Source organism: Lathyrus oleraceus, chromosome 5 (assembly GCF_024323335.1).
Source record: "Lathyrus oleraceus cultivar Zhongwan6 chromosome 5, CAAS_Psat_ZW6_1.0, whole genome shotgun sequence".
In the NCBI taxonomy this organism is placed as follows: Eukaryota; Viridiplantae; Streptophyta; class Magnoliopsida; order Fabales; family Fabaceae; genus Lathyrus; species Lathyrus oleraceus.
The window spans coordinates 53379564-53451652 of NC_066583.1; the positions used below are offsets into that span (position 1 = coordinate 53379564).

The 72089-nt window shown below is 35.9% G+C and overlaps 4 protein-coding genes and 1 non-coding gene across 5 annotated transcripts; 3 read left to right on the top strand and 2 right to left on the bottom strand.

Annotated features, from left to right (window-relative positions):
- Positions 1-24988: 24988 nt before the first annotated feature.
- Positions 24989-25095, top strand: LOC127088448 (small nucleolar RNA R71). Its single transcript, XR_007790283.1, has one exon. It is a non-coding gene; the product is annotated as a small nucleolar RNA R71 (small nucleolar RNA).
- Positions 25096-28408: 3313 nt separating this feature from the next.
- LOC127083944 (provicilin-like) lies at positions 28409-30931 on the bottom strand. Its single transcript, XM_051024311.1, has 6 exons — positions 30575-30931; positions 30255-30430; positions 30013-30093; positions 29598-29921; positions 28885-29197; positions 28409-28743 (listed from the first exon to the last, which is right to left on the bottom strand). Exons 1-6 carry the CDS (start codon positions 30876-30878, stop codon positions 28550-28552), a joined length of 1392 nt encoding a protein of 463 aa, XP_050880268.1. The 5' UTR covers positions 30879-30931; the 3' UTR covers positions 28409-28549.
- Positions 30932-35234: 4303 nt separating this feature from the next.
- Positions 35235-35669, top strand: LOC127078685 (uncharacterized mitochondrial protein AtMg00810-like). Its single transcript, XM_051019119.1, has one exon. The coding sequence runs from the start codon at positions 35235-35237 to the stop codon at positions 35667-35669; it is 435 nt and encodes a 144-aa protein (XP_050875076.1).
- Positions 35670-36276: 607 nt separating this feature from the next.
- LOC127078686 (uncharacterized) lies at positions 36277-37398 on the top strand. Its single transcript, XM_051019120.1, has one exon. The coding sequence runs from the start codon at positions 36277-36279 to the stop codon at positions 37396-37398; it is 1122 nt and encodes a 373-aa protein (XP_050875077.1).
- Positions 37399-50985: 13587 nt separating this feature from the next.
- Positions 50986-52515, bottom strand: LOC127085430 (uncharacterized). Its single transcript, XM_051025942.1, has 2 exons — positions 52370-52515; positions 50986-51696 (listed from the first exon to the last, which is right to left on the bottom strand). The coding sequence occupies exons 1-2, from the start codon at positions 52470-52472 to the stop codon at positions 51257-51259; spliced, it is 543 nt and encodes a 180-aa protein (XP_050881899.1). The 5' UTR covers positions 52473-52515; the 3' UTR covers positions 50986-51256.
- Positions 52516-72089: the final 19574 nt, after the last annotated feature.

Below are 72089 nucleotides of genomic sequence, written 5' to 3' on the forward strand. Positions count from 1 at the left end.
CAAGAATGCGAAACGGTAAAAATGGCATAATGATTGCTTTCATTCGAAGAAACGGGCCTTCATCTCTTGATTTGTCGTTGCTCGTTCAGGCCGATGAGAGGCTTTATCTTCGAGCTTCACTTGACTCTGCATGCGCTGGCATGGGGTTGGTCGTGACATTTGGCCTCACTGGCGTGAAAGTGACTGCTTTACTGTCAATCAAGTCCTGGACCTTGTGCTTGAAGGCCTTACAGTTCTCTATTGTGTGCGCTGGGGCACCCATATGATACTCACAGTGAGCATTGGCGTCATAGCCTGGAGGATATGGTGGAGTTGCAGGTGTTATCTCCTTCAGAACAACCGATCCATCCTTTAGCAGGTAGGGGAGGATCTTGCTATATGATACTGGCAAAGGATCGAAATGTCTTTCTGGCCTCCTTGCCCTTTACTGGTTAGGTGGACGTGGTTGTGGAGCACGTTGTTGTTGATTCTGATGCGGCTGCTGGTAAGCCGGCTGTTGATATGGTCGTTGATATTGTTGTTGATAGGGTGGCTGATATGGTGTCGGGATGACCGCAGAAACTTGATGATAAGGCGTATGAGCATATGGAGGTGCCCTATATCCTCCTCCTCTCATTATGGCGTTAGTCTGACCTTCTGGCTTCTTTGGGAGATTAGGATAAGGCTTCTTCATCCCACTTGAAGCATTAGCAGCACAAGGTAGCTTTCCCTTCTTGATCTGGCTTTCAATTCGTTCTCCCACGGAGACAACCTCAGCAAAAGTTGGGAAACTGGATCCTACCATTTTCTCCATGTATTGGGTATGCAGGGTTCCCATAAACAAATCAATTAGTTCTTTGTCAAGGAGAGGAGGTTGGACACGAGCTGCTAGCTCTCTCCAACGTTGTACGTATTCTTTGAATGACTCGTTGTTGCGTTGAGTCATGTCTTGCAGCTGGGTGCGGTTGGGCGCTAGATCAGTGTTGTACTGATAATGCCTAAGGAAGGCTTCAGCAAGGTCTCTCCATGACTGGACCTGACCTCTCTCCAGTTGCATGTACCACTCCAAGGATGCCCCACTGAGACTATCTTGGAAGTAATGAATCAGGAGTTGATCATTACTGATGTGGGCAGCCATTTTGCGACAGTAGGCTCTGAGGTGTGTTCTTGGGCAGCTGATCCCTTTGTACTTGTCAAAGTCCGGGACTTTGAATTTTTGAGGAATCACCAAACCTGGCACCAGACACATATCAACGGCGTCCAAACCGGGAGTAGTGTGAACCTCCAAGGACTTAAACTTTTCCTTTAAAGCATGGAGTCTATCAACAGCTGGATCTGGGAAACCTCCAACAGCAGGCTGGATGGGCTGTGGCAAGAAGAAAGCGTCATACGGATCTTCATCACCCATCATGGATCCATGGCGGGCAGATATAGCAGAATGCTCATGGGGGTTCATGTTGACCATGGGGATCGGAATAGGGATCGGCCCTACTCTAGGCTGGGCAGGGTTACCATCAAGTTCAGTTACTCCAGGGATGCTAAGTGATGGCGATCCAAACTGGGCAACAACTTTCCTGGCTTCGACATTAGTCTCGGCATCTTTCTCCTTTTGGGCCAAGAGTAACATGGTCTCAAGCAGGCGATCCATCTTTTCCTGCATGAAGTCAATGTCGGTTCTCATCGAAACCTGGTTTGCTTCCAACTATTCAAGTGTCATCTTGTAGTTGCGGCGTGTCTCGTATCGGTGTCGAGTAGTCAGCGTTACTGGATAAAGGGTAGAGTATGATGTAAGTTTTTTGTTTCTGGGAGATGATATGCAATGCATGTTGATGATATGCAAATGCATGAAATTTTGCCATGATTTTTTCGTAAAGGAATACAGATACTCAAGATTATTCACACGTCAGGTACGTCAGGATAAATAGAAGAAATAGAGGTTTCTCTGATTACTAGAAATCCCCAAAGGTAGGTTCTAAAGTTATGTTTTCAAGGAAGGAACTTAGACTCACGGATCATGTTCAATACTTCCACGCAATGGTGGGCTAGCCACATCGTGATGGGAGTTTTGCACTGATCTAATCTATGTGGGATTCTCGTATTGTTCGAACAGGGTGTAGACCCTTCGGTTCAATACTACATAATCACCGATCATGAAAACAAAACTTGGGTTTAAGGCGAGGTCCCTAGAGTCACGGATCGTATTTAGAACCTCCCCACAATAATGGGCTAGCCATATTGTGATGGAAACTCCAAATAGATCTACTCTAGGTGGAGTCTTCGTATTGTCCCAATGAGGTGTACACCCCTCGTCTAAATACTACACAACTCCGGGTTCTAAGTTTTTCTCGAAGCTCGGGTATGAAGCTTATCTCACAACATACACCAAGTCCCACATCAAAGTATCAAAACACATTACAACACAAGTAATCAGTATAAAATACAGAGATATAAACATGGAAAGAGAGAATATCTTCCAATAGTCATAGAAAAATTAAACTAAGTTAGGCTAGACTCTCTCTTGCTTGGAGCAGGGTCCCCAGCAGAGTCGCCAGTCTGTCGCACCTCGAAAATGATAATGCGATCCCTCGCGATGGAACGCGGAAAAAATGTTGTTCAAAACAGAGTCGCCACCGAACTTTATTTATTCCAATGAAGGAATAGAAAAATATCGAGAAAACCTTTAAGAAAATGGAATAATGGTCGTTGCAACCATATTCGGGTTCGGGAGTCGATTACGCAAGGGGAAGGTATTAGCACCCCTCACGTCCGTTGTACTCAACGGGAACCTTTTAGTCTGATTTTGCTATTTGACTGTTAATTGATTGTTGTTGCAGGTTGCAGTTTAGTCAAGATTCTTCTTGGATGGTTTGGAATTTTATTTCTTGGAATTTTGGACAGTGCCCTCTGCATTTCATCCTTCTCTTAAAAGCCTTTAACCAAAACTTCCTTGGGTTGCTCATGATGTTTGGCTTCTATTCTGCAGGTTACACATATTTTCGGGAAAATGTCTTGCAGACTTACAAGAGGAGTGGCAATACTGTAGGTATTATAGCCTTAGCAATAACCTATATCTCATTGTGTTGTATGATAATGGTACCAGTGTATTTAATTCATGTTGGTGACTTGCAGCGGGTCTTGGTCGTGTTCACCGTGAACCTGGTTTAGAACCTGCAACTGATTTTTTACCTGTACCTGGTTTTTATTCAGAGGAACTGCACATCTTATTTGGGTTTGAGCTGCTTTATACAGTTGGATTTTAAGAAAGAATCCTCCCATGTCAGATCCATCGAGAGCCAATGTTCGTTTTGCTGCTGCTTCAGTCTTAAAACGATTCTTGCAAATTCCTCTGAACTGAAAAGTCATGCAAACAATCTCAAAGATGGTGCCACAACGTTCAAAGTAACTATGAATGCCACCCTCACTTGAATTGTAGGGAATCCTTCCAACATGAACTTTTTGTAATGTCATCCAATCCTTAGATCATAGGCCACAACTTTGTGTAAATCATGAGGTTACCACTATAACTGTAAATTATGCTTTTGACGATGGTATTTTCAGAAAGATCATGCCCCCAAATTCCATGAGTTTATCCATTTTTTGTCTTGCTGAAGTTGAAAAATGTTGCAGCTCAGTCGAAGTTTGGATTTGAACGGCATGGACACTGTTGTACAAGCGTTCTGCTTGTTGAGTTACCTTGTCGTAAATAAAATATTGCTGTAATTTACTCTTGTCTTGCTTAAAGCCATTATTTTGGACTTTGGCCATGAAATGTGGACTTGAAATATGCTAAAATGAAATGATTTAAAAGTTATGGTTATTGTGGATATAGAATGGATTGGCAAAAAAAAATGGATTTGAAAGATGGGAGCAAAAATAATTTGGATTTGGATTTTGTTGGACCATGTCTTAAGTATAACTGTATGATTGAACATGACTTGACTGACCACATGATCATGGCTAATGAACCATGCCAACACTTTGAATGAATCACCAATCCTAAACCAATGGGCACGATTAATCTTTTGAGTTTAATCACACTAGGCTTTAATAAACTTTTATGGCCGAACGATATGCATGTCATGCTGTACCTACGATGCAAAAATAAAAATGAAATTAAATTCTATGAAAATTTAAATATGTCCGGACCAAATTGGGGTATGACAGGTTGGTTATGCAATGGGAAGGTTTTAAGCACCCAAAACATCCTAGGTTTGTATTTGTGAAAATTATTTGTGCAAACATGATTGATGAGATAAGAGAAGAATGTACAAATTATTTACAATTTTGTGTTTGAATGGATAAACCCATTGCCTACGTACCATCTTAAAAAAGATTAGGATCAAAACCTCGTAGTTTGGGGTAAAAATCTCAAAAGAAATTGGTGAATTGGTTGGCCTAAAAGCCTTAAGGTCTTTTGTTATCCAAGGGAGAAAACTCAACCTAAAACCATAAATCCACCATGTGAGGATAGCTTCAACATGCTAGTGAGGGGTTAACCCTATAATAAGCATGGAAGACTCATTGTCCATCACTAAGGATATAGGTGAATATTATATCAACCTCAAGGATAACTCAAACCTAATAGCTATGGTTTATGAAAAAGTTTTGATAAGAAGTGGCCATTGAAACCATAAAAAACAATTGAGTGAGTTGTATTTACCAATGAAAAGTATTTACAAAGTATGGTCAAAGTTAACTTAAGGATTCAATTCAAAATAAGTGTTATGAAAAGAAGTTTGGAAAATCAAAAGCATAATGCTTAGGTTTCTAATTTTTGAAAACAAGTGTTAATGTTTGCACAAAAGTTTTGGCTTTGGTTAAAGTGGGGGGAAGAAGAAGAATGGCTAAGTCCTAAACATACAAGAGGTGAATGAAGAGAAATAAAACCGCAAATGGAGTTCCCTTCTTGATATCATAGTGATGATCCAAGTAGCTCCCATCCTCTGGAATAAGCAAGCAAATAAGCAAATATTCAAGCAATCAATCAATCAAGCAAAGCTCTTAGGAATCTTCCAATGGCTCTTGTATCTCTCACTTTAGATGCACATGACAATGGTTCTTCAATTTGGCTCAAGTAGGAATCCCTAACACAAGAACACACACATCAAAAAGTTCTATAATGCAAACAAAGAATGGACAAGAGTGAGTTTAGAGACTAGGTCCTTCCAATTCATCTTCAACATTAAGTCCTTTTTCCTCCATTTTTTGCATAGGGAATGTTCTAAAGTCTAAGTCCTTTTGTCCATTTGCATTTGGTTCACATCAATCAACACAAAATACAAGCACAATAATATATACACATTTATGTGCTCAAGTGAGCAAAAGATAAATTGCATTAACATAAACATGTGCTCAAGTGAGCAAAGGGCAAAAGCAAATGAATAATATGTACAAGAATATTAAATTGCATTAATGTAAAGTGCAACAATTAAAAGTTAGTGGTCAATAGTTAGAGTTAGTGTGCCATAAGGCAATTTAGCGCTATGTTAAGCAATCGTAAGTGGACTAATGTAGTAGTCACACCTATCTGAGGCCGGTCAAAAAAATATAGGCAACAAACACAAGTTAGAGACCTTGATTAGTGAACCAAGCTCCTACAACTTGCCATGCCAAAAGAAAATGAGAATGATCTTGTATTGATTTAGGTTTTTTGCTTGATTAAGAAGCAACCTATCCTTAATGCAAAGCCATTCACTTGATCTATGATCAAGATGAATTAGATTTACATCAAGGAAGGTTAAACCTCCCATACATCAAGGCTAACCACCAATATTTAACTCATTGATCAAAAATAAAAAGATGAAGAAGAAGATGAATAAGAATGTTCATTAATGGAATTCAAATGAAGTAAGCAAATTGCATTGACCAAAGACAAATGGAATCAAGGTCAAACACTAGTAAACAGAAGCAAAATGAAACTTAGAAGTCAAGAAACAAATAAAATATTTTTGGTATTTTTCAAAATTAAAATAATACTTGAATTAAAATAAACAATTAAAGTTCAAACTTCAAATCCATCACAAATCAACTTTGAAAAGTCTAAATGGATCATCCTAAGTTCAACAAGGTCAAACAAAGTTTGACAAAAAATTTCAGCATTTTTAGAAACCAGAAAAAAAAATTTAATCAATTAAAATGCATAAAAAAATAACCTAATTGAATTAAAATCTCAAATCAATTAATAAATTGATGAGAATATTTTTCATAGATCCATCATCATTCAAAGAGGTTAAGAAAATATTTTTGTATTTTTTTGGATATTGAAAACTATTTAAAATGAATAAAAAATAACCAGAAAAGAGAAAATTCATAAAAAATATCAAATGATAAAATAAAAGATATTAAAAATCATTTTTAGAAACTAGAAGTTAAAAGAGAAATAATGCAATTGGTCTCATATTTTTTGGAATTAAAATGAAAGAGATATGATTTTTTGAAATAAAATGGAATAAACAAAAATTAAATGAAATTCAGAAAATAGCAAATAATCTGGCATGTTGGATCCAGTCTCATTAATTGAGTTGGCACATCCAAGGGTTGTGACATACGCGCGCACCAAACACCTTGGTCAACTGAGATACACAAGGCCATTAAAAAAGTCATAAAAATGGAAGAACGAGATTAGATCTGGAAATTAGATCCAAGGGCCTAGGTTCATTCTGGAAAACGAACGGTGGTGTACACCACCATCTTCTCTGGCGAGAGTTGCAGACAAAAAATCTTCACCAAATGAAGCGATCCTCATATCATTGGAAAGCTGGGGTGATGTACATCACCCCTGTACCATTGGTTTTCACTCTAGATCTCCATGAGAAGAGAAATTAGAGGTGGAAAATAATGGTGTTCAACTTGAACTCAATAGATTTTCAAAAGTAAAAGCACAGTTCAATTGCCTCTGATGAGAGCACTTCAGCCAAACCAATAAATGCAAGAAACAAGCTACAATTAGTGAGTTTCGAAGAAGAAAAGTTTGAACATCCACCTCTGAAGTGTGGATCTACGGAGCACAATTCCTCTTAGCTATTGATTGCAGTATGATCTAGAGATGAAGATGAAGCAATGCCAAGGAATTTTGAGTCTTATAATCAACCAATAGAGTTGAAAATCAGATCTGAAATTTTGAAATGAAATAGTGAATTCCTTTAGATATGGCTATGGATTGAGTTTTGCAGCATAACAGGCGCCTTCAGGTTGTCGAATAATGAAGCCTAGCACACTTATTTATAGCAATTCGCAAAGGCAAGCATAAGCATTTCATGTGCATGAATGAAGAGGGCCTCCATGCATGGGCCTGTACAGGCACATGGAGGGCCCAAATCTAATTGATTTGGCAAGCTAACATCAGCAAAGCAATTTTGAACGTGCGGATGAAAGGGATTCTAAGTGTGCAATGAGTTTGAATCAAGTTTCCATAAATGCACCAAAATATTCCCCTCTTCGAAAATGCCACTTCCAAAAATAAAACATGGCCTTGTGGGTAATGGTTAGAAAGGTCTTGACATGAGGATCAATTGTTATGTTGAACAAAACTTCATTTGGAATTGGGAAAATAGTGAAAATTGGTCATAAAGTCCAAGGTGAAAAACATGTGCATGTGAAAATTTCCAAAATGGACCAACTTCAAGCCCTTCTGTTTCAATGATGCAAGCTTCACATGGAAACACCTTCAACATCAAAGTTGTAGATATTTTCAAGGAAATAACTTTGGACTCATATTTTGCATCATTTGGATTTTTTATGAGCATGTTATGGGCACTTGAAGTTGGATTTTTTCACATTTCAATGCCTTTGGCCTAAAGGGACCTATAATGTTTTGCATTATCACATGTACTTCTTTTAGGATTATGAAACTTTGTCCAACATAACAAATGAAGTATAAATCTTAAAATTTCCAATGCATTTGATCCCACCTCAAAATCATAATAAATGAATGAGTTATGTCCTTGGGAAGTTGACCCAAAATTAGGGTTTCAGTCAAAATGACCTATAATGTTTTGAAATGGATGATGACCTTACAAGATTCAAATAATATTTTTATGAACATGAAAGTTGTTTATATGGGTGTTAAGAACATTTTTTCTCTTGGGGTCATCTCCATTTGACAAACACATTAAAAGTTAGGTCTCAGTGGATTTCAAAATAGTCAGATGAATTGACTGATCAACTTCTCAAGTCCAAACCTCATATCTTGATGAATTGATGATTGAGGACACTCAAATAAGTTCAAATATGAATTAAATGATGAATTAAATCACTTACCTTGATTGTACTTGATCATGGGTTGAGGTTGCTTCATGAGCAAGGCATAGTTGATGCACAAATGAATTAGGGTTTCCTTGGGAAACAATCCTCAAGCCCTTTAGTTTGCTTTGATCAAAATGACAAATTGAGATACTTGGGAGACATATATGATGAATGAGAGCTTTGGGAACCATTGTCATGCTTGCTTTCATCTTCACCTGGCCATATCAATGAGCATAGGGTCTCATAGGAGCCTCAGATCTTATGATTGCTCAAGCTACAAAACAAAAGATATTAGTGACATATTTTTGTGCTTTTGGTTAGTAAACAAAAGAAGAAAAGAAATAATATACAATTCAAGCATGCTTGGAGATCTCAAACTAACTCACAAGAGTTCCAACCCTAGGGTTAGGAGCCAAGATATTATGATCCTTGGGGCAAATGCAAAATGAAATGATATGATGCCATGAGGGATCTTAGGGTCAAAATTAGGGTCTTACAGATCTTACCTTCATCCTTTTGGTGACGGTGATCGTTGGAGTTATTGACTTATTATCATCCTTTTGGTGATAACAAGTTTTGTTGTTGGGTCTTACCTTCATCCTTTTGGTGATAGTGATCATTAAAGTTATTGACTTATTATCATCCTTTTGGTGGTAACAAGTTTTGTTCTGATCTTACCTTCATCCTTTTGGTGATGGTGATCATTTGAGTTGTTGACTTATTATCATCCTTTTGGTGGTAACAAGTTTTGTTGTTTGATAATACCTTCATCCTTTTGATGATGGTGATCGTTGACTTATTATCATCCTTTTGGTGATAACAAGTTTTGTTTTGATCTTACCTTCATCCTTTTGGTGATGGTGATCATTAAAGTTTTTGACTTATTATAATCCTTTTGGTGATAACAAGTTTTTTTGTTGGATCTTACCTTCATCCTTTTGGTGACGGTGATATTTGAAGTTGATGAGTTAACTATCATCCTTTTGGTGGTAGTCTTGCTATTATCCCTTCGGTAATGGAAAGCTTTATCAGGATAACCATCATCCTTTTGGTGATGGACATCATCATTTTGGTGATGGAAATCTTTGGATTTTATTGTGTCTAACTTTCCTCTTTTTGGTGACAGCAAGTTTGGTTATTAATCTTACCACCATCCTTTTAGTGATGGCTACCTTTGAAGCTTGGTTTAGCCATCATCCTTTTGGTGATGACGACCCTAGAAATCATGGTGAATTACTATCATCCTTTTGGTGGTAGCGATTTTTATTAATTCCACTGTCATCCTTTTGGTGCCAGAAATCCTTTCAGTTTTAGTCCCACCATTGTCCTCGTGTCAGTAATGACCCTTGCAAGGTTGGAGTGTCCTACTCCTAATACCTTGGTGTTGTTAGAACTCGTTAAATTTTCTTTCTGCATTTCTCCATTGCATTTTAAAGGATAAAATTTGGGTCTTTTCATATTTAATTACCTTCCACCACGAATGTATGAAGCCTGTTGTCATCCTTACCTTCTAGTTCAAGTTAATTAAACAGGGGCAGTTGTCATACTCTAATTTTATCCAGGCATTTCAACCTTTTCATCAATTTGATTTCATTTTTAATTTGAATTAGTTGTACAGCATGACACGCATTTCATCATGAATAATACTTAAAATATCAGTCGGAATGAATTCTTGAATATACAGACAAACTGGTTGAATCACTTCTCAAGTACGTGAAATATCAGCGGGTAAAAAGTTTCGAAATTAAACTTGCAGACGCCAGTATTATTAATCTATGGTTCACGTAGTTCAGGCTGGTGTGCTCGTTATATTTTTCAACGACTTCTTCAGCTTCATTTTAATCCGTTTGAGCCTTTTAACCGATGAAAATTTATTTCAAAATTAAAAGAAACGTTGTATTTTTTCAATAAGTATATTTTGTGCTGATCATTTTAGTGCGTCCGATTTAATTTTTTGAGCAAATTTCCGCCCTACTTTTCCTAATAATTGGTCATTCTATTTTTATTTCCTTTGTCAAATTAATCATCAAAATAAAACAGGGTTTCTCATACTTTAGTTTTAATTATTTTATATATTTATTTTAAAGTATGAAGATTTTATTTGATTTTAATTTTTATCTTTGTTTTCTTATTTACCAATTATAAAAAAAATCAAATAATATTAATATTAATATGAAAAAGCTTGAATAGAAATGAAATTGCACATTTGTGATGATACACGTTTGACAACTTGCATACAACTTACATTGGAGAGGATTTTTTATCCCCACTATCAACGTGACACGTGGCATTATATCATTGGAAGAAAAAGATTTTATTTTCCTTATTGGTGACAGCTAGCACTAATACCTCTCTCCAATCCCGACGGTTAGAGGAGAAAAAATAAATAAAAAAGAAAGAGAGGAAACGGTGGACTCGGTTTTTCATACTCCTCAATCTCACCCTCTCTGCAAAAAAAGAAAAGGACAAAAAGAAAAAGAAAAGTTTTTCCTCTTCTTCTACACAGCAGATCCCCACACTCCTCTTCTTTTCTCACCTTAAACTAACACCCTCCTTCCTCTTCACATTCCGCAAATCGCCATAGCCACCAAACACAACAACCGCGAAACTTCCTCCGTTTTCGTTCTTCAAACCTTCTGTTTCCACCATCAAACACGCCACCACTCACCACCTCACACCTCTATGCGTCCTTCCGCCGTCGTGTCCATCTTCACAATAACCATCATCATAATCATCCTCACCGGTGATAACCAACCGCCAACATCACCATCATTTTCTTCCCTTCCGCCAGAACCAATTCCGACCACCGTGAATCTATTAAAAACCGCGACCCCCACCATCCCAAACCTTCGAACCTCTCCACCACCGCGCGAAGTATCCTCGCTGTCGTTTACACCATCCTCATGACTTTTGATTTTCTTGCTTGGAAGGTCGTCGTTAGTTTTCATAACCGTTGTTCTTCTCTCCGATGTACTTTCCGTCAACAACAACAGCATAACTTCGCCCAAAAAAAAGATCATATACCAAGCTCCGACTCAAGGAACGAAACAACTTCGTGGTAATATCTGGAACCATTGTCTATGGCGTGGATCTTGTTGCTTTTGGTCTTGTGTTTGTATAGCCTTTCATTTCGATCTGCTTTTACGCTTGATGATTTTTTTTGTTTACATTTCGATCGTGGATTTAAGTTGCATATAGTGTCTAAATCCGAGTTACTATTTTGTTGGTTTTAAAGTTATTGTCATTTGCTGCATCTGTTGTTGATGCAAAGGTTGCATTATGGGTCATTTGTCTATACCGTCCCCGGTTTTGGCAGATTCGAGTCCATAAACAAGACTGTTATGAAATTCTAAGCTCCAAGTTCTTTTTCACATGATTTAGCTATATTTGATGGTGATGAAGAGATCTAGAGTTCAAAATTATTGATATTGTTTAAATTGTTGACTCTTGTGTGTACCGAATCATATACTTTTATCACCAAGTTGTGATCTCTGCAAGTTCCGGTTTGGATTGTGTTGAGAAAATATTAGGTAGAATTATATTAATTGTTTGTTTACTTTGACATTATCAAATTGAAAAAAACGAGATTTAGATGTTAGCCTATGATGTCACGGTTAACCAAAAGAAAAGAGGATGTGAAAAGGTTTTTTTTATTAATTATTATTAATTAGTTTTATTTTATTTTCTTTATGAGGTCCGACCCGTGTCATCCTTGTATTTGATGGGTGTTTAATTTCTTTATTTGTTTGAATTTTTACTAAACATACATTCAATTCAAAATTCTTTTTATTTTTTTATTTTATTTTGGTTGTTAGATAAAAAAGGGCAGCAAATTTTAAGTCATTTTCTATTAATCCCTCCATATATTATTGTACCTCTTACACGTTGTAATAAATTCGTAAATATTATAACAATATTTTGGTTCAATGAACTCATCGCCGATTTAGAATCACTTTTAAAACACAAAAATCACACAATTCTCGATTTAATATCAAATCCATTCTTACACCTTTATAAGTCGGTCGCTTTTAAGGCATCGCCATCAACCTCTCATAGCTTACTCTTGGGTTTTCTTACAATGAGACCTTTTTGATTTTTATTAATCGAGTAGATGATTGATTCACTAATTAAAATCCAATTTATCTACAAACACCAATTCAAACCTCGGTCCAACACCAACTAATTTTTCTTAAAAACATATTAATTCTAATAAATTCAAGTTCAAAATATAAATATACTCTTGAAAACTATTTAAATTAATTTTCGGATGAAAAGGAGAATAGTAAGCGTCCGCTTCACTATCTCTCAATTATTCGAATAATTGGCGTTCGCCACATTGCTCGAATTTTCGTCATTCAATTAAAATCCTAAAAAACATACAAATTCAAATCACTTTTCCAAATTAAGATTTCAAAAGACTATTTTTTTAAAATTAAATCTCGGATGAAAAGGGGTGTAGTACGCGTCCGCTTTACTATCTCTCGAGTCTTCGAATGATTGACGTTCGCCATATTGCTCGAATTTTCGTCGTCTAATTAAAATATTAATCGCACAATATTCAAAACATTTCTTCCAACATTAATACAAGTTATAAAAACACTTTTAATTCCAAACTTCGGAAAGAAGAGGGGAGGCGTTCGCCTCACCATCTCTTGAATAATTTAATGATTGGCGCTCGCCATATTGCTCAAATTATCGACTTCCGATTAAAGCCGCAATCTTACAAACTTAAATTATTTTTCTAAACCAATTATAATACCTAAAAATATTAATTTTATAATTAAATATCGGATGATAAAAGTTGGGATGCGTTCGCTTCACCATCTCTCGATTGTTTGAATAATTAGCACTCACCATATTGCTCAGATTATCGACTTACGATTAAAACACGCTAAATAAACATTGGATAAAGGAATAGGTGGCGCACGCATCATTATTCCTTGAATAAGCAAGTGGGAGGCGTTCGCCTCACTACCGTGCATATTCGATTTCCACAAATAATTTTCAATAATAATTTAAACGAAAAAGGGAGTAGAAGGCGTTCGTCTTATTATTCTTCGAAAGAATTGAACGATTGGTGTGCACCATATTGCTCAATCTTTTTTCGTTCTTCTAAAAAATGTCCAACACGTTAAACCTCTTTCATCGCCCCCGTGTGATCGAAACTCATTTCAAAAAGAACACTGTTTAATCCTTTCAAACGCGCACAACAAACTAGTGCTTAAGCCTCCGCCAAGAGTAGACAAGCCAGAGTTTAGCCTTTAGAACGCGATCTAAACAGTCGTTCATTAAAAGACACCAACCAATTGTAGTCCCCGAACTACGAATGCTCTAATTTCCTTATTGCACTATAAGGATACGTAAGCACGAGATTGCGAGATCTTAGCGAGCACACTAATAGAAAACTTCCCTTTTCCCCTTTCTGAGGTTTCCATTTGTCTCTATTATCGACCTTCATCACTTGAAGAGAGCAAGTAACATTCAAATTGCAAATTAGACTAAAAGGTTCCCGTTGAGTACAACGGACGTCAGGGGTGCTAATACCTTCCCCTTGCGTAATCGACTCCCAAACCCGAATATGGTTGCGACGACCATTATTCTATTTTCTATAGGTTTTGTCTATATTTTCCTATTCCTTCATTGGAATAAATAAAGTTCGATGGTGACTCTGTTCGAACATAATTTTTTCGCGAGCATCGCGAGGGATCACATTTTTCTCGAGATGCGACAGACATCTGATCGGGACTTTATGAGTCGAATTGGGGTACAAACTGCAAGTGCACAGTTCTAACGCGTAGTTTTAAAAGATATCGATCCCACAAGGACTTATGAATCGATATACCGTTTTCTAAGGTTACTTCGTAAAGCTAAGGCGGATGATACTTTGATTGTTTGGGGGAAAAGTTAAAACTAAAACTAGATCTAAATTAAATATCAATGAAACGGATATCGGTATGTAGTTCGTCGTAATTAGGGAATCAAATCTTCGTTGGTTTCTTGGCTTTAAAATAAATCTTTCCAGTAGACACTATTGGTTAAAAGCCTTTTCTCAAACTCTCGCTCTGTTGAATAGACTATGACTTTATATTAACGTAGCTGTCACTTATTAGTTAAGTCCAAAATCACTTTTTGAAAACAATAGAATCTATAGAAACTCTTTTTAAGAAAACACTAATCGTTTAAACATCCTTATCTCAAACTCTCGCTCTGTTGACTTAGATTATATAATTAAACTGAAATGCTTAACTCTCGTCCTCACATGTAACCTTTAAAAATACTTTTTGAAAAAGATTAGAATTTAATTAATTCTAAAAATTGCTTTCGCCCTGATTTAGAATTAATGTCCAATTTACACTGTCCAGTTAAAAACTCAAACTCTCGTTCTATTGATTTTAACTTCTTTATGTCTTTTACTCTCGTACAAAAACTTTGGGGTTAATGCTGTAAATTGAGGCCATAAAAAGAGTGACTTTAATTTTAAACGTAATTAAGCCAACTTAGTTTTGATTCCTTCATTCCGCTTACTTTACATACAGATACCTAAATAAATTAGCCAGACATGCTAAACAGATCTAAACAATCATCATGCGTAAATAGAAACATCTCAGGCAAATAATGTAAATAAACAATAAAGCAGGGCATATATAAATTCAAACAATAATTAAAGAACCTGAGTATTTAATAGCAGTCTTGAACACTCCACCACAGACCGGTTGGATTTGTTCTTGAATTCTTCAATCAGACAGTAAAATAAAGGCGAAGGAATAAAATACTATGATCTAACGTAAGGTTAGATCTAGTAAAAGATACACAATAGTCTCCGGTGTAGAAACTACTGTGTGAAAAATTAATTTAGTGCTTAAGAGATTGACTGGAAAAAGAAATAAAAATTGTAAATAAAAGTAGGAAGCTGCAGAAAAGAAACAATGCTGTAAAATATGCTTGCACGGCGGAAAAAGACGGAGAGCTTCAGGGTTGGCTAAAAGCAACTATTTATATTAGTATGCTTTGTAACGGTTTCCAAAAGTCCTTTCCGTAATATGGTCTTCACGTTCCAAGGGTCAAGCGTAACAATAGGCTTCAACGTGCCTCTGTTGCGCTTCTGGAGCCTAAAATATAGGAGAGGGGTGTGACGGGCGTCACACCACGTGTTACGCTCGTAACACAAGGTAGTAAGGCGTGACGCTCGTCACAGCTTGTGTGGCGCTCGTCACACTTCCGCGCCCCTGGCTTGTGATTGTGGGCTGGGCTTTTGTGGATTTTGCTTTTCATTATCTTTTTTGCACCCCTTTTCTTCCTTTTTCACTTATGCTTCAAATAAATTACCTGAGACAAATAAAGGGAAAAATACCAAGTAATATCGAATAAAATGAAATAAATCGAAAAAAATAATAATATAATTTAATTAAATCGAGTCCAAAAATGTGATATTATTTCATGTTATCAAACTCCCCCATACTTAGACCTTTGCTTGTCCTCAAGCAAGATACAGTATAGAAATCGTTTTAAAAATTTGGCCAGGTGAAATTTCAAAATACACATCAATTCGTACTAGGTTGCAAGTAAACCTCGTTTAGGAGTAACTTGAGTTTAATCTTGACATCAACAACTACCGTTACAACCTCAGATAACCTTACCTTATGCAAACCAGTTCGGGTCATGCTATTATAGCTATCCTAGTTCCTTTACTCTTATTTCACCCGTTTTCATTCTAGCGAAATCACATTAAGTCCTTTATCCTTTTGCGCACATAGTGGAGTGACCCGTTAGTGATTCTGATCCCCTTTTTAGCTTGAAGTTCTGGTACATAAGTCGGATAACTTCGTTATTCCGTCCATTGCAAATTGCGGGGGATCAGACCGTAGTCCGCCCTACCAAGTTCAGCACCAGATACCTGCTGAACCAACTCATAATGGATCTTTCATATTATGCTTTTGTATGATCTGCAACCTTTAGATTAAATGATCTGGTAAGGATCACCTAACTTAATTAGTGCATTTCCTGATATATATATTTTTTTTATGTTACATTGGGAATCATTCACTTATATTCATCGGCTCTCCACGTAGTTTGCTATTAAGATGGTGCTGACTTCTTATATAAACTACTCGGGGTTACTATAAAGTTAAAAGTCCAGGGACTTGTATAACAGGTACCTTTCTGATCTAACATGTTGAGGTTTGTTTAGAGCGTTGGTATGGTAATAATTTTGTCTTGATTTCACTCAAGTTTGATACAATAAGCAACCTTTATATTTATTGCGTGTGTTGAATTTTCGTTATGGCTCATGAAAATTTGAGGGAATAGATAATAGAAGTTTTTCACACTAAGGACTTAACTTAAAATAAATCTATATTATTATAAATTTTTTTTTTATAATAAAGGGAAATAACAATGAAAAGGGAAAGATAACATACTTGAAAAGGGAAGATTTAAAGAACAAGGTTTTCCCCCCCACACTTAAATGAAACATTGTCCCCAATGTGTCAAAGAAAACAAAAGAAATACAAAAAGAAAACGAAACTAAAGTCACTGTTGCCTTCCGCCGCGTGTTCTTGGACCTGGTGATCTTTGACGTACTTCCAAATTATCAAACCTGCTGAGCAACTCGGCGAACCGCTGATCGGTTATTGCATTCCTCGCTTCCTGTTGTTGTTGCATCTGGCGCATCATCTGCATCACTTCGAGATTTTGTGCTAGCATACCATCGATAGCATCCATGATGTCGTCGTTGGTTGCTGACCTTCTTCGTCGACGACGTCGTGAGGATGGACCAGCTGCATTACCGGAAGGGTTGAGCGGGACTGATTGTTGTGCAGAAACCTGATCGCCCTGCTCCATTTTGGCAAACTCGTCTGAAGGCGGGTTTGCTTGTGTAGGCTCGGTAGCTTCGGGAGCATTCAGATCATAGATGTGGCGGTTGGGGTTGGTGACATCTGTTAGGGCAATGTTGGGTAGAACCACGCTTGGGACTTCCTGGTTGTTCACCATAAGGTAATACCCTCCGCCTACCCTGTTTTTGATTAGGCGGCTGGATCGACAGTAGCTTATATCCATCAATAGGGGTGGGAGAGATTGTAAATTCTGAAGTCGATCCCCAAGATTTAAGCCAAGTGCTATGGTGGTAATTAATCCACCAATTACGAAAGGTTGACGGCCTCTAGCACATAGGGTGCGGATATGATGAAATAGGAAGGAGGCAGCGTTTACCTGTGTATCCCTTTCAAAGACGCAGTGGAGGAAGAATAATTCCTTGGCGTTTACTTTGCTGTTGTTAGGTCTTCCAAAAACTGTGTTTTGCAGGATGCGGATAAAGTAGCGGATGGTTGGGTTATGTATATGGGAAGCAAGGAGCACATCCCAGTTGTTGGTTTCTACACCGGATATTTTCCTAAAGAAGTCGAAGGCGTGTATGTGCCACTGGGAATTCGGGGGGATTCTCAGGTGGACTCGGTCTCCTACAGGGAACTGTAGCATGGTGCTCAATTGGTTTTGGGATAGGGAGTGTTCGGTGTTGAACATGCGGAAGGTTGCGGTACCGGTTAGGTACTCGTCTTCACCGGTGGGTGTGTTGTACGAATAAGAACTTAAGAATTCTTAGGTGAGAGCGGGGTAGGTAGGTTGATTATGAGTGCAAAGAAAGGTTAAATCGGCAAGGCGGAGCATCCATTCTATACCTTGAAGTAATCCTAATTCTTGTAAACAATGTAAATCGGGATACCTGGTGGATTGGACGCCTCGCTGTTGGAAACGCTCAAACTGCTCCCTTTGATAATCTTCATCTTCGGATCGGAAGATGATATTTCCGAAATCTTGGTTTCCCGCCATATCGATAAGTGGTTTGAAAGAGGTAATAAGGAGAGAAGGGAAATGAAATTGATTTTATAGAATGGTTTGTGGTGTATGAAGAAAGGTATGGTGGGTATTTATAGGAAAAATTTTGGGAGTTGGAAAGGGAGTGGTTGAAAAGTAAATAAATGTGGGTAAATGTGAATAAATGGGGAAGGTAAAAAGGTGGGATGGTGTAACGGTCGTGGCCCAACGGTTAGTAACGTTCACATAGTCAGAAGGCGTCACGCTCGTGAAAGGGATGTTACGGGCGTCACAGGCACTTGGTGTGACGGCCGTAATGGATTGTGTGACGCTCGTCACACAATCATTCTTGTAACGTACTTTGTTTTTATCATTATATATTATTGTTATTATTTTGTTATGCATATGCTTATTTTATTTTGCTATTGTGATACTTTTAAACTGCCTTGCATGCTATTCTACTTTCATAATATATATATCTTTAATAAGTCATGTAGGTGGCAACAGTAAAGAGCATTATTGATAGATATTTGCATAAGTCATAATAAAGTAAAATAAATCAATAGCTTCATAAAATAATCATAATGTAACATTGGAAGACAAAAGTAAACATGCGAAAGAAAAACAAATACTAAAATAATTTGAAACAAAATTAATGAATAACGTAAACTAAAACTAAGTAACTAAGAAAAACAACTTCTATCCATCTGCATGATCTCTGGCCGGAGGAGCAAAGGAGTTAACACGGTTTAGCAACTCGTGGAACTGATTTGTCATACTGTTCATGTATCCCAGAAATTCTTGTCCCATGTTAGCTAACTCTTCTCTGAGGGCGTCCTGTTCTGACATCAAAGCCTGAATGGTGGTGTTATAATTAGCTCCGGGCATATGATGTCTAAGATCGGGTATTGCCGATTCTTCGGTCGGGACAGGTTGAGGAGGAGGATCAATATCATAATAACCAGATGGTGTCTGAGGGTCAAATTCAACATAAGGGATCTGGTCGTCACAAATCTCATAGTCTTGGATGGATTCAGTAGATCTAGCAGGAGAGGGTGTTGCGTTCAGATTGTAGAGCCAGTTATTGCGGTTATGAACACTAGTCCTTGGGCTAGGCAAGGTGAATAGGCAAAGAACTTGGTTGTTAATTATAATCTCAAACTCTTCAGATCCTAGGTTTGCTATAAACATAGTGTTGAAGAGGAAGGGTATACTCATAGTCGCAATGCCACAGAAAGGGCTTAAGTCAAGCATAGGTTAACGTAATCCGATAGCATTACCAATCATGGTTATCAATCCGCCTATTTGAATTGGTGCTCGTTCATCTTGGATAAGGCGGTCAAAATCTGCCAACATAAAAGTGGCACCGTTTACTGGACGGTTCTGGGAAGCACAAAATATGATGAAGAGTTCATCACGTGAAACTAAGGTACTGTTTGACTTCTTCCCAAATAGGGTGTGGGTCAGGATCTTATGGAAATAACGAAAGGCCGGGTTATGTATGTTTCCAGAAAGAAACTCATGTTCCTCGGGATCGTCATTTCCAGTCAAGCTTCCCCAAAAGTGTTCAAGTTCTCTGTATTCAAAGAGTTCTTCTTGGCTCACTGTGAATGTATCAAGGGAGGTAGGGAAACCTAAAAGGTTGGTAAAGTCTTGAATATTAAATTGATACTCCATGTTGAACATTCTGAACTGAATGAAACCTCTGCTTATTCCTTTTCCATGGCTGGGTAGATAGATCAGAGAACTAAGGAATTCTAGAGTCAGTCTCCGATAAGTGACGAATTTTCTACGGATAGGAGTGGTTTCCCGCCTTATTTGACTCAGCAAATACAAGACACTCTCTCTTAGTCCAAGGGCAGTCATTGCCCAGTCATCAGCGTACAAACTAGGTAGCATCTCTCTCTCTGCTAGTTCCTCAAACTTTTGTTTCTGAGCTTTCCCTCTGAATTTGATACCCATACGATCAATTTGTCCCATCAGGTTAGTGTTAGCTAGAGAAAGGAAAAACAAGAGTTTTAGTCAGGATTTGGCCAAATGCCGAAAGAATAGAAGAAGAAAAATTAAAATAGATTAAGAATGAATACTAAATAAAATTTAAAAGAATAATTAAGTAAGAAATGAAAATATAAATATTTGTGGGTTGTCTCCCACTAAGCGCTTTGTTTAATGTCGCAAGCTCGACAATAAACTATCAAATATAATCTATAAAATTTGGGGGCACTACGTCTAGGTGCAGGACTTGTGAATCTTCAATGTTCTCTGTATCATGATAATGTTTTAGACGTTGCCCGTTTACGATAAACGGTTCAATGGATTTTCCTTTAATTTCCACCGCTCCACTGGGGAAAACATTGGTAATTTGAATAGGACCTGACCATCTAGATCGTAGTTTTCCCGGGAATAACTTTAGCCTAGAGTTGAATAACAGGACTGTATCGCCTTGTTCGAAGATTTTCCTTGATATGCGCTTGTCATGCCATTGTTTGGTTCTTTCTTTGTAGATTCTGGCATTCTCGTAAGCGTCTCGTCTGAGTTCCTCTAATTCGTTTATATCAAGGATTAGCTTTTCACCGGCGGCTTTATAGTTTAGATTTAGATTTTTAATAGCCCAGTAGGCCTTATGTTCCAATTTTACCGGGAGGTGGCAAGATTTTCCATAAATAAGCTTAAATGGGGTTGTCCCTATGGGAGTTTTGTAAGCAGTTCGATACGCCCATAAAGCTTCTGGGAATTTCAATGACCAGTCCTTCCTTGAAGTGGTGACTGTTTTTTCCAATATTTGTTTGATTTCTCTGTTAGACACTTCCACTTGCCCACTGGTTTGAGGGTGGTAAGGTGTCGCTACTCTATGCCTTACGCCATACTTAAACAGTAGTTTTTCGAGTACCTTGGATATGAAATGCGATCCACCATCACTGACTACTATTCTCGGGACACCATATCTTGGAAATATTATATTCTTAAAGAGTCTAGTTACTACTCGTGTGTCGTTTGTTGGAGAAGCTATAGCTTCAATCCATTTTGATACATAGTCAACCGCTACGAGTATGTACTTGTTACCGAAAGAAGACGGAAAAGGTCCCATGAAGTCTATTCCCCACACATCGAAAATCTCTACTTCCAAAATGCCCTTTTCTGGCATCTCGTCACGTCTAGATATGTTTCCTGTGTGTTGACATCTATCACATTTCTTGATAGCCGCATGCACATCCTTCCATATATTTGGCCAATAAAAACCAGCTTGTAGGATTTTGGAACAGGTTTTGGATGTACTTGCATGTCCACCGTAAGGAGCGGAGTGACATTGTTGGATTATATTTTCTACCTCTTCTTCAGGTATACAGCGACGGAAAATACCATCGGGGCCTCTTTTGGAAAGTAAAGGGTCATCCCAGTAATAGTGTTTTATGTCATAGAAGAATCGTTTCTTTTGTTGGTAGGATAAATTAGGTGGAATTATTCCGGCAACTAAATAATTGACGAAGTCAACGTACCAGGGTATAACACATATAGCTAAGGTGGTTTCTACCTGTTTATCAGCCTTATTTTCTTCCAAAGTAGTTATAAGTTTATCGTACGAGAAATCATCGTTGATCGATGTTGTTTCTGGTCCAGGTTTTCAAGTCTAGAGAGGTGATCTGCTACTACGTTTTCAGTTCCTTTTTTATCTTTGATTTCCAAATCGAACTCTTGTAGCAACAGGATCCACCTTAGGAGTCTAGGTTTAGCATCCTTTTTTGTTAAGAGGTACTTGATAGCAGCGTGGTCGGTGTAAATGATTATTTTGGCTCCGACCAAGTAAGAACGAAATTTATCTAATGCAAACACTACTGCTAATAGTTCTTTCTCGGTTGTGGCGTAATTCATTTGTGCTTCATCTAGAGTTCTACTTGTGTAATATATGACGTGAAGCTTTTTATCCTTTCGTTGTCCTAAAACAGCGCCCACGGCGTAATCACTGGCATCACACATTATTTCGAATGGTTCATTCCAATCTGGTGTCTGCATTATGGGCGCGGAGATCAATGCTTATTTAAGCGTCTGGAATGCTTCTAAACATTTGTTGTCGAAGATGAATTCAGCATCTTTCATCAATAGTCCGGTCAAAGGTTTAGTTATTTTAGAGAAGTCTTTAATGAATCGTCGGTAAAAACCGGCATGTCCTAAGAAGCTTCGTACTTCTCTTACAGTTTTCGGAGGTTAAAGGTTTTCGATTACCTCTATTTTGGCTTTGTCTACTTCAATTCCTCTATTTGAGATGATATGTCCTAAAACAATTCCTTCTTGTACCATAAAGTGACATTTTTCCCAATTAAGTACTAGGTTTACTTTTACACATCGTTCTAGAACTCTTTCTAGGTTTTCAAGACATTCTTCAAAGCTTTGCCCGCATACGGAAAAGTCATCCATAAATACTTCCATGATATTTTCGAGAAAATCGGCGAATATTGCCATCATGCACCTTTGGAAGGTTGCAGGAGCATTGCATAAGCCAAACGACATTCGTCTATAAGCGAAAGTGCCAAAAGGACACGTGAATGTTGTATTTTCTTAGTCATCAGGATGAATTGGTATTTGAAAGAAGCCTGAATAACCGTCTAGATAGCAGAAATGAGAATGTTTTGCTAATCGTTCTAACATCTGGTCAATGAATGGTAAAGGGAAATGATCTTTTCGGGTTGCTTTGTTTAGTTTCCTATAGTCAATGCACATTCTCCATCCCGATTCGATTCGTTTGGTTATAGATTCTCCTTTTTCATTTTCAATAACTGTTATACCTCCTTTCTTTGGTACTACGTGTACAGGACTAACCCATTTGCTATCAGATATAGGATATATGATACCTGCCTCTAATAACTTGGTTACTTCCTTCTTCACTACCTCACTCAGGATCGGGTTCAGTCTTCTCTGATGTTCCCTAGAAGTTTTACAGTCTTCTTCTAGCATGATGCGGTGCATACGAATAGAAGGACTTATTCCTTTAAGGTCGGTGATGTTGTATCCTAGTGCGGTTGGATATTTTCTTAAGATATGCAGGAGTTTTTCGGTTTCGAGTTTTCCTAGGTTTGCATTAACTATCACTGGTCGTTCAAGTTCTAAGTCTAGGAATTCATATCTCAGATTTTTGGGAAGTGTTTTCAGGTCTAGGGTTGGTTTCTTAAGGCATTGCATAGGATCCGGTGTTATTGCTAAACATTGGTTGAGTCTGTCTTCTACAAGATAGTCAGACGATTTGTCCTTTTCTAACTCTGTTTCTTTTATGCATTCATCGATGATATCCATGAAGTAACATGTATCTTCTATTGCAGGTGCTTTCAAAAATTGGGAAAGAATGAACTCAATTTTCTTTTCTCCTACGTCGAAAGTGAGTCGTCCTCGTTTTACGTCTATGATCGCACCAGCAGTTGCTAAGAATGGTCTTCCCAATATAATGGGTGTAACTTCATCTTCTCTAGTGTCCATAATTATAAAATTGGTTGGGATGTAGAATTGACCTATGCGTACGGGAACGTTTTCAAGAATTCCTACAGGATATCTAACAGAACGATCTGCTAGTTGCACAGACATTTTAGTTGGTCTTAATTCTCCCATTTCAAGTTTCTTGCATATGGATAAGGGCATAACACTAATACCGGCTCCTAAATCGCATAAGGATTTATCTATGACAAATTTTCCTATGTGACAGGGTATAGAGAAACTACCTGGATCTTTAAGTTTAAGAGGCATATTCTGGATTATAGCGCTACATTCAGCAGTGAGTGTAACAGTTTCGCTATCTTCAAGTTTCCTTTTATTAGAAAGAATTTCTTTTAAGAATTTAGCATATGAGGGCATCTGTGTAATAGCTTTTGTAAAAGGAATTGTGACGTTTAATTGTTTCAGTAGGTCAACAAATTTTTTAAATTGGCTCGCATCTTTGGTTTTAATAAGCCTTTGAGGGTAAGGGATAGGTGGTTTATAAGGTGGTGGAGGTACATAAGGTTCTTTCTTTTCTACGGTTTCCTTATTACTCTCTTCCTTTTCCTTAGGTTTATTTTCTTCCTCAATTGACTTCTTAGAGTTTTGGTTTTCATTTCTTGGATCTACTGGTCCTTCCACTTCCGTTCCACTTCTTAGTATGATTGCATGAGTGTGGCTTTTCGGGTTAGGTTGGGGTTGTCCAGGAAATGCACCAGTTGGGGCAGCAGTAGGCGCTTGTTGTTGAGCTACTTGTGATATTTGTGTTTCCAGCATTTTGTTATGGGTAGCCAAGGCATCTACTTTACTTGCTAGTTGTTTGATTTGTTCGCTAGTATGTATATTCTGGTTTAAGAAATCTTTATTGGTTTGCTGTTGAGAAGCTATGAAGTTCTCCATCATTATTTCCAAGTTGGATTTCCTAGGAACATTATTGTTAGGTGTAGATGGAGTCGGCTTTTGATATCCAGGAGGTATAGCTGGGGCTTGATTTGGAGCTTGTCCTAGTGCGTATCAAGCATTATTACTCTTATATGAAAAATTAGGATGATTCTTCCAGTTTGAGTTATAGGTATGCGAGTAGGGATTTCCTTGAGCATAATTCACTTGCTCTGCTTGGATTCCGGTTAGGAGTTGACAATCAGCAGGAGTGTGACCTTGGATTCCACAGACTTCGCAATTCTGAGTTGCGGTAACCACGGTGGTTGGAGGTGATACATTCAAACTTTCAATTTTCTGGGCCAGGGCTTCCACTTTTGCATTAACATGATCAAGGCTACTTATCTCGTACATGCCACTTTTCGTTTGAGGTTTCTCTACTATTGCTCGGTCGCTTCCCCACTGATAATGGTTTTGGGCCATGCTTTCGATAAGTTGGTAAGCATCGGCATAAGATTTATCCATAAGTGCACCACCTGCTGCGGCGTCTATTGTTAACCTTGTGTTGTACAAGAGACCATTATAGAAGGTATGAATCACTAACCAGTCCTCTAAACCATGGTGTGGACAAAGTCTCATCATGTCTTTGTATCTTTCCCATGCTTCGAAAAGAGACTCGTTATCTTTCTGTTTAAATCCATTTATCTGGGCTCTCAACATAGCTGTTTTGCTTGGAGGAAAATATCGGGCAAGAAATACTTTCTTCAACTCGTTCCATGTGGTGACTGAGTTGGAAGGAAGAGACTGAAGCCATCTTCTAGCTTTATCTCTTAACGAGAAAGGAAAAAGACGAAGTCGAATTGCCTTTGAAGTGACACCATTAGCTTTAACAGTATCAGCGTATTGGACAAATACGGATAAATGAAGGTTTGGATCCTCGATAGGATTTCCAGAGAATTGATTCTGTTGCACTGCCTGCAATAGAGAAGGTTTAAGTTCGAAGTTGTTTGCTTCGATTGCTGGTGGAGCAATACTCAAATGCGGCTCATCTTGCGATGGAGCGGCGTAATCTCGAAGAGCACGAGCTGGTTCTGCCATCTCGGGTATTGGTGAAGGAAGAAGATTTTTGAGATCGGGCACTTCGATTGGAGGGAGATTGTTTGCAGCACGATATTCCCGAATTCGTCGTAAGACTCAGAGATATAGTTCGATGTCGTTGATTCGTAAGTAAAACGGCTCGCCTTGTGAGCGAGTGTGTGGCATTCAAATCAACGAAAGAAGAAGAAAATAGAAATTGCCTTAGTCTCTACAGCGTAACAGAAGAGTTACGATATCGACTAAATAAAATCCCCGGCAACGGCGCCAAAAACTTGATCGCGACTTTATGAATCGAATTGGGGTACAAACTGCAAGTGCACAGTTCTATCGCGTAATTTTAAAAGATATCGATCCCACAGGGACTTATGAATCGATATACCGTTTTCTAAGGTTACTTCGTAAAGCTAAGGCGGATGATACTTTGATTGTTCGGGGGAAAAGTTAAAACTAAAACTAGATCTAAATTAAATATCAATGAAACGGATATCGGTATGTAGTTCGTCGTAATTAGGGAATCAAATCTTCGTTGGTTTCTTGGCTTTAAAATAAATCTTTTCAGTAGACACTATTGATTAAAAGCCTTTTCTCAAACTCTCGCTCTGTTGAATAGACTATGACTTTATATTAACGTAGCTGTCACTTATTAGTTAAGTCCAAAATCACTTTTTGAAAACAATAGAATCTATAGAAACTCTTTTTAAGAAAACACTAATCGTTTAAACATCCTTATCTCAAACTCTCGCTCTGTTGACTTAGATTATATAATTAAACTTAAATGCTTAACTCTCGTCCTCACATTTAACCTTTAAAAATACTTTTTGAAAAAGATTAGAATTTAATTAATTCAAAAAATTGCTTTCGCCCTGATTTAGAATTAATGTCCAATTTTTACTGTCCAGTTAAAAACTCAAACTCTCGTTCTATTGATTTTAACTTCTTTATGTCTTTTACTCTCGTACAAAAACTTTGGGGTTAATGCTGTAAATTGAGGCCATAAAAAGAGTGACTTTAATTTTTAAACGTAATTAAGCCAACTTAGTTTTGATTCCTTCATTCCGCTTACTTTACATACCGATACCTAAATAAATTAGCCAGACATGCTAAACAGATCTAAACAATCATCATGCGTAAATAGAAACATCTCAGGCAAATAATGTAAATAAACAATAAAGCAGGGCATATATAAATTCAAACAATAATTAAAGAACCTGAGTATTTAATAGCAGTCTTGAACACTCCACCACAGACCGGTTGGATTTGTTCTTGAATTCTTCAATCAGACAGTAAAATAAAGGCGAAGGAATAAAATACTATGATCTAACGTAAGGTTAGATCCAGTAAAAGATACACAATAGTCTCCGGTGTAGAAACTATTGTGTGAAAAATTAATTTAGTGCTTAAGAGATTGACTGGAAAAAGAAATAAAAATTGTAAATAAAAGTAGGAAGCTGCAGAAAAGAAACAATGCTGTAAAATATGCTTGCACGGCGGAAAAAGACGGAGAGCTTCAGGGTTGGCTAAAAGCAACTATTTCTATTAGTATGCTTTGTAACGGTTTCCAAAAGTCCTTTCCGTAATATGGTCTTCACGTTCCAAGGGTCAAGCGTAACAATAGGCTTCAACGTGCCTCTGTTGCGCTTCTGGAGCCTAAAATATAGGAGAGGGGTGTGACGGGCGTCACACCACGTGTTACGCTCGTAACACAAGGTAGTAAGGCGTGACGCTCGTCACAGCTTGTGTGGCGCTCGTCACACTTCCGCGCCCCTGGCTTGTGATTGTGGGCTGGGCTTTTGTGGATTTTGCTTTTCATTATCTTTTTTGCACCCCTTTTCTTCCTTTTTCACTTCTGCTTCAAATAAATTACCTGAGACAAATAAAGGGAAAAATACCAAGTAATATCGAATAAAATGAAATAAATCGAAACAAATAATAATATAATTTAATTAAATCGAGTCAAAAAATGTGATATTATTTCATGTTATCAACATCATGTGGTGAAGAGATTAGAGTGCATCAAGAATCATGAAGACATTTAGAACCTTGTGATATCTTATAGAATTAGGGTTCCTAGGATTAGGATTATGTTAGATGACTTTGGTAAAATGGTTGACCAAAAAGTCAACAATTGACCAAAGTCAACTATAGGTCAAAAGCATGTATTTAGTTTCTTTCGTAGTGTAAATGAATTTTTAACAATGAAAAACAACTTTTTGGATGAATGTATGTGACTTGTGTTTCAAGTTAACACTATTTTCCTTCAAATATTTGCATTTGAAAATGAACTTGGATCTTGAATGAATCTTGAGCTTTGAATGAAACTTGGATCCTACCTTGTATTTGAGGTACCCTTGACTAAACATGTCATGTCATGAATCCAATAGAAGTTCATGGTAATCACTAAGAATGAATTCATATGACCATGATCATAAAAAAACGAACCTAAAAAGTGACTTCAAACCCAAGCATTTGACTGATGCAATCCTATAATCAAAATAGCAAAAACTAAAATTAGGGTTTCTCTCAGATAAACCCAAAGCTTGTGGTACCCAAATGAACAAGTTGTAGCATAGTGAACCAATAGACTTGATTTGCAAAAGTACCAAGAAACGATAGGCCATGAGACTTGCCCAATAAATTATCAAGAAACCAATCTTTGTGTCATAGAACCTTTGAATTAATGATATTTATGAAATGAAAGAATGACCTAGATGCTTAGGAGGATGCAGATGAAATGAATAATAACTCAGACAAAATATATAAAAAAATGGAGGGCAAATTATGGGGTATGACAATATCTAAATTACAACAAAAAATATAGTTTAAGGACATAATCAACTATTTATGGTTGATTAAATGATTCATTCTCATTTTTTAGGAAATTTTTTAACATACTCATAGTAGTTTAAAAGAGTATTATTAAAAAAAACATAGTAGGAGCACATAAACATTCTTGATTTATTTATTCATAGTAGAAAGGTGGAGTTATAATTATAGTTATAAGAGAACGATGTTTTATTCCTTGCTCATTATGAGCTATAGTTCTTTATAGCATACATGCAAAACATTTGATCACTCATTAAAAGGCCCCCAAAATTGAATACAGATGTTCCTTTATTTCTTGGCTTCTTGTCTCTCTTTGTTGAGGTTGAGCATTTGCAAAATAAGATTGTTTTTGATTCTCTAGTAGCCTGTCAACCTCTTGAGCTGATCCAGGGAATGTAAGATCTTTCACTGGTTTCTGTATCTGACTTATCACATTGTCCTCCTCACCTTCAAATTTTCAATCATCCAAAAATAAACATATCTTAATTATTTTTTTCTCCTTTATTTAAATAATAGAATAAGACTTAAGAAATTCAAACTTGAAATTTAAGTATAGAGATAGAGCCTAGAGGTTAGAATATATTATACCTGCAAGGAAGTTTCTCTGGTTGTTTTCAGCATTGATACCAAATCCAAGCAAATTGAGATTTGATGAAGCTCTTACGGCAACAGGATGACCTGCGGGAATTACAAAAACATCACCTGGAGTCAACTTAGCTTTGTAACTTTGCACTTGCTTCTTTGTCTCTTCTTCTCTTTGCTCCTCTTCCTCGTCATCTTCTTCTCTCAAGCCTTGTTGATTCTCATTTCTTTGACCCACAAGTTCAAAGTCCCCTTTTCCTTCATTAACTGTTACTATCACTATGGCCCTTGAATTATAGTGTGGCAACAATAGAGACCCCTAAGATAAAATTTGAAAGAATAACTAACTAAATAAATAAATATGTATATATATATATATATATATATATATATATATATATATATATATATATATATATATATATATATATATATATATATATATATATATATATATATATATATATATATATATATATATGTGTGTGTGTGTGTGTGCGCGCGCGCGTGTGTGTGGGAGATGTTGTTTTTATCTATATGTTCTATATTTAAGGCATGCTATTTAGCCGATAAAATTTGACATTATAACTTCAATGAACAAAATTCAAATCCTTTAGATTAATTGTAATTTGATCTAGTGTAATTTTAGTTAAGAATAATTTTGTATAGAACTTGTTGTGTAGTTTAGTTGTCTATGTTATAAAATAATTTTGATGTACCTCTTTAATTTCCACATAATTGACAAATATATCCAAGTCTTGAAGTTGTGGATTTTTCTTTGGAGTGATCTCAAAGAATTTACCATATTTGTTGGAATAGATAGGATCACTACTTCTCAAGTTGAATGGTTCTGATCGAGAAGATACACTTTTTTTGGAGCTAGACTTTGCGTTTTTACTTAATTCTTCAATTTGTTTCTTTGATACTTTGACTATTACATTCTTTTCTTGGCTCTGTTGTCTCTTATCCCTAAGGCCTCTTCTGTGATGTGTCTCTTTCTCATGCTCTTCTAAGAGAATCTTCTCTATCTCTTCATAATCCGTCTGTATATTTTACAATGACAAAAGGAATATTTATACAGAGTAAACCAAACTAATACATAAAAAATGAAGAAAGAATGTGCTTTATACTTACATTGAAGGAAGCTTCTAGAATGTTCTTGCTGAATCCAGATAAGATAGATTGTTGGTTCTGATTTCCAGACAATAAGAAAGACTGTTGAAATGACAAAAAATAATTATAATATCAATAGAAATTTTTTGTCGTAAATTATGATTATAAACGGTCACAATTGTTGTTATAATGTTATGGAAAAGACCTCTAAAATTATTTTATGAAGTTGCATACTAAGAAAAGGTAAGCATTTGTTATATTACCTGAATTTGACCGGGTCTATTTACGGGGATCGCAAGATCCAATACTCTAAGTTCGTCTTCATCATCTCGATTAACCAAATAAGCAATAGTGCCCGCAGGAAGTTTTATGGTATCTCCACGCTCAAGATTAAAAGAGTCTCTGTCGTTGGGTTTCAACACTGTGAGTATAGCTTTTCCTGCAAATTGCAGCTAATATTAGATTTTAAAATTAACCTGAATTTATCCTTACAAAACAAAAATGCAAAATAAAAAATATCATTTTTTTAAATAATCGATTTAGGATTAATTTATAATATATAACTTGATAAATAATAAATTACCGCTAAGGACAACAAGAATGAAATCTGCATCCGTTTGTTGTGGAAGAAATATGGTGTGAGGTTTTGACTTATATTCCAAAAGACGGTAATTTTGAAGATTCTCAAATATTTTAGAACGCTGATCAAACTTTTGGAGAAGACGAATGTGACCGTTTTCATTCTCGAAAAGAGTTTGGAACCTTTTAGACTCAAAGATAAATGGGTTATCTTGATCGGATCTAGAAGAAACACATACTGAAGCTAGGAAAGCAATTCCCAGCACCATCAAAAGTGGAAATGAAGCTTTCATTGTTGTAGCAGCCATGTTAATTTGATTTAATGTCTCGCTTTACTCACTTTGGATGAATAAAATACACCGAGATCAAATGATATTTATAGGTATAAAACAGAAAGCTATATAATTAACATGCACCAACATTTGGCCATGTTGTGCCATGCATATGGACGTGTGTTGAAATGTACAAAATTGAGGTGGCAAAGCGAAAAGAACATAACATGGGTGGTGAAGTTTTGTTTGAATTTGATGAATCTGGACATTCTTCAGGAAAAGAAGAATGTTAACAATGGCTAGATTTTGGTGTTATGAATTACTGAAGTGACTAGAGAACGTTAATAAATGTTGGGTCCCACAAATTGTCTCTCACCTGAACTTCTTCTATTATGAGAATAAAGACTTGAAAAAATTCACTACTAAATGCATTACTACCGAAACATGGTTGAATTAATTTAATTTAATAGTAACATTAAGAAATTAATTTAAGTGATAAATATTATATACACAAAAATAAATAAATATATTTACAAACAAGTGAAATTTAATTAAAGCTTTTTGGATTTTTTCATAATACATAAAATTAATTTAATAATACTATAACATTTTTTGAATTAATATAATAATAACAGTTAGAAACTAATTTAATCAATACGTTTTATATAACAAAAAAAATATCTTTACAACACATTTAAAAATTACTTAAAAGATTTATGGATTTTTTCAATATTAATTTAATAATACTATAACTTTGTTGATTGTTTCATTATTAATTTTTGTATATATAAAAAAGAAAAGAAAAAGTGATACAAGAAAACAAGAGGGGCTAGATCTCACTCTTGATAGATAAAAAAGTTAACGGGTTTTATATCAGGAAAACCCCAATTTGTTCCTTACAAGCTCAGGCCTAATCAAAAGAGGAGGCGAATAAAGCATCATGATGACCAAGGTAAACCGCATAACAGTCAATACAATTTCCATTAGTGATTCTGAAAATGTCCCCGCAAGAAGATAAACCTTGAGAATTTGAAGCTCCATCTGTGTTGCATTTAATCCAGTTTAAGATCGGACAGTGCCAAACTTCTTTGACGATGATGGCCTTAGGAGGGTGAGAGATAACATTGAAGTTTTTCAACACCATGAAGTCCAGGATCGAAAGTCCAATTGTGAGATTAGACATAGAGCCAGATAAAAGAAGCTGAAGCAATGATCTGAGCTACTAACGAGCTAAAATGCAGAGTTTGGCCTTTGTTAGACAATGACAAAGGAGATAACCAGGGAGACTTGAGCACTCCAACCCTTGTTAGACAACTAAAAAATGGAAAGAATAGAAGATAGGTCAATGTTGTGGTTTACCATATTTTGGAGTCACTTCCAAAGTTGAGTGGTAAAAGGACAGTGCAGAAAAAGATGATAGGAAGTTTCAGAGCTTCTAAGGAAGAGACTGCACATGGAAGTAACATAGCAACCTCTACACATCAATTTGTCATCGGTTGGAAGTTTGTTATGAAACAGTCTCCACATCAAAGCTGAATTTGAAGGAGGGATGACCGGGTTTCAAACTTTCTTTGCCTAAGGCTTGTTATGAGAAGTTGCAGATATGAAGTTATTGTTAGGTCTGTGTTTTTAGGATTGACAACAATTTTGTTAAAAAATGTATCACAACAAGATGTTGAGCAATATGTGTTGACATTTTAATTATACATCTTTTCATGTTTTGTTTTACTTCTTGGAAGACTTACTTTATTATGAGATCTCTGAAGGTTCTTTGGATATTTAACTATCATATCTGACTATCCAAGAAGGTTTATTTGAGGAACTCTTGTTTCGTTTCCAACTGTGCACTTATTTCATAAAAAGGGACGTTGAGACATTTTAGAAAATAAGTGATCTTGTTCCTGATTTTATGTAAAAGATTATACAGACTTTGTGAGACGGTCCATATTGGATTTGTTGCGGTTTTAAGCCTAAGCCCAGACTTACCAAAGGTTATTTAAAGAGAACGTTTCTAACTTAATTTATAGAAGAGAGAGCTACGCTTGAGGATTGTATAATTAGGGTTTTATTGTTCTTTGTTATTTGTGAGCCACTCTTATATCTCGTGATATTAGAGTTGGACTGTGTCTTTGTGTTGTAATTGTCAATCACTCATAAGCTTTTAAGCAAGAGTGGATTATATATTTTGGAAGAGTGTCTTCCATTATTTCATTAAAGTCATTAGCACTATGTGTGATAGAAGGGAAGTGATATGGGTCTCATATCTAGGAGGGTCTCAGATAGAAATAGAACTGTAGTGATTAAGCGTGAAGATTGTAAATAGGAGGGAGTTTACTGAGATCTTCAAACTAATACTATTATAGTGGATTTCCTTCCTGGCTTGGATGCCCCCCCCCCCATATGTAGGTGATGTGGCACCTAACTAGGTTAATAATCATTTGTGTTATTAAATTTCAAATAGTGCATTTTAACATCCTTATTATTATTGTTGTGTGAAGTCCTTATATTAGTGTCGTGACGTTGCATACGACATCTGATATATGAATACCCAAATTTCAATTGGTATTAGAGTAGACATCCTACTCTATTTCTAGGTGAGATCCAAGGAACATACTTTCAGGTACCATGGACAAGGAATGAGGATTTGTTAACAAACTACCAATCTTAGATGGCACCAACTATGACTAATGGAAGGCACGTATGGTGGCATTCCTAAAATCTATGGATAGCAAGACGTGGAAATATGTTATCAAGGGCTGGGAGCATCCTGTTATGAAGGACAAAGATGGGAAGGCTACTACTGACTTGAAGCCTGAAGAGGACTGGTCTAAAGAAGAAGATGAATTGGCTCTTGGAAACTCCAAACCTTTGCATGCTCTATTCAATGGAGTTGACTAAAACATATCCAAGTTAATAAACACATGTATTGTGGAGAAAGACGCATGGAAAATTCTCAGAACCACTCATAAAGGCACATCTAAAGTGAAGATGTCTAGACTTCAGCTTCTCACTACCAGATTTGAGAATCTAAAGATGAAAGATGATGAGACTCTTCATGATTTTCATAGAATGTTCTTGAAATAGCAAATTCATCTAGTGCCTTGAGAGATAAGATGTCAGAAGAAAATCTAGTTAGAAAAATTATCAGGTCCCTAGCTAAGAAATTTAACATGAAGGTCACAGTCATTGAAGAAGCCCAAGACATCGGGAACATGAGAGTAAATGAACTTGTTGGGTCACTTCAAACTTTTGAATTGGGTATTAGTGACAAATTTGAAAAGAAGAATAAAAGCATAAATTTTGTATCCAACACTGAAGATGAAGAGGACCAATGTGACTTGGATACTGATGAAGGAATTTCTAATGTTATTGTACTGCTTGGGATACAATTCAACAAGGTGCTGAAGAGAATGGACAGGAAGTCAATATCAAATGTCAAGACAAACTCATTTGACATCAGCAAAAACAATGACTTTCAGAGAAGAACAAGAAAAGAAGAGAAATCCAATCAAGGTAAAGGCATTCAGTGACATGGGTGTGAAATATTTGGACACATTGGAGAAGAATGCCCTGCATATCTCAAGAAACAAAAAAAGGGTTTGTCTGTCTCTTGGTCTGATGATGATAACCCTAAAAGTGAACTTGAGGATGAATCTGCTAAACATGTAACTACTTTAACTAGAAGATATGATTCTGATGAAGATTCCTGTGATGAAGAAGTGTCTTATGATGAACCGGGTGCCTCTTACAAAGAACTGTGCATCAGAAGTGAAGAAGTTTGTCAGTTAGGAGAAAAATAAAAGAAAATTATATCCCAATTGCAGGCTGAAAAAGAAAAATATTTGTCTACTATCTCTAGTCTTCAAGATGCGGTGACCATGTTGACTTCTAAACTTGAGAACATGACAAAGTATGTAAGAATGTTGAACAATGGTTCTGATGTGTTAGATGAAGTTCTTCAAGTTGGGAAAGTGGTTGGAGACTTGAAAGGGATAGGCTTTAATCATCAACCTTTAAACAAACAAGGAGAAACCCCTGTGACAAACTATTTTCCTCCAAAAAGGAAGCTTGAGCATATGATGTCTAATCATCTGTCTCAAAATTATGCCAGACATATGAATACTCAAATTGGAAGTAAGCTCATAGGGTTTGGTATGAAAAGCTGACATAGTTTCTTATTAATAATGGCTACGGGAAATAAGGAATAAACAAGACCCTGTTTGTTAAGAATAAGGATGGTAAACTCATGATTGCTCATATATATGTGGATGACATTGTGTTTGGTGGAATGTCAAGTGATATGGTTCAACATTTTGTCAAGAGATGCAATCTGAATTTGAGATGAGTCTTGTTGGTGATTTAACCTATTTTCTTGGTCTTCAAGTGAAGTAGATGGATGATTCTATCTTCATCTCTCAAAGTAAATATGTCAAGAATATAATGAAGAAGTTTGGTATGGAGAATGCTAGTCACAAGAGGACATATGCACCTACAAATTTGAAGTTATCTAAAGATGAAAAAGGTGTTAATGTGGATCAAAGTCTGTACAAGAGCATGATTGGTAGCCTATTATACTTTACAGCTAGCAGACCTGACATCACATTTGTTGTAGGTGTTTGTGCAAGATATCAAGCTGAGCCTAAAATGAGTCACATCAATCAAGTGAAGAGGATTATGAAGTATATCAACGGTACAAGTGACTATGGCATGTTATACTCTCATGTATATAACTCCATACTTGTAGGGTATTGCAATGCACATTGGGCATGTAATGTTGACGATAGGAAAAGCACTCTAGAAGGTTGGTTCTTCTTAGGAACAATCTGATATCTTGGTTCAGCAAGAAGCAAAATTGTGTGTCCATATCCACTGGTGAGGCTGAGTATATTGCAGCAGGAAGCAGTTGTTCTTAGTTGATTTGGATGAAGCATATGTTAAAAGAATATAATGTCAAACAAGATGTCATGACATTATATTGTAACAACATGAGTGTTATCAATATCTCCAAAAATCATATTTAACACAGCAGGACAAAGCATATTACATTCGTCATCATTTTATCAGGGATCTTGTTGAAGATAAGGTTGTTACCCTTGAGCATGTGGCCAATGAGAAGCAACTGGATGGTATTTTCACTAAGACTTTGGACGCGAATCAATTTGAAAAACTAAGGGGTAAACTTGGAATTCTCATTTTTGAGGAATTATAGCAATTATTGTTATATAAGCGTGTAATAAATTTTTTCTCTTCCCTCCATGCATTGGTGCATGTTACTTAAAGGAAATCATTTCAAACTTTCCTCATTTGTTTTCAAACCTTCTATCTCCTTATTTCCATCTACTTCGTCGTTTTAGTTGACACTATTCTCAAAAATTTCCTCTTCTTTGTGCTTACCTATTTCCATCTAAAAATCCTCTTCCAAGCGATTTTAAAGATGTCGAAACAATCTGCTTTAACACCCATCGTCGTCTCAAAGGACGACTCAACTTCATCCCCCATGAAAGCTAGGGTTACTTCCTCTATTACAATGGTGGCCCCCTCCGAGGTGGTCCTTAATGTAGTTCCTTTGTCAATGCTTCCATGCCCTGTCCCTATTCACAAGAAGGTAAGAACTTCATCTGCAAAGAAAGCTAAGGCAACTGCTGTGAGTAAGTCTCCCAAACAATGTATTGTTGTCAAGAAAGCTCATTCTATGATAAGTCTTTATGTTGAACCCTTTCAATATGCTAATGTTGAATCTAATGTCAATACTTCTACTAAAGAGGCTATTGGGTCAAAACATCTTAGTAGAGTGGAACCCTCTGCTTCATTTGTATCGGAAAAGGTAAACCCTAATGTGAATGAGGCCAAAAAAGTTTCCATTGATAAAAGTATCCGCAGGTTAGTGGCTACTGTTCTGAAGGAAACTAGGTCTGGTGATACGCCTGATGTTACAACATCTTTGCACCAAGCTGAGCATCCAGCTGAAACCATCCCTGAAAACCCTATTGGTGGTTGTGATAATGACTCCATCTCAACTGAGTATGATAAAGATGTGTCTCCTGATAACCTTGTGTCTATGACTGTTGAGGAGAAGCAGGATGTGTCGGGTGAGGAGGAAAACCCTAGTAGAAGGAAAGAAAAATATATTATCATTGTGAATATTGATGAGTTGAACTCGGATGAAGAAACCATTGCTAAGAATCTATCCCCTGATATTGCCAAGAGGATGAAGAATAGAAGAATCAAGGCTGTGATGAATGAAGGAATGCCCTCTAAGATTGCCAAGAAGAAAGATGTTGTTGGTCCCACCAAAATATGGAGCAAAGTTGGGGCTCCTACTAAGAAGAGGAAGGAGATATCTTATAGTGAATCTAATTATGATGTTGAACATGATGTCCAGGACATCATCCCACAGAAGAAAGTAGCGGTGAGAAAGATACATGTGAATGTTCTTAAGGTGCCTTTAGATAATATCTCATTCCACTCTATTGATAATGTGGAGAAATGCCAGAGAAGGCTAGCTCTAGAAAGGGAACTTGGACAAGATGCACTTAAGTGCAAGGAAGTTATGTAGCTCATTCAACATGCAAGTTTGGTGAAAAGTGTTACAGGTTTTGGAAAATGCTATGAGGTGCTGGTGAATGAATTTATTGTTAACCTCCATACTGATTGTGATGACAATAAAAGCAAGGAATTTAGAAAAGTTTTTGTGAGAGGAAAATATGTGGAATTTTCTCCTAATATGATTAATAGGTATACAAACAGATGTGAAGATGAACAACCTGAGATATAGGTGACTGACAACCAGGTTTGCAAAGAAATTACTGCAAAACAGGTTGTAAAATGACCTAGAAAAGGAAAGCTGACAACTAGAAAGTTTAGTGTAAAGTATGCAACCTTCACAGGATTGGTGCTACTAACTGGGTTCCCATAAACCATACATCAACCATTGCCCACTGGATTGGGGAAGTTCATCTATGTAGTTGGTACCAAGACCAACTTTGAGTTTGGAAATTATGTTTTTGAACAAACATTGAAGCATGCTGGTTCTTGTGTAGTGAAGATGCCCATTACATTTTCTTCACTTATATGTGGAATCATTCTCAGTCAACACCCAAGTATCCTGAATAGTGTTGGTGCTGCTAGCAATAAGGAATATCCTATTTCTCTTCACTACAGGTTGTTTGCAGGGACTCATGTCCCATATATTGTCTTGACATATGACAAAGAGTCTTCCAATTCAACCTCCAATGATGGTTTGATTGCTGAATGAAAGGACACTTGCAAAGCCTTGGATGATACTATCAAGACCTGCACCGAAAGGAAGACCATGCTTGAAAAATTGATCAAATCTTTGGCTGAAGAGAGTCCTGATGAGAATCTGGCTGGTGATACTGAAGAAGGAGATGGGGAAGAAGAGGATGCTCCTGTTGGTTCTACCTCTACAGATGAATCAGATGCTTCTGATGACATCTGAGCTATTTACTTTTTCTGTTTGATTTTGTATGTTTTTTTATGGGCCTTTGCCCTAAATACTGCACCTTTGTGTGCCATGGTCTGTATCTTTAACTCACATGTTCTGCTACTCCTTTGCTCTATTGTTTTGTTACCTTTGAAGAAGGTTTGCTTGGTTTGCCATATTCTGGCTAAAAGGGGGAGTAGATAATGTATAATTGTGCTATTGAATTCCTTTTTTGATGCCTTGTGTGCTATGTGTGAAGGTTATTTCTTTGAGGGGGAGTATGTTTCCTGTGTGACTGGGGGAGTAGTTTCAATGTTATTTAGGGGGAGCTTGATCTATTTGTGCTTAGGTGGTTGTGTGCTTGCTGTGATGTCAGACATAATGTCTTGACATTTTGTTTCATAGGATTTATTCTCTGAAGGAGGATTGGAGTGTGAGAGTTTATTTCTCTCTATGTGTTTTCTATAAGGATGGGTTCCTACTTATTTTTGCTGTGTGTGCCTCTGATATGTCTTAGTGTTATACCAAGTGTTTGGCTGTTTAGTTTTTGTGCTTGTGATTATTGCTGCTGTTTTATCTTTTCTCCATTATATGATGCAAAGGTTGTTTTAGCCAAAATTTTCTAAAGGGGGAGATTGTTAGGTCAGTGCTTTTATGATTGGCAACAATTTTTTTAAAACATGTATCACAACAAGATGTCTTGACATGTTGATCAGACATCTTTGTAGGTTTTGTTTTACTTCTTGGAATACTTACTTTATCATTAGATCTCTGAAGATTCTTTGAATATTCAGCTACCATACCTGACTATCCAAGAAGGTTTATTTGAGGAACTCTTGTTTCGTTTCCAGCTGTGCACTTGGTTCATAAAAAGGGATGATCAGACATTTTAGGAAATAAGTGATCTTGTTCCTGATTTTATGTAGAAGATTCTGCAGACTTTATGTATTAGTCCAGATTGGATGTATTGCAGTTTTAAGCCTAAGCGCACGCATTCCAAAGGCTATTTAAAGAGAATGTTGCTAACCTAATTTACAGAAGAGAGAGATACGCTTGATGATTATGAAATTAGGGTTTTAGTGTTCTTTGTTATTTGTGAGTCACTCTAATATCTCATTGATATTAGAGTTGGATTGTGTCTTTGTATTGTAATTGTCAATCACTCATGAGCTTTTAAGCAAGAATGGATTATATATTTTGGAAGAGTGTCTTCTATTATTTGATTAAAGTCATTATCACTGTGTGTGATTGAACGGAAGTGATAGGGGTCTCATATCTAGGAGGGTCATAGATAAAAATAACACGGGTAATGATTAGGTGTGAAGATTGTAAACAAGAGGGTGTTTACTGAGGTCTTCAAACTAATAATATTTTAGTGGATTTACTTCCTGGCTTGGATGCCCCCAGATGTAGGTGAAGTTGCACCAAATTGGGTTAACAATCATTTATGTTATTTACTTTCAGCAGTGTATTTTAACATCCCTAATACTATTGTTCTGTGAAGTTCTGATATTAGTGTCGTAACATCGCATACGACATCTGATATATGAATACCAGAATTTCAGTTATAAGCTTCCTTGAGACCGAGGGTTCTTGAATTCGTGTGTTTCCAAGCCCGTAAATCATCCAAACCAGTATCAAGATTAGGGATGTAAATATTTTGAACTTGCTTTTGTAACATAGGGATGCAAGGTTGAATGCAGTGACAAATACTCCAAGTATTGTTAGAGATGGTGTCTTTTACCTTAGCATTTAGCTTGAGCTATAAATTATGAGGAATATTGATGAGATCTCCTAAAGAGCCTGCACCCTAATCATCCACCTAAAGGTTGATCCTAACACCTGTTCCCACTATCCATTTTGAGTTTGAAAAGAATAGTGTGGAATTTTTTGTTTAATACTAGTCCAAATTAAAGAGAATATATGGTGATTAATGTAGTGACCATTTCTCTAAATTCTAGATAAAAGAAAGATGGCCCATTTACAATTGGAATTCATTAGCTCCCAACCCAATTTGATATTTGTAGCATCATTGAGAGAGACCAAAGACCCGAGTCCCAGACCCCCATGTTGGAGAATAAACATTTTTCCATGAAACAATTACTAACTTTTTTTGCTTCATGTCCCCACTCCAAGCAAAAATCCTAAAATGTCTACCCAGATCATGCAGAAGAGTAGTAGACTAGGAATATGTAGTAATATAATAAGGTCGCATGCTATAAATAACACTTTTAAGTAATTGGATTCTACCAACAAATGTCTGAAGAGGTGCTTTCCAAGAGGAAAGCTTTTTTCAAAATCATATACACAACAAGTTGAAATGAATGGGTTTGGGCCTCCCTTTGAAGATAGGAACTCCTAGGTATGTAAAGGGAATAGAACCAATGGAAAAACAAAAATAAGAAGTAATGTTAAGCAGCTTGGTACGAGGCGTTGATCCTCCAAAAACTGAAGACTTAATAGGATTAATGAGTTGACCTGAAATTTAACCATATTTGTCGAAGAAATCAGCTAGAGCAAGGAGATTAGAGGGTGTAACAGTACAAAAGATCATGAAATCATATGAATATAAGACATGAGATTGGACATGATTCTTCCTAGTTCCTTTAATGAGCTTGAGATTTCCAGAGTTGACAAGGTTGGTGGTACTCCGACTCAAAACTTCCCCAGCTATACAGAATATGAGAGTAGACAAGGGGTACCCTTGTCAGACCCCTATGGCACAAGCAAACAAGCCTTCTTGTTTTCCATTAACAAAGATAGAAAGCATGGTAGACCTAAGAATAATGGATATCCAGTTAAAAAATTTATCCTTAAAGCCAAAGGATTTGAAAAATTTTACGATAAAATTTCAATCCATTGTATCAAAAGCTTTAGCTTTATCAATTTTAGGAGCAGATTGATAGCCTCTGAAGTGATAAAATATTTATGGTGGACCAGATTAATAGCCTCTGAAGTGATAAAAGAATAGTCCTTAATTTGTCCCTTGTGTATGAAACCTCTTTGTTCTTCAGAAATGATACCAGGGATAATGAGAACAAGTTTATCCACCAAGACCTTAGATATAATTTTAAACTTGAAGTTGGCCATGACTATAGGTCTAAACTGAGGTAGAGTGTCTGCATTTGATGATTTAGGGATAAGAATAACATTGTTGGCATTGTAATGAGGAGGAACCATACCTGAAGTAAAGAATTTCAGACTAGCATTGCAAACATCATCATGTATAAAAAAAATTGCTGGAAAAAAGAAACCACCAAAACCACCTGGCCATGGGGAACTATTGGTGTTGAGGTTGAAAACTGCTTGTCTTATTTCCTCCATGGAATGAAGCAATGTGATGGCATTGTTTATAATATAATTAATCAAACAGGGAATGATGTCTTCAATAATACCATTATTATGAGTACCCCCACTTCAAGAAAACAGGTTAGTGAAGTGGGAAACCACCTGATCAACATAGAACATAAAAGCCTTATAGTGATATGTTCAGTTGAAACATACAATGCACTCAGGCCAAACTTGATTCCATTGCCAAGGAAAGTGAAAGAAATTTGTTAAGCATCACAAGAGATGATTATGGGATCTATACTCTTGTTGTAGATACACCAAACGTTAGGTAAGAAATCATGTCTGATGTTTGTAACAAAGACTATTAGACCAAGTCTATCAAACCAAAGAGACTGGAAATTTTAAATGTTCATCCCAGGCTCGACAATAAAGAAAAAGTTAGGTTTATAGGTGGTGATTAACTTCTTAAGGGCCAACTTTGTGGGAGAGTTGGCCAGATCCATGAGGTTCCAGTATATGTACTTCATTTCCTGTTTTTTGAAAAAACAACTTTGGATCTAGTTCTATAAGAAAATTTACCAGTGTTACCCTTAGTTTTTCTTTTGGATTTAACCTTCTAGAATGGTTCCTAAGGGCTGAGGTATTCTTGGAAAGAGTCAATAGATCCCTTAGGGTCAGGTGTTGAGAGACTGTTAGAGCTATTTGAGTTTTCAATGGGATCTTCCACTTCTTGGTCCTGGTTAGCTAAATGGGCTCAAGAATTTTTTAGGAAAGCTACATCCTTGCTAATTCTGACTGGTGTGTGAAACAATTTTGAGATTTCAAGACTCTTGCCTATGTTTGGAGAGGAATTATGTGCCTCAATTATTTCATCACTACCCATGAAGTCATTTAGGGGTAGCATCCACAAATCCCGAGGTGGAGGATGAATTATCTTCTAAAGGTTTAGGGGATTGGTTTAGCAAAGGCTCAAGTTCTATATCAAAAGAATTTCATGTTGACTTAGCCTTTGTTGGTATAGGTATGATAGGATTCTTTACATAATTATCCCTTGAAATTCCCTCTCAAAAGTAAAGTTATTAGAAATTTGGTTAACATTTCCATTGTGCAAGCATACATGCATATGTTTAACTGCTAAAATGTAACCTAACATTATTCTCTAAAATCAAACAACCTACATACATTTTTTTACACGAACTACAAAGCTATGACTTTCTCATTGCACTGTGAGAATATGTAGGCACGTGGTTTTGAAATCTTGGCAAGCACAATAAGAAAAAACTAACATTTTCCTCTTTTACCTTTTTTTGTAAATGTCTTTTAACAAACAAACATTTCAAACATTCCTTCAAAAACACTTAATCCTAGTCTATTAGGAGGTTCTCGTTAAGTCAACTGATGCAAGGGGTGCTAAAACCTCCCCCTCGCATAACCGACTCACGAACCTGATTTTGTTGCGATGACCATCTTATCCTCTTTTCTTAGGGTTTTATTGTTATTTTTCCTCTCCTTAGGAATAAATTAAATTCGGTGGAGACTCTTTTAGTCATCCGCGAGCGTGTGATACGCTCGTAAGTTCGTATTTTTCGAGATTCGACAACTGGGGACTCTGCTGGAGACATTTCCCTGAAGAGAGTCAAGCATATCCTTTTAGTTCTAGGGTTGTTGGTTTGTTTGATTGTTTTTTGTTTTATTTATTTATTGCTTTATTTTTATCTTTTTCTTCTCTATTTTTATCTTGTACTTATTTATCATTGTGGGTTTTGATTATTGTTTGAGAATAAGCTCTACACTCGAGCTCGAGAAGAAACATAAGCTTAAGTAAGGGTTTTTTCATATTTTGGCCAATGGGATGCACATCCCAAAGGGTTTTTAACAAAAGCTCTGCCTAGAGTAGATTAGTTCAGAGATTTTGTTGTGAGTTGGCTAGCCCATCTTCGTGACGAAACTTTTAACTTGATCCATGACTTTAGGGACCTCTTCTAAAACCCGAACATGGTGATTTCGTATGGCCTAAAAGTCCTATACAAAGGCTCTTCCTAAGGGAGACCCTTTGGAATTTTATCATAAATTAGGCTGAGCCCAATATCTTGATGAAGTTTCATATGTGGTCCATGATCTTGCGTTTGTTCTTAAACAACCAACAAAATCCTAAAGCCATCCTTATGAGGGGATTGGGTATTAAAGATTTAGAATCGAACTATCATAGGGAGCCTTCCTAAATAAGGTGTTATTATATCCTCCACTATCCCTAAATCCGTATGTGTTTTCTTATGCTAGTTACTATCTTAAACCCGCATGTGACACATACCTTGCATCTGCATAAAAAAACTCTTAACAAACCTAGAAAACGAAACATTAAATATTTTTGCATACCCAAGCATTTTCATGAATCCTCATACGTACACATGCATTTGCATATCATAAAAGGAAAACTCATATTTCTTCCCCTTCTCCAAGCTGATCTGCGATAGCTGATTTCCTGATACTCACGAGCGAATTCAAAGCATGTCTCAATAAGTTATGGAGGAACTCAAGAGAGGCCAAAAATTATTGAAAGAAGAGGTTTGTAACACCCTAAACCTCAAGACTTATAAATAAAGTATTTAACGGAAATTCAAGGTGTCACTACGATAATCCTTCAAAAACTCATCAAAATCACTTGAACTACGCAACGAAAAAACTTGTTCAACACACTTCATAAATAAGTTATAAACTTCAAAATAACAAAAAGCAACAACAAATTAAAAAATATAATAAATCTCCTCCCCGATGTTACACGATCGGAGCAATAAACCACTAGTATTATTAAAAATTAAATGTAAAAGCGAAGAGTAGCTCCATCTTGTTCTTGATTGGGTGTACATGTTGTTATGAACATGTGTGAGGCTATGAAATTGTTGATTTTGTAATGAATGTGTGCTTATTGTATGAACAATCAGTTGTATATCCAATCATGTATGAAAATGTAATCCACAACTGACTCGTTATGCATGTGGTACCATTCATGAACACTCAGGTTCATCTCGCTCCCGATCTCCACCATAGGACCAGAGCACACCAAATTGTTACCATGATCATAGGTAATGCTTCACCAACTCTCACATGGAATCAACTACTCGCTTCTAATCAACACCACTAAACAAGAGCACACCGTAACTGGATTAAAGTTCGTACACCATGATGCATGACTCTCAACAACATGCATTATCAACAAAAGGTTTACCAAAAGAATCACCATGTGTATCTCACCATTTATGGACAACATCATTCATCATACGCAACAGTTAATCAATGTCATGACATCAATAAACAATGACAAACAACAGAAACTCAATAAATGTAACTTCATACGCATTCATTCATGTTACTTTACCAAAACAATAACACATCATTATATAAACATAACAATTTGCTGACTGATTATACAAGTCAGCACAAACATTGACACATTAGACACTTGATTATAATTCAAACAATTCAACAAGCACTACCATGAGGTAGCTATGCGTCATAGGGTGACAATACAACAAAATCAAAAACATAATTTTACACAATTTTGCCTAAGATAATCGATTGTCATAGGGTGACAATCGATTGTTATCAAGAGGATTTCGCTATTGACTTATCAAAACTCACATTTTTAAGCCATACGATCGATTAATCAAATGGTGTAATCAATTGTAATGTTAATTTTTTTTTCAAAATTTGAACTAGTGCAATCGATTGTCATTTGGTGACAATCGATTGTCACTACATCTTTTTCCAAAAAACCTAGTTTTCATCATACGTTCATCATCCCCTCATCCTTAAACCTTAATACATGACTCCAACTAATTTTTCCCAAATCAATTAATCTAAACACGAATTTAATAGTGAATCATGTTATTACAACCACCAACCTATTACAACACTTGTACTCATCATGATTCGTAATAATTCATCAAAAATTTAATGGATAATTTTATCAACAACCATGTACACAACCCAAACACTTAAACCTTCACCAATGGAAAATTTATACATAGATATTCATATTATTCAAACATAGATTTAGTCATAACAACACATATAAACACAAGATCAACCAATAAATCTCTGAAATTTCATCATACAACAATTCATCAAAAAAATCCTAAAAACCCTAATAAGAGTAAGGATCTCTCTTCTCTACCCCGTCATTCAATACACACATATTGATAGCCCTTTCTCCCCCCTTATCATAGATTTCCATCAATGATGATGAATTGAACAACTCCCATGAATTCTTCTTCCCAATCTTAACTCTCATTCCCAAAAGCCTTGTTCTTATTGCCTCTTGTTTTGACGTACTGCCAGATTCTCTAAAAAACTAGATTCTCTCCTAACTTTTAGAATATATATAGTAACCTCATTACTTTTGCTTAATTATTATTATTGCCCAAATTGACTCTAACTTCTCTCCTCTTACCACAAACTTTCCTCAATTCACACAAATGACCTAAAACTCCAATTTCACCAAATTTCTCATTTTATTATTAAGAATAATTAAAATTCCAATCATTCTAATTATTTTCTAATTTATTCTACCTTATCACCACACCTTACTATTACTATCACACCTCAATAACATATAATCATATATTTTATTTTAAATCATACCAACATCAAATATTTAAATAAAATAAATCACACGATACCACTTGATCCTCCACCTCGTTCATATCCTCCCAGTTATGTCGAGAATGCTAGATGTTAATACCATGCTGGTTCACAGGGGCATACAGTGTAAAATTGCAGGGCTCTTAAACACAAGGTCCAAAACCTGATCGACGAAAAGAAGTTAACTTTCGAAGGAGGAATCCCATTGGTGAACAGTCATCACTTACTTTTACAAGTGCAAGAACGTCAATAAGCATATCCTAAATTCAGTGGGTAAATAAGGAAGCTCCTCCCTAGGATCATTATGATTTTTCCAATTGTAATTTCTTTCTTGTTAAGTATTGTTTGTTTTTAAATTTATACTCTTTGATCAATAATTTCAATAAGATGAGCATGCATGATTTTGGAATTAATCCTTTCGTATTCACTCTTTCTTTTGCCATCACTCGCCATGTACAATGTTTTTTCTATTTTGACTTGTTAACAAACTTAGAAGGAGAATTATGTAAATGAAATAACCGAATTTTCTTATGTATGTTTTTATTAGTAAGATCTAGATGATGATGTAAGGCATTGTTTCACTTCCCAAACACTGGAGAAATAAGGAGATAATCCGTAGTCAACCCCTTTGAGCCTGAGGTCAGTGTTCTTTCTATTTATAAAAAACATTAATCTTAACTAGAGGCAAGATAGATTTTAATTAATTCGATGATTCATTCTAATCTCAAGAGAACCATTCCCTCTAATCACCTCAATAAGAGTTCCAAAGCACATCTTATCCCTCACACATGTCATCCAACATCGAGGAAGTTGTGAAAAGATAAAAATAAAAATAGTTAATATGGCAGTCACAACCTTTCTGAATCAAATGCAAAATCTCACAAGAATTGTTCCAAAATGAAGGTGAGAAAAACAAGAAAGGGGGGGGGGGGGTTGAATTGTTTTGGAAAATAAGCGCTTTTTCAGAAAAAGACCACACAAGGAATTTATACTGGTTCGCTTATAACACAAAGCTACTCCAGTCCACTCGACCAAGGTGATTTCGCCTTCAACAAGGACTTAATCCACTAATCTTGAAAGATTATTACAACCAACGTCTAAGAGAAAGATCTCTTAGTCCTCTCAAGTATACAGATTGCGCAGAGTCACTTGAGGAATTAAAACAATTTGAAGTAAATACAGAATTTGTAATCTAGAGAGCTTCTAGGATAAAGCAAGTATTACAACAGTAAGAGCAATTAGAATGTTTCACGTTCTGAGCAAAAGCTCGTGAAAGATTGAGAGAGAGAGAGAGAGAGAATATTGTTGGAGTGTTCAGGTGTCTCTCAATGCAGTTTGCTGTCCTTTATATAGAGGAAAGGACCGTTGAATTTGATGGCAGATATTTTTGTCTTGATTAGAAATTAATGCCATAACTTCTGTTGTTTCTTGCCAAAACAACTTTGTCTCCCTGAATAACTTCTTTCCAAAAATAGTTTCTTTCCATTTGAAGTTGAAGTTGCCGTTACTCTTTCTGGATAAGGAGATCCATTATCAGAGTCTGCGTTACTCTGTTAGACTGAGATCTTGAGATGTGGCTTCAGAGCTTCTGATAGTCCTCATCTTTAGATTTCCAGTGTTGACTTTAGATGATCTTAAGATTTCTGGAGTTCTGATGTACCGTTGCTTAGAGTCAGAACTTCTAGAGCGCGCTTCTTCTTCAGATGCTTCTGATATTCTGATATGCTGTTTTGTTCAGAGTCAGAGTTTCTAGAGCGCGTTTTTACTACAGATGCTTCTGATCTTCTGATAATTTGTATCTGATTTGATTCTATATCTGATGACGCAATCAGATTCCTTTCTTCTTGTTTAGAGTCCTGCACACTTAGAAACTTTTCGTTAGAGTGCCATTTTTGGTTTCATCCTTTGTTATCATCAAAATCCTAGAATCTGTTGTAGAACAATTTTTGGTCTTATAACAAAAAAAGTGTCAGCTAAGTCAAAAAAACCTGAAAAGGTTGACTGAGGCAAAAGTTAGGGCACCCTGATGGACCGCAAATTCAAAAGAACCGGTTCATGCAAAAATGGGGATAAAAATAAAAAAAGAAAAAATGGAAACAAGCTTGAAAATGAAAGTAGGTGACTGCCACCTCAAGAATCTCACCAGTGCTTTAACCATTATATCTACCTCAATCATCATGACTACCAAAATTCTCTTGTCGGCAGAATGCATCCTTTGAGTTAGTTGGATTTAGGAATGGCGGAGATTAAAGGAGAAAAGGTGTGTTAAATCTAATTTTGAGCCTTATATCTTCTTCTTTTTTCATAAACCTTGAACCAAGTCACTGTACAACCTTTAAAAGACCTAATTGAAGTTAGGTTCATTATGAAAGCATACTCATAGAAATTGTTGTTAAATTGACTCCAAATGTTTGTTAAATCATCGTTAAGAACATTGTCTTACCATAATTTTACATCTTCATTTGTGCCAACCTCGTGGACAAATATCATCCTTTATATAGGTTACATTTATTATCCGTAACAATTTTAGATTTCAAAACCTGCACGAGCATTGTGTTATAATTACTTTTCAAAAGGAACAATTTTACTTGTAAATCAATACTTAACATCGAGGAAATTTCAACAATGGTCTGATCAGAGGCATACCGCTTTAAAACACTTTTGGCTAAGGGAAAATCATATAGGGATCCTACCGGTCAGAAGCAAATCCTTATAATCATGGGCAGACCATCTGAAGATCTTGTTGATTAGGGGGAAATATCAAGAATTGGCCAACCTAGGTCAAATCACGTCCAAACCCTAATGATCAGGGGAAAACCTTTCAAGATTCAAATACTAGGGCAATCTATATCAGGATCATATCACAACATGGTTGGATCCAAGTTCTTTTTTAGGCAACTCCTTCAAAGAACCTACCAATAGGGGAAAAGACAAGGTACTGCAGGGGAAAATGCTCTCTATACTTTCAAGTTGCTCAAGCAGACTTTGTCGTACACCAGCGACCATCGAGTTTAACATGAGTGTCGAAGGTCATGCTAGCACAACACCCTTCCACCTTTTGACAAACAATCTTGTTTCACAAACAACCTCTCTAAGCCTTAATAGTCCACGTCCCACCTTGGGGGAACTTTTTGACACATTCAATTCATCGCATAAAACATCATCATGCATCAATAATGTTTGCATTTCTCTAGCATCAAACCATAAATATTATCCCATTCATCGAGCATCTCCCAAAGTATGAATCTGACATCATCAAAAAGTCTTACAACATAAACATCTGCAAAAATCCCAACCTCACTTGGTATTCACCTCAAAAGTCCAACCTTGATTGTCACCCCACAAAAGCTCAACTTTGCTTGGCATCCCATAAAAACCTAATATTGCTTTGCACCTCACAAAAGACTACTCTTGTCTAGCACCTCACAAAAGTCTAATCCTGCTTGACACCCAACATTTACAATTAAAGATCCCGACCTCACTCGACGCCTCAAAATCCAAGAGCCCGACCTCGCTCGACACATCTAAAAAAATCCAAAGAGTTTATTTTCTTTGTATTCTTTATACACCTCTGATTGTATATCAAGTGTATTACCCCCCCCCCCCCCCCCCCAACAATCATTTATCTGTTACGTTGATTGTTAGAAGTCTCTTACTAAGTGTTTGAGCATTTGAAGTCTCTTTCTTGTGTGTTGTAGCATTGAAAGTCTTTTGTTTGTGTGCTTGAGCATATAAGTCTCTTACTTTTGTGTTTGAGCATTGAAAGTCTCTTGCTTATGTGCTTGAGCAAATTGAAATCTTGTGTGATTATAGTGAAAATATCTTGTAAGTACAAGGGGACTGGATTACTCTCAAATTATGAGAGGAACCAGGATAACCCTGCGTGTCACTCTTCTTTCATGCAATGCATATCCATTGCCTACCTCTAATTGTTTCAGATTCTATACGTTGTGTTTAGGATCTGACCAAAGAGTTTAAAAAGAAAGAAAAAGTAAACACAATTCAACTCCCCTTTCTTGTGTTTTTCTCACATTCAGAATTAAGGCAGTGTGTTAAGAATATTTTTGGCAATTCAAGTGCTGTAATCGGTTAACACGGGGTGTAACCAGTTACGACAAAACAAAAGTCACTTATGAGCTGAAGAAACAAGGAAAGCATCGTGGGTGTAATCAGTTAATGTAATTACGTAACCGGTTACCACTGAAAGATAATTATTTTTTGTAGCAGCTGGTGGAATCGGTTATAGATTTAGTGTAACCGATTACAAGTACGAGTTTTTCATTTTTTTTTAGTTATTTGCTTATGTAACATGTATTTCAATCATTGTGTAATTTTTGTATAAATGCCTTGACGGCATTCTCATCAATGTTAATGTCAAATATTCTCGCCCTCAATTATCTTTTTCTCTCCACACTTTAATCTCTCCATTATTCACCAATCTTGTGGTTCTAAGTTCTAACAATTGAGTTATTGGTGAAGTCAATTTTGTTCTTGAGCAATAAAGCTTGCTTCTTGGATTTGTTCCAACTATGATAATTTGAATCGTTGAACGATGGTGACGCCGAGGTTTTCACAGGAGGTGAAGGTAATAGGGGCTGCAGGTATCGCATGAGCGATAAAATGGATTGCTATAATTGGGGTTCCCGAGGAAGAATCAAAATCTTTGGAAGAAGATCAAATAAGATGAAGAATGATTAGTAAATTTCAGAATTTGGTTTTGTAGAATAGGAAAGGTTTACATTCATACTATATTACTGACAGATAATAAAAAGATTGCAAGGCAAACGTGAATGTTTGTATTCATCCACTATTGGCAAGAAACCTTGAATTAAACGTTTAAGCTACAAGCTGCACACATGCTCCACATATATAGCGTTGGTGTAACAGATTGATAGAATATAGAAATTGATAAAACTAACCAACTTCCTAACTGTCAAACTAGACTTTCTAACCGATTTACATTCAATCACTTTTATTTTTAAAGTACATATATAAATACATTAGTGTTAATATCGTGTCTGATGTTTGTAGTTGTGGTTCATAGTACACGAGTCTCTTTGCGATGCCTTTTCGTTGTTGCTTGTGTGTCTTTCTCAACTTGATATTCTAATAAGCTCATCATATCTTCTTCCATCGCTTCATTTTCTTCTTCGTCTTCTTCGTCAACCACATTCTCTATTTCCTCAGGTTCTTCCTCTTCCACTCGATCTCGATCAACAATATCCTTACCCAAACCAATGTTTTCTTCCATTATAATATCACTTTTTCTCTTTTTTTCACCACCCATCAACTCATAAGAATTTTTCATCCAAAATTGAAACCCTTTCCTTCCAAGTACTTTGGTTTCATGTGAGTGTTTGAGTTGGTATAACAACCAAATGGCAGCAGCTATTAAAGTAAACACTTTAAGACCTTGTTTTACCTTGTAGCCATTTGTCCTCATGTTTCTGTTAGGTGATTGCTTCAACATCTTGTACTCTTAAATTTCTCTTGCAAATAAAGAAAAAATAAATAATTAAAAATTCAACATAACATGCATATATTTCTAAAATATGTATTAGATGTAGGAAAAAAGAAGAAGATAAAATTGATATATACAGTGTTATATACTGTGTCATGTCATGATATTAAAATAATTAAAACAAAGAAAAAAAATATCTTTGATTGGTGAATCATGAATGAATGTTCTGTAACTTCCAAACAACAAGTTACTAGCATGTCAGAAAAATATCAACATATTTCCAGGCCTTATTTGAGTGAATACAAACTTTTCCAGATTGTACCTAAATAAATACAGTACTACTACTTTTTATGTTCAACCAAGATTTAGAAGTAATAAAAATCTATTTTTGTAAACTCTCATATTTCACTTTTATAGCTAGGTTAAAAACATTACTCTCATTCTTTTATCTTAAGAAGACTCATTATTTTAGTGTCTATTCTATGCAAAGAGAGGATATTCTCATCACATAATCTATGACTAATGAACATCTGCAATGGTTTATTATCTTAGAAGTGAAAAATTGAAAAGAAGACACAAACAACCTAAAAATCTTAAATGAGAATGAGAAAATAGAAGTAAAAGTGCATGAAGCAAAATGTGGAATAGATTTTAATTAAGTGGATTGCAACTTACAAATGCAGTTTATACCTGTGAGATTCTGTATTGAGTGGAGGAAAGCAATGCCAAAGCCAAAGACGATAATCTGAGTGAAAGTGAAAGAAGATAGATGGTGAACACTCGTGAACGACATGGATGTCACGGGTCAGTCATGTCTATCTGATCCTATATATAGATATTATTAAATCTTATTTTTTAATTCTTATAGTATCTCTATACATGCATGATTTATTCTTTTCTGAATTATTGTTTTAATATCATTTTTTTTTATAAATAATGTTTTAAAAATCAGATTGAAATTTAAATTGATTAGTTAAATCAACAATATTTGAACTCTTTACTAAAGGATAAAAAAGAATATAGCCTGACAATGTACAATATTTTTACAATGTTAATCAATCACAAATATGTATTCCGTCAAGTCATATATTTAATTTTAAAATATTAGTATATTATGGAAGAAAACTATAATTCTATTAGATGATATTGTAAAACTAGTTTATTGACAGTGCGCTACCTTTAATCTCTTACTAAATTAGTAAATAAATAAAATAATAATATGGAGATAAACTTAATAGATATGTCATCTTTCAGAACTTAATAAAGTAAAAGGTTAAATATAATTTTGATTTTGATTTCATTTCATTTAAAGTTTCTTTTCTCCCATTTTAAAAACTGATGGCTAAAATTCAGCATTGGACAACTAAATTGCTTATCTATACTGGTAGATGTTAATCAGTGAAAAGTGTTTTGATGGTTGTGTCAGTTATTGGATGCATGTTTTTCCAATTTCAAAGAAGATTATCAAACAAATTGAAACTATTTGTAGAAATTTCTTATGGTCTGGGAAGGCTACAGGTAGGAAAGCCTATATTGCTTGGAAAAAATCTATGAGCCAAAGAATTATGGGGATCTTTATATCACCTCCCTAATTGATTCGAACAATGCAACCATACTCAAGCTCTTATGAAACTTACATGTCAAGGCTGATAAATTTTGGATCAGATGGATTAATACTTATTTTTTGAAAGGAGAACGGTTATGCAATGGCAAACAAATATTACTATCTCTTGGATGATAAAGAACATTTTGAAGAACAAAGAGTTAGGGAACAATAGCCAGTATTGGATCACTAGTGTGCAGCAAGGAAAGTTTGGAACATCAAGCATGTATAAGGACCTTCGTGGATACAGTATTCTTGTCAGATGGAAAACAATCTTCTTCAAGAATCACGCAAGGCCTATGGCTAGATTCAATATGTGGTTGGTTTTGCATGGCATACTGCCTACTAAGGATAGGTTGCAAAAGTTTGGAGTGGTAACTAATGAAAAATGTACCTTCTGTCAGCAGGATGAAACTTTGGATCATCTATTTTTTTACTGCAGGTACACCATGGATATCTGGGCAAAAGTGCTTCGTTGGATTGACTATATCAAAAATGTATCCACTTGGGTGTCATACCCTAGTTTTTACCCCTAAGATCCCATCTCATTTTCATCATTTGCATAACATCAAACATATCATGTGTGTCTTTTATGCATTACCAATCTCATGAAAATACAAAAAAAAATACGTGTCTTGTTTGCTTTACAAGTTAGGGTTAGCATCAAGAAGTTCAAGCAGATGGTCATTCAAGGATTTGTGTGATCCTCAATATCTCAAATCTCTCGTTCATTCATGATGATCAATAGATTCCCTTCATCAACAATCAAGTGCAAGATTTACATTATCTCAAGTTCAGCAAGCTCCAATTCATCTGGTGCTCCAAATTAGGGTTTTTGGCCAAAGACAACTGTAGCTGTAAAATTTTTGAGATTAAGCTATTGATTAACTTAACTCATAAAGTAAGAGTCGCCACTACGCTTTTATTATTTCCAAAGGAAAAGGGAAAAGGTACGAATAAAATCCGAAGAAGTTTTGAAACAAAACTAATAAAAAGAGATAAGGGTTCGGGGGTTAGTTATGTAAAGAGAAGTGTAGCGGTAAATTCATGACCATCAAGCTATGGATAAGTTAGATGTCAATAAAACCAGAGTCGTCACCGCGCTTTTATTGTTTCCAAGGGAAAAGGGAAAAGTACGAACAAAACTTAAAAGATAAGAAGTTTTCAAATCGAAACTAATAAAATGCCAGAGATTACAGGTAAGGGGGTTGGTTACACAGAGGGAAGGTGTTAGCATCCAAAGTGTCCTAGATACTCCTAGGGAACCTTTTCTTGTATGCATATGTGTTTTTGTACAAATGATGTTTGCAATAAATAGAATGGGGAGATGAGAAAAGAATTCATTAATTATATCTTTGTGTTTGACAAGACCTTCGGACTTGTGCCTACGTACCAACATAAAATGAGGGATCAAAACCTCGTAGTTCGTGGTATCAATTTCAAAAATGAATGCATTGCTTTTAACAAAAATTTAAGTTTAACAAAGGCACAAAAGGCCTAAAATGGTTTGAATGGATGTTAGTTTTTTTTGGCTTTTGAAATTTTAAGTCAAGTATAGTTAAGTTTATTTACAAGTTTCATTAAGAAAATAAGTTTGAAAATACAATGGCATAGGGGCAAAGTTTCTAGTTTGCAATATGGTCTAAGTTTAGAAAACACAAGCAAAGAAGATTTTAAAAGGAGGGAGAGATTTTGAAATTAAAGAAGTGGGGAAGAGATAAAGAGACTAATCCTAGAACAAATTTAAAAGTTGAGAGTTAAAGAGATCTGACCAATGGGATGCAATCCAATAGACAAGAATGTCATATAGAAACCCAAATTTCCCTTGGACTTTAGAATCAAGCAATATCAATACACAAATAGCAAGATGAAGAGCAAGGCATCAAATAAAGATAGCCACATCCAAGCTTAGCAACTCCATGATCTTCTTCAAAATCTCCCATCTATCAGATGACTTCAAAGATGGCATAAGACACAAGTTCAAAATAACAGCTTCAATATGATCATGTTGCAGAGGAACTCAAATGGATATTCAACATTATATCAGATGAATGTTCACTTCATAAGCACTTGGTTTCATGAAAGTTGGCATTGGCCAAGTCCTTTGCATAGGGAGTGTTGCCTAGACTCTAAGTCCAATAGTCTCAGATCAAACCAACAATCCACACATTTTTTTTAGGGTTTTTGTTCTTATTATGTACATTAAGGTCAAAAGATCACACAAAAAAACAAGTATATACAAACACAATATCACAAAATATGGCCTAAGTGGGCAAAGTGAAAATGGCATTAAAGTAAACAAATTGAATGGTATGAATAATGGTAAATGAATAAAAGCTTAAAATTTAAAATGCATAAAAGTAAATGACTTGAAATTAAATGTTAGTTGTTAGTTGATTATAAGTTAGTATTGTTTTTACTTTGTTTTTGTTTAAGTCATTATTTGGAGAACACTCAACCCACTTATCACAAACATGTATCCTTAAACCAAGACATCTTCCAAAGGAAGGAAAAAGGCTAAGTTTCCATACAATACCATGAAAGAGAGGAGACTTACAATCTCACTTACTAGAATGCTATGTCTTTTTGTGTCACAAATTTAGCGCTATGTTAAGCTATCGTAATTGGACTTATGTAGAAGTCACAACTATTTGAGGTCGGGCAATAGAATTTTGGTGTAATGCATGTTAGAGACATAGTATAATGGACTATGCTCATGAAACAGACCACACACAAAAATAATATGCAAAGTGGTGGACCTAATCTCATCCATACTCATGTTGATTTTGCAATCAACTAGCCTTAGGATATATAGATATCATAGGTCTATAACATGAATGAATAAAGAATGTGAATGAGATGAAGAGGGGGGGGGGGATGGAATCAACACAAATTGCTTTTGCTTTTTATTTTAAGTCATTCTTTGGAGAACACTCAACCCACTTATCACAAGCATGGATCCTTGAGCCAAGACATCTTCCAAAGGAAGGAAAAAAGGCCAAGTTTCCACACAATACCATGAAAGAGGGGAGACTTACAATCTCACTAACTAGAATGTTATGCCTTTTGTGTCAAAAATTTAATGTTATGTTAAGCAATCGTAATTGGACTTATGTAGAAGTCACAACTATTTGAGGCCGGGCAATATAATTTTAGTGTTAATGCATGTTAGAGACATAGTATAATGGACTATGCTCATGAAACATACCACACACAAAAAGAATATGCAAAAGAGGTGGCCTAATCTCATCCATACTTATGTTGATTTTTCAATCAACTAGCCTTAGGATATTAAGATATCATAGGTCCATGGTATAAATGCATAAAGAAGGGGAATAAGATGAAGAGGGAGGGTAATGAATCAAGACTCGAATTGGACAAAGGAGGACTTTTACCAAATTAAGATCATTCATTCATTTTGGGAGATGAAATGTACATTCCATCAATCCCCTAAATCTAATGATCTTAACATAAGAAAGTCAAATCAACCTTGACCAATGCCCAACAACACAAGTCAAACTCAACAAGTCAATTAAAATGACTCTACACAATTTATTTGACATTTAAACAATTAAGAATAAACAAAATATGCATTAAACTAAATAATGGTTGGTCAATTTCCTAAAACCTCATCAAAACACCAAAGAAATGGCCATGAGATTTATCATAGGTCAAACATGGCCAAAGGACCTTGGAGAAAAAATTTCATAATTTTTGGAAACTTAAAAGTATTTTTAAACAATTAAAAATATTCATAAAATCAATTAAATCATGAAAAATATTAATAATGATCCAAAAAATAATTTTAATTCAGAAAATGAAAGAGGATTTTATTTAAAGAAATTTTGTGCAACTCTCATATTTTTGGATCAATATTAAAATTAATATGAATTAATAAAAATAACACAATTAAAATGAAAATCAAATAATCAGAAAAAACGTGGATGATTCGCTGTCGCACGCGGATCAAAACGAGTAATTTTATAAAAACGTAATACAGCGACAATTAAACTCGGATATCGTCTCAAGGATTCTTGTTTGTAATAATTAAACGTAATCGAATGGGGGGGGGTTGGTTTGGTGTTCAATTACAAAAATGCAGAAAATAAGTGATTATGAAAAGTGATTATTTGAATAAGCTGAAACGAATCAACCCACTATATCATCTTCCGACTTATCATTGATCCTTATAATATTCCAATTCCCTAAACGGGTCTGATCCTATTCGATTATAAAAGCTACTGACAAGCGCAATAACAATTATACGAAGTCTGTTCCTGACTTCCGAGTAAAGCAAACGGATTAAAACTATTGCGAATTAAGCAAACGCAATATGATCGAACGCGATAATGCAAAAGCTACACTAATCACGAAATTGATTCAAAAGCAGACAACAATCAAATTAAAGAATTCTATCATGTAAAAACAATTAAATTAAGCAAGTAATTATGATTATAGATATAATTCAAAGGAAAAAATTAATGGAAAATTATAAAAGAACCTCAAAGTGGCATCCGATTACAGTGAATTGATTCTTGGGAAATTAGTTCTCCATAGTCATTCTTTGCAAGCTATCAATTTCGTTCCTGAACAGTGATTTTTCGTTCCATTCCCAATGGTGTACGGCTGCTAGACCTAGGGGAAAACAAAGACCCGTTTCACAACTCAACCGGGTCAAATGTACGATCCAGGCCCAATACAACTAACCCAAACAAAATATAAAAATAATGCAGCAGCTTCAACGAAATTTCTGGCCCTGCTACAGTCTGATTCAGCTCTCGACTTCTTAACAAAAGTTGTAGATCTTTTTCTTAGCTTTCCATCGACTGGTAGTACGTCTCAATCCGATACTCCTAGCTCAAGATATGATTTTTCTCGCGAAAACTGCTAATGCTGAAAATTAAATACGAAAATTAAATAAGTGCAAAAATAAAATAAATTATGAAAACACATTAAAACATAAAAATAATCAAAGCAAACCGAAGAAATGCTTAAGTACAAACATGGAAGAACGTGCATCAAAATGCACTGTTCAAATTCCCCCACACTTGAACTTTTGCACTCCGAGCAAAATGAAAAACAAAACAAAACACAGACACATCAACGGTTACTCATTCTAGACTACAAGTCATCTTCGGTTAAGTTTGTTTTGATAGGTATTAATCTTGCACACTAAGGACATTGTAAGAACACTAATCCACAGTTATGCATACATAAACCTCCTGAATACACAAATCAACTCGAATCATGTTATTATATTAAAGCCTAACTTACTCATCCTTCTTTGACTCTTTTTCATTCATGCGCAATCACATTAAGCCCGTTATCTCCACACACTCATAGCAAGGCGACCGGTTAGTGACTTTGATCCTTTTCTGCACGGGGTTCTGGTACTTAAGTGGCATAACCCTTTGCTTACTCAATTGTAGTTGCGGGGGATCGGATCGTAATCCACCCTACCAAGTTCAACACCAGAACCCGCTGAACCAACTACAAAAGAGTCTTATTTCCAACTTTTTTTGAAGGTTCCACAACCATTGGGTTAAGTGACCGGGTGAGGGTCACCAAACTTAGAAGGTGCATTCCTTTTTTTTCTTTTTTTTTTCCGGAACACTCACTTATATTCATCAGCTTCCCTGCGTAGAGTGTGTGTGAGATGGTGCTGATTGTTGAAATAAACTACTCAAGAGCTGTCAGAGGATGAGAATGTAAGGCTAAAACATAATAAAAATTCAACTCAATTTCCATATGCAGGAGACTTACGGTGTTAAAACAATACCGATCTTGTGAATTTTTCCCAAGTCTCCGCAAACTAATCTCAAATTAGTCAGTCTATAGCCTAAAACTTTCAAGAAGATACATTTTTTTATTTTAAATTTGAACCAAAAACAGAGAAAAAGAAAACAAAGAAAACAAACAAATAAATGGTTCCCTCCCCCACACTTAAAACATACATTATCCTCAATGAAAGAGCATAAATATAAAATAAGAGTGAGAGAAAGGAAAGAACACACCCGAGGAGTCAAGACGGATAAGTGATTGCATAAGCAGCTTTTCCCAAAGAGATCTCTTCTACAGTCTCTTCTTCCAAAGTCGGGTTCTCATGGAGTAGCTTTGGGGAGTGTCCATTGACCTTGAAATTTTGATTAATGCATTTGTCTTGTATTCCAGGATCAAAGAAGTATCTTCGATAAGTAAAAGTGTTGAATGGACACGTGAAAGTGATCTCCTTTTTTACAACATCAAGAATTAAAGGATTATGGGGCTGCCTCACTACTTTTGTTTCATCAATAAGTGAGATCCTATGCATACATATGGATGAGCTAATATCACGAGTGTCAGCCAAGGTCCATCCAATTCCCTTATTATATTTCTGATTAAGTTGAAGCTTTGATGAATAATATGAATCCTCGGGAAGTGGTTTAGGCTCTAAAGAATGTGGTTGTTCAATGCATGGTATGTTTGGGGCAGCCGGAATGTCAAGAGCTTCATCCAAATAAACAACTTCATTTATACTATCACCCTGCAAGGCAGCATCAATCTCAGCACAAACAACACAAAGGTTAGTGTTAGTATAATCATCACATGAATAAACATCATCAAACTCAGATAGAGATGGAAAATCAAGTGAAAATAATTCAGAAAAGGTGTCATCAACCAACTCAGAGATCAATTCAATATGAAAAATAGAATTCTCCTCCAAGGGATGTTTCATGGCATCGAAAATGTTAAATTTTGCGACAATGTCACCAAATTCCATGGACATGGTTCCATCGTCAACATCAATTTTTGTCTTCGCCGTTTTCATGAACGGTCTGCCTAAAATGATGGGAGCTCTGCTTGTCTTGGTTTCTCCTTCCATGTCTAGAATATAGAAATCTGCAGGAAAAATCAAATCGTTAACTTGAACAAGAACATCTTCGACTACCCCGGCGGGTCGAGCGTTGCTCTTGTTTGCCAATTGAATGATTAAACCTGTATGCTGTAAAGGACCAAGACAAAGGTTATTATAAACAGAAGTAGGCATAACATTAATTCCCGCTCCCAAATCAAGCATGCAATTCTCAAATTTACTATCCTCGATGGTACAAGGAATAACAAATGTTCCCGGATCCTTCTGCTTTTGTGGCAGAACCTGAGTAGTGAGGGATGGAACATTTTGCTCGCCTACAATCTGTTTGGATGATTGTTTGGGCTGAATAAAGGCAGAAATATTTCGTCCTAAGTTTACTCTTTCACTTCCCTTAATCCTCCTCTTGTTGGTACGCAAATCTTTCAGAAACTTTGCATACTTAGGAACCTGCTTAATAATATCAAGTAGCGGAATGTTTACCGCAACCTTTCGGAAAACATCCAGTATCTCTCTTTCTTTGTCTCCCTCCTCAATTCTTTTATTTTTCAGAACTCTATGTGGGAAGGGGACTGGTGGCCCATGCTCCTTTTCTTTAATTTTTTCAGTTTCGACCACAACAGAAGAAGGAGAAGAAAGTTCAGCTGGGTGAGGCTCAGAAGGAGAAAGTTCAGAAGTTACCTCAATGATTTTTTTATTTTTTTCAGGGGCTGGTTCTGTAACTTTTCCGGATCTCAAAGAAATTGCGCTCACATTAGCATTAGGACAATTCAGATTGACAACTGTCTGGGCTAGAAGTTGGTTCGAACCTTGAGCTTGCATGTTATTTATTTGAGTAGCAAGCTGTCCCATCTGTGTGTTCAAGGTCTGAATGCTGACATCGGTCCTTTGTTGGAACTGGAGGTTGTTCACGGCCATTTGCTTAACAAGATCCTCCAAGGATGGTCCGGAAGGTGCAGGGGCAGCCACTTGAGGTGAGTTCTGTTGTTGGCTGGTTTGCGGGTTTCCATATCGAAGGTTGGGATGGTTCCTCCAATTGGGATGGTATTTGTTGGTGGACAGGTCAAGAGTGTTGTTGTACCTGTTTTGATTGTAAAGGTTTGCTGCATAAGCTTGTGGCAGCTCAGTAATGGACTCGTCTCTCAGAATAGGACAAGTATCGGTCGGGTGCTCAAGAGAAGTACAAATGCCACACAAAGTTGCTGTTTGAGGTTTTGCTACTGCCAGCTGTTTGACTAAGGCAATGAATTCGTCAATTCTGGTCTCTAAAGCTTTGTTGGAAGAAACTTGAATTTGACTCACACCTTTGCTTTGCACAGAATTGTCTCTAGTGGTGAACTATTGAGAATTAAGAGACATATTTTCAATAAGGGCTTTGGCAGCAGCTGAAGTTTTATCGACTAATGCTCCACCACTAGCAGCATCAAGAATGTTCCTGTCCATCGGTAGTAACCCCTCAAAAAAGTATTGGATGAGGAGTTGCTCAGTGATCTGGTGTTGAGGGCAGCTAGATACCAAGTGCTTGAATCTCTCCCAATACTCAACAAGTGACTCATTATCCTGTCTAATACCACAAATCTCTTTTCTGATCGAGGCTGCTTTGGAGGCAGGGAAGTATCTCTCTAAGAACACTTTTTTCAAGGCTGTCCAACTTGCAATTGAGTTTGGCTCGAGATAATAACTCCAATCCTTTGCTGCACCCTGCAATGAAAAAGGAAAAGCTCGAAGTTTGATGTGATCTTCGGTGATCCCTTCAGGCTTCAATGGTGTAGAACACACCACCTAGAACTCTTTCAAATGCTTGTGTGGATCTTCACCTGCAAGACCACTAAACTTTGGCAACAAGTGTATTAAACCCGATTTTAATTCAAAAGGAGTGTCAGCTTCAGGATATTCAATACACATGCCATTATAATTCACATCAGGGACAGCTAATTGCCTTAAAGTTCTTTGGTCAGCCATAGTCAAAAACAAACACAATGAAGGAAAACGATTAAAATAAATTTAGAAAAATAAACTAACACCAAAATTAATCTAATGACGTCAATTAAAATTTTGAGAATTTTTTCGGAATTTTCTAAAACTATCAAAACAGAAAAAAAAAATCATAAAAAATAGAAAAATAAGGAATTTCGATTTTTTAGGGTGTCGTCCACTATTTAGTCCCTAAATAGAAGCTTTTGATCCTTGATTTTTTCCTAATAAATCGACAAAAAATCGGAATAATCTGAGACGATTTTTTTAAAAACAGATTTTTTTTCCTAAACCGCAAAAAGACCCGAACGCAAGAAAGTTAAGAGAAAAAAATGCTAAAACACAATACCTAAAATTATAATAATGGTTAAGATCTACAAGAGTCCCCGGCAACGGCGCCAATTTGATTCGCTGTCGCACGCGGATCAAAACGAGTAATTTTGTAAAAACGTAATACATCGACAATTAAACTCGGATATCGTCTCAAGGATTCTTGTTTGTAATAATTAAACGTAATCGAATGGGGGGGGGGGGGGGGGGGTTGGTTTGGTGTTCAATTACAAAAATGCAGAAAATAAGTGATTATGAAAAGTGATTATTTGAATAAGCTGAAACGAATCAACCCACTATATCATCTTCCGACTTATCATTGATCCCTATAATATTCCAATTCCCTAAACGGGCCTGATCTTATTCGATTACAAAAGCTACTGACAAGCGCAATAACAATTATACGAAGTCTGTCCCTGAATTTCGAGTAAAACAAACGGATTAAAACTATTGTGAATTAAGCAAACGCAATATGATCGAACGCGATAATGCAAAAGCTACACTAATCACGAAATTGATTCAAAAGCAGACAACAATCAAATTAAAGAATTCTATCATGTAAACACAACTAAATTAAGCAAGTAATTGTGATTATAGATATAATTCAAAGGAACAAATTAAGGGAAAATTATAAAAGAACCTCAAAGTGGCATCCGATTACAGTGAATTGATTCTTGGGAAATTAGTTCTCCATAGTCATTCTTTGCAAGCTCTCAATTTCGTACCTGAACAGTGATTTTTCGTCCCATTCCCAACGGTGTACGGCTGCTATACCTAGGGGAAAACAAAGACTCGTTTCACAACTCAACCGGGTCAAATGTACGATCCAGGTCCAATACAACTAACCCAAACAAAATATAAAAATAATGCAGCAGCTTCAACAAAATTTCTGGCCCTGCTAGTCTGGCTCAGCTCTCGACTTCTTAACAAAAGTTGTAGATCTTTTTCTTAGCTTTCCATCGACTGGTAGCACGTCTCAATCCGATACTCCTAGCTCAAGATATGATTTTTCTCGCGAAAGCTGCTAATGCTGAAAATTAAATACGAAAATTAAATAAGTGCAAAAATAAAATAAATTATGAAAACACATTAAAACATAAAAATAATCAAAGCAAACCGAAGAAATGCTTAAGTAGAAGCATGGAAGAACGTGCATCAAAATGCACTGATCAGTGGACCACTTGATCTCCCTCATTAATTGAGGTGGCAAATCAAGTGGCCACAAGCGCGCGTTCCATGGTGGACTTGAGTCAGCGCGCCACAAAACAAGTAATAAAAACCAGCACTCGTGATTAAAACAATTTGAATAGATCATGTGGCTCTGGACCTTGCCAACTCACCGTCGGAGCAAATCTCCGGTCACCTTCTCAGGCGAGCCTCGTCGGACTGGTCCAATCATAACCATCACTAAAATAAAAAATAAGGACATGATTTTAAAGTAAAAATGGCACTGATCGTGAATCTGGCCTCAATTCATCCTAACTCCAAGTATATTGAGAGATATATGGAGTTGAAATTTGAGGTACATGATCTGAGTTGCTTTGATTTGACCTCAAAGCAACTCAATCTTCTTGCCTACATTCGTAGGACTTCAGACAACCAAGGAACCAAGAGAATTATGGAGAATTGAGTGAGAATCAAAGATATGAAAATTTCTGGAAAATACCTTCAATGCAGGTCAGATGTCACTTGCTTTTGCTTTGATTCGTGCTTGATCTCACTCAGGAAGCTTGCAGAAGTAGATTAGAATCAACCAAAGGCTTTGGATCCCTGGAGTTCTGAATCTCAAAACAGTGAGATTCAAACTCAATTTTCAAAGAAAATTTTCAGGATTATCCTTTCAAATGGAATGGTTTGGGGTCTTGGAGCAAAGCTGGCGCGAAGGGATCCTCAATTCTGAACATAGAGGCTTCTATTTATAGTTGAATCACATGTTATTTGCACCTTCAAATTGAATTTCCAAATTCGGCAATGGATGATGCATGCTTGCATGGGCGTGTACAGAACCATGAAGTCACTCCTTTAGGTCCATAATCAAGTATGAATGAGTCTGAAATCAACTTGGAATGCAAGCAAATTATACACAGCTGTTTGAAGTTTTGATTTTTCCAAATGATGATGCCATGTTCAAGCCATGCGCAGATCATTTAAATCTTATCCAAAATGGATGAAATTAGACTTTTTGGAAAGATTAGATCAATAGAAACAACTCTTATGTTGAACACTTTTCCATTTAAAACTTGTATCATAGTTAATTTTGAGGTGGAAGTTTGGAAATTTTAACATATCAAAAACATTTCTAAGTGTCAAGTCATATGTTCACTTATTCCACCTTGGCTAACTTTTTATGTGAGCTTCAAATGAGAAATGTTCCTTCATAAAAGTTGTATATCTTTCAAAGTCCTTCAAAATTGTCACAAATTTGACCTTATTTGGATTTAATATGAAGGATTTATGCATTTTTGAAGTTGAGGAAAATCACTTATTCAACGGTATTGGTCCAAAATGACCTATAATGTATCCTCATATCACATGCTCATAAAAGTTGAATTAACTCTTCCTCCAAACATCAAGGTTGAAGTATACACCTTGAATTTGATTTTACAACTTGGAAATATTTCATATCATAAAAATTTAGCAAGTTATGGCCTTGGTAAGTTGACCTCCAAATTAGGCTTTAGACAAAATGACCTATAATCTTTCAACATAAAAAATGACTTTCCAAGAAAAACTAGCTCTAGACCTTGACATGAAAGTTATTTGGAATTTCATTTAGAGTAACTTTGATCTTGGAATAATATTCATATGATAAAAATTGTAGGAGATAGGGTCTAGGGGACCCCAGTTTTGATTAGATGAATTCCTCTAGTCAACCACCATCAACCAACTTGCTAGCTTGCAATTATCTTGACTTTTGGGACTCATGGGAGATCATATATACATAAGATGATGAATTTTGAAGTATCCCTTGAAATTTTTGATCAACTGGTGAGGAAGCTTGGTGGAGAAGTTACACAAGATACCCAGATGAACTAGGGTTTCCACTGCAAACCAATTCCAAACTCTTGATGAATTCTTGATCAAAATATCATGTGAAGCTCATTAGGATTCATATATGATGTATAAAGCCATTGTAGACCAATTCTTGATTGAGATCTTAGCCATGAGGGTCTTAAACCCTAGATATGAGCTTGATGGATCAAAGGTGATCATGTGCCTTACCTACAAAAGAGTTAGACAAATGCAAAGACATATTTTTGGTATTTTAGTTAGTAAATATGATAAAATAAAAAGTATGATACAATCAAATGGTGCTTGGTGATCTCTCCCAATGCAAACCCAATGAGTGAGGGGTAAGGAGGATGCCAAGGTATGATCCCAATGCTAATGCATATGATGAGATAGCATGAGGGATCTTAGGGTCAAAATTGGGGTCTTACAAGAAGGTATTAACACCATAAACATCTGTGGTACTCCATGGGAACCTCTTTAAAAATATGTACATTTATTTTGAAAAATATGTTGTTTGCAAAAGATTGGAGAGATGGGAAAAGAAATGTTTTTTCTTAATTTTTGTGTTTGCCAAGACTTTTAAAGTCTCGTGCCTAGGTACCAACAAAGTGCAATGGAGGATCAAAACCTCGTAGTTCGTGGTAAAAATATCAAAAATGTTTCTTTTGATTCTTTTTTAATGAAAATACATTTTGTCATTTTAATGAGAATACTCAATTAATCACCCACAAGTATGAGAACTTTGCATCATAATGAGAAGGGGTCCAACTTGGATGAAAATCTACAAGTATGTCACTAGCTATCTTAGATGGAAAAGAATTATCATCAATACTATGGAGATAGGAGAATTATATCTCAACTATTGAAATGACTCATGTCTAAACTTTGGGAAAAAAGTTTTGAAAATCACTTGACAAAAAGTAAAGGTTTGTTAAGAAAATGAGAGAGGAGATTTTGAAAATTAAAGAAAGAGGAGAAGAAATGACTATCCTAGAGCATAAAGTAAAAACTAGGGAGGAAAGATCTAACCAAGAGATAGCAAGCTTTATGAAATAAGTCAAGCAAGAATTTACTCATTTGGATTAAAGCCTCAAGAAAACAAAATAAGAAAAGAATAATCCATGTACCAGATAAAACCAAAATAACCAAACCAAGTCTTCACAGAGAAGTCCAAAGTCAAAGGACTCAGACAAATCCCAAGGTCTCAAATAACAACATCCCAAAGCAAAGGTCAAAGTCCTAGCTCTAAGCCCATAACTCCATAACAATGCTAAGGATAGTAACCTCAAGTCCATAAACCAAGAGACTCAAATTTTTTAGGGGTTTTTATTTATTAATATTTTTTTATAAGGAATGAAAGAAAAGTCCAAATGGACAAAGAACAAGTAACATAATCACAAATAATATGATATGGGATGCTTAACATAAAGTATAAAGTAAATGGCATTAAATAAAGGGCATAAAGTAGATGACATTGAAGTAAAAGTTAATACAATAAAATGTTAGTAAATGATGTTAGTAATCAAAAATGAAATATGGTTTGGTCATTCTTTGGACAACACTTAACTGTTCACCCACAAGCAATGAAAACATGAACCATGCATCATTATGAGAAGGGATACAACTTGGATAAAATAAACAAGTATGCCACTAGCTCTCATTAATGAACAAGGAGCAATATTTTCACATATTACCATGAGGAGTGGGAGGCTTACAATCTCACTTATAAAAATGTCTTTGCTTTTGGGACAAATTTAGTGATATGTTAATTAATCACAATAGGACTTATGTGGAAGTCACAACTATCTGAGGTCGGTCAATAATAATGTTAGTGTTAATACATGTTAGACAAATGATATGTAAATCATTCTCCTAAACTCATGCCATACAACAAGAAAAAATAGAAATGATAAAGCACGAAGGCTATGAGGATGGTCCATTAATTCAATCCATACTTCATGAAACTTAGGACAAACTTATACATCAATCCAAAGTACCTTAAATGATCCATGATCAATTAGGAGGTAGATTTGAAATGATGAAAGTTTATCAAGCATCAATCCGCATATCATGAACAAGATGAACACAAGTTATCCACTTGATCAAAGGGAAAAAGAAAGAGATGAAGAAGAAGGGGACAAGGGAAACCACACCCAAATTGGAACAAAGGTTTGATCAAGTCATCATCAAATCAATCATCAATTTTGGTGGGTTAGGATTTTCACCCCATCAACACTCAAGATCCATTGAGTTTGATAAGAGTCATGATCCAAACCATCTTGATCCAAGGCTAACAGAAGTTCACAAAGGTCACACAAATATAAAATGCAATAAAATGAAATAAAAATGCACCAAAAGTATTTTTAAATGAATTTTAACTTAGAAATAAAATAAAAAATCCATAAAGTTCTTCAAAAGACCAAATAAATGGCCAAGAAAATTATGGAAGGTTGGAAATAAAATAAGAAGCGTGTAATAATTTTTTCAGAATTTAAAAATGCAGAAAAGTATTTTTAAACCAATTAAAACAAAGAAGAAAAGAGAAATTTCATAAAAAAAATAGGAAATTAGTGAAATAAAATGTGAAACAATTAAAATCAGATGAAGAAAAATAAAAGAGGATTTTAGAAATTATTTTGGGATTTTTTGGATGAAAAATGAAATTACTATGAATTTTAAAAGAAAAAGAAATTAAAAATAATAGAAGAAAAATAATTAAAAAATCAGAAAAACACAGTGCGTTGGATCACCCCTCATTAATTGACGTGAGAGATCCAACACTCCTCAAGTTAGGGCGCACGATGGAATGCAATACAAATAACACACGAGATCCAATTCAAAATGAACCAATGAAAACATTTCATTTGTCCAACGTGTCTGACCAAACTCAGACGACCTGGAACACTCTGGTCATCTTCTTTGGTGGTCTCTCTTCGGAGTTTCATCATTTGGTAAATTCAAAACACGAGACCACCATCATTATGATCCACTTTTCATCTCGAATTCAACCTTATGCTCCAAATTCATTTATCTAAATCGAGCACAGAAAATTTCATAGAACTTTCAGAAGCAAGCAAGCCACGAAAAATAAAATGATAAGTGAAGATCATGAGGATCCATATATGATGTCTAGAAACAATGTGAACCATCTCTTGATTGATCTCCTTGTGCTGAGGGTCTCAAACCTTCTATATGGGCTTGATGAGGCATTAGTGGATGCACACACTACCTACAAAAGAAACAAGGCTATACATAGACATATTTTAGGTATTTTGGTTAGTAAATAGTTAAAAACAAAGTATGATACAATCAAAAATGCTTGGTGATCTCTCCCAACGCAAACCCAATGAATGAGGGGATAAGGAGGATGCCAAGGTGTGATCCCAAAGCCAATGCATATGATGAGATAGCATGAGGGATCTTAGGATCAAAATTGGGGTCTTACAATTGGGTACTAAGTTGAAGTTGAGTTCTGCTTATCATCCACATAAAGATGGTCAAATGAAGAGGACTATCCAATCCTTGGAGGATCTATTGATAGCTTGTATGCTATAACAAGGATGTGCTCGGGGTAGATACTTTCTGCTGATTGAGTTCACTTACAATAACAGTTTCCATCAAGTATTGGGATGACCTCGTTTGAGGCGTTGTATGGTAGGAGGTGAAGAACACCTCTATGTTGGTACAAATCTAGTGAGAGTGCAGTGATTGGACCTGAGATTGTGCAACAAACTACTGAGAAGATCAATATGATCCAAGAGAAGATGAAAGCTTCGTAAAGTCTCTAGAAGAGTTACCATGATAAGAGGAGAAAAGCACTTGAGTTCCAAGTGAGAGATCATGTGTTTTTTTTAGTTACTTCAGTAACCGGTAATGGTCGAGCTTTAAAGTTCCGAAATCTTACACGATGTTTCGTTGGTCCATACCATATCTTACAAAGGATAGGATATGTGGCCTATCAAATTGCCTTGCCATCACTGCTTGCTAATCTTCATGATGTGTTTCATTTGTCTCAATTAAGGAGATATATTACGGATTCGTCTCATGAGGCATCGACCATGCGGATAGAGGATCAGGAAGTGAAACAGTTGCGCGGTAAGGAGATTGCCTTGGTGAAGATAGTGTTAGGAGGACCAGCTGGTGGGAGCATAACTTGGGAGCTAGAGAGTCAGGTGAGAGAGTCGTACCCAACTTTATTTCCTTAAGGTAATTTTTTAGGGCAAAAATATTTCTAAGTAGGGGACAGTTCTAACACCCCCAAATTTAATTAATTAATTTAATTTAATTATTTATAATTTATTTGATTAATTGGTGTTTATAATTTATTGTTGTGTGATTGTGGGGGTAAGTATCCTTGGAATATAGGTATAAAGAGAGTAAGAGGTTGGTTTAGTTGTTAAAGTTATTAGAACTTTAATTAATTATTAGAATAAATATTATTTATTTGAATTAACTAAATAAATAGTAAAAAGATAGAATTGGGCCAATATGAAGAATTTGAAGAAATAGTGGGGAGCAAGGAGTTTGGGAGTTGGGGCAATTGTGTGGATTAAGAAAACTAAGGGTTAATGAGGTACTTGGGAAGAGTTATGTAGAAAAGCCTAAGGATGTATTGGTATAAGATAGAATTAGTTTAGTTTTGATCAGTACATGAAAAATGAAGAAAGAGGCAAAATGAAAGAAAGAGAAAAACCAAGGAGTTTGAAGAAGGAACCAAAGAAATTGCCTGATTCATCATCAATTGCTAGAAATCAAGGTAAGGGGGAGAAAGGGATACCAATTAGGTGTATTTCATGATGGGGTAGTGACGAAGAGTCCTTAACCTCATTAGGGTTCTTAGGTTTTTCTTCTTATGAATGGTTTATGATGAATTTCTAAAAATTGTTGATGAACCTTGTGCTTATATATGTTGATATCATGAATCCATGATGAATTGAGTGAATTGCATGTTAGTCATAGATGCATAATGTATTGTTGATTTATATGTTAAGAGATGTTAAAAATCCATATTTTTTCATGTACAGTGATGTATGGTATGTTATGGGACAGTTAGAGGTCAAAACTTGGGGTTTAAAGTCTAATGGACGGACGAAAAACAATAGCAGTTACACAAAATTATGAGAAATTTGGGGGTTTTTGGGCACTGCTACCGGTCGTATCAGATGCTGCGGGCGGCCGTAGCAGCCCTCTGTTTTTTGTACTAGAGGCGTGCCGAAAGGGGAGTTTTTGGCCTAGGGAGTGCTACGGGCAGCCATAACAGCTCCCTGGGTTTTGTACCAAGTGAGACAGTTTCAAGTGTAACTTGAGTTTTATGACTTGAATTAAGGCGCGATTTAAAGCGTTGGAAAGATAAGGCGCATAGCTAATACACGGTAATGCTTGATGAATTGTTTGAATTATAATTATGTACCTACCATGGAAATTCTTGTGCTGACTTGTGTGATCGGTTATCGAATCTTTATGGTTATATAATTATGTGTTATTGTTCTGGAGAATTAACATGAATAAATGCTTATGAATTTACATTTGTCAAATTGTTGTTGTTTGTTGTTGTTTAGTGATGTCTTGGCATGTATTGATTGTTAGGTATGATGAATGGTGTGTTTTATAAATAGTGAGATGTGTATGAGGATCCTTTTGGTAAACATTTTTGGTGATAATGCATGTTGTTGAGAGTCATGCATCATGGTGTACAGGATTCAATCCAGTTTTGGTGTGCACTGGTCCTATGGCGGGGATCGGGAGCAAGTAGCCGGTTTGAGGTGGGAATCGCTGAAGCGTTACCTGTGGTGATGTTAACAATTTGGTGTTCTCTTGTCCTTTGGTGAGGATCGAGAGCTAGAAGAACTTGAGTATTCATGTATTGTACCACATGCATAATAAGTCAGTTGCGGAGTACATTTGCATACATAATTGCATATGTAGTTTATTGTGTAAGAACAAAAATTGGTCTACAACAGATTCCAGGATTTTGATGATAACAAAGGTTGAAACCAAAAATGGCACTCTAACGAAAAGTTTCTAAGTGTGCAGGATTCTAAGACAAGAAGAAAGGAATTTGATTACGTCATCAGATATAGAATAAAATCAGATACAAATTACCAGAATATCAGAAGTATCTGAAGTGGAAATGCGCTCTAGAAGTTCTGAGTCCAAGCAACAGCGGATCAGAATATCAGAAGCATCTGAAGAAGAAGCGCGCTCTAGAAGTTCTGACTCTGAGCAACGGGATATCAGACTATCAGAAGCTCTAAAGACACCTCTCTAAGAATCTCGGATTAACAAAGCAACACAAACTCTAATAATGGATTTCCTTATTCAGAATGAGTAACGGCAACTTCAAATTCAAATGGAAAGAATCTATTAGTGGAAAGAAGTTATTCAGGGAGACAAAGTTGTTTTGGCAAGAAACAACAGAAGTTATGGCATTAATTTCTATTCAAGACAAAATATCTGCCATCAATTTCAACGATCCTTTCACCTCTATATAAAGGACAGCAAACAACATTGAGAGATATACTAACGCACATAAACCTTTTCCTCTCTCTCTCTCTCAATCTTTCACGAAGCTTTTGCTTAGAACGTGAAACATTCTTTTGTTCTTACTGTTGTAATATTTGCTTTATCCTAGAAGCACTCTA

What these genes read in the sequence shown, in the direction of transcription:
- LOC127085430 (XM_051025942.1), bottom strand. Translation starts at nt 52,472, where the DNA reads ATGTCGTTCACGAGTGTTCACCATCTATCTTCTTTCACTTTCACTCAG. An exon ending in CTCAATACAGAATCTCACAG is followed by an intron (nt 51,697 to 52,369) that starts GTATAAACTGCA and finishes GAGAAATTTAAG; the next exon opens with AGTACAAGATGTTGAAGCAA.
- LOC127083944 (XM_051024311.1), bottom strand. Translation starts at nt 30,878, where the DNA reads ATGGCTGCTACAACAATGAAAGCTTCATTTCCACTTTTGATGGTGCTG. An exon ending in CATTCTTGTTGTCCTTAGCG is followed by an intron (nt 30,431 to 30,574) that starts GTAATTTATTAT and finishes TGCAATTTGCAG; the next exon opens with GAAAAGCTATACTCACAGTG. An exon ending in ATAGACCCGGTCAAATTCAG is followed by an intron (nt 30,094 to 30,254) that starts GTAATATAACAA and finishes TCATTTCAACAG; the next exon opens with TCTTTCTTATTGTCTGGAAA.
- LOC127078685 (XM_051019119.1), top strand. Translation starts at nt 35,235, where the DNA reads ATGGATGATTCTATCTTCATCTCTCAAAGTAAATATGTCAAGAATATA.
- LOC127078686 (XM_051019120.1), top strand. Translation starts at nt 36,277, where the DNA reads ATGTCGAAACAATCTGCTTTAACACCCATCGTCGTCTCAAAGGACGAC.